This window comes from Crocodylus siamensis, chromosome 3, assembly GCF_052110815.1.
Source record: "Crocodylus siamensis isolate JL-2025a chromosome 3, ASM5211081v1, whole genome shotgun sequence".
NCBI lineage: Eukaryota > Metazoa > Chordata > Crocodylia > Crocodylidae > Crocodylus > Crocodylus siamensis.
This window is the reverse complement of record NC_143397.1, coordinates 131,117,562-131,189,650: the sequence shown is the minus strand read 5'-3', so window position 1 is coordinate 131,189,650 and position 72,089 is coordinate 131,117,562. Positions and strand designations below refer to the sequence as shown.

General features: G+C 43.8%; 1 protein-coding gene across 1 annotated transcript; it reads left to right on the top strand.

Annotated features, from left to right (window-relative positions):
- Positions 1 to 19,687: 19,687 nt before the first annotated feature.
- On the top strand, positions 19,688 to 67,309 carry ADTRP (androgen dependent TFPI regulating protein). The gene is made up of 6 exons (XM_090037277.1): positions 19,688 to 19,840; positions 27,356 to 27,490; positions 29,071 to 29,172; positions 52,035 to 52,150; positions 57,757 to 57,908; positions 66,369 to 67,309. Exons 1-6 carry the CDS (start codon positions 19,688 to 19,690, stop codon positions 66,410 to 66,412), a joined length of 702 nt encoding a protein of 233 aa, XP_089893403.1. The 3' UTR covers positions 66,413 to 67,309.
- The last annotated feature ends 4,780 nt before the right edge of the window (positions 67,310 to 72,089 follow it).

The window sequence follows — 72,089 nt, the reverse complement described above, 5'->3', positions numbered from 1 at the left end:
CCCTATTCTTGTGTCCCTGGTGCTAATCACCCATCATGGCCTCCAGCCTCCCCCAACCACATCCATACCTTGCAGATCTGCCTCAGACTTCTCTAGGGCTCCCAGCCCCATACAAGCATCAGCCTAGCAGATACCCCTTTGTGTGCCCGCCCTGGATTTAGGCCCATCTTCCCACTGGACCCCTGGTCCTGGCAGGTCTCTCCCTATTCACTGGGACCCTCACCCTGTCTCAGCCTCTACTCACACAGCCCACTGGGTCCCTAACACTTGCAGGACTCTACCTGGGCTTCAGCCTTTTTCTGCTCCTCCACTGGGCCCTTGGCCTCATCTTGGCTTCTGCCCACGCAGCCCCCCAGGTCCCAGACCCTTGCAATCTCTCTGTCTTGGCTTCAGCCCCTAAACCATTTAGCTTAAGCCCACCAAGGTAGAGTGTCTCCCAGACACCCTGCCTGTGACTTCCCAACAAGCCCAAACCTCCAGTTAGGCCACAAACAAATCAAATTCAAAAGGACTTATTTCTAGGAGGTAATAAGCAGCTCCTTTGTCTCTTCAAGTCAGGGCCAGCCTGAGTCTCTGGCCATGGGCTAGCCTTATATAGCCCATCTTCTTTCCCTTTCTAGTCACCTGAACTCCAGTATTCAAGGCCCAGCTCAGGGGTTTCCTTGGCTTTCCTAATTAGCAGGTTTATTGCTCTGGTCTACCTCTTCTACTTCACCTGCTGCCTGTCTCTCTCCTGGCAACAAATTTTCTGCTTTGCAGCTAGCCTCCCTGTAGCACTGCTCTCACTTATAGTAGCAGGGGTAGAGGTCCCTTGCTACACCATCCAAGCCAAGCATCTCTCTAACCTGCTCTTGAAAATTTCTAGTGATGGGAGATTCCACAACAGCTCTAGGTAGCCTGTTTCAATGCTCAATTACCCTCATAAGTCAGAAAGTTCTTCCTAATCTCCAAACTAAATTTCCTCTGCTGCAGTTTGAGACTATTACTCCTAGTTCTGTCCCCTATGGCCACAGAGAAAAGCCCATCCTCACCCCCTCTATATTTGCCTGTCAGTATTTGAAGACTGCTGTGAATACGTCCACCTCCTCCCTTCAATCTTCTCTTCCTCAGATAAATAACTCTAATTCTTTCAGCCTGCCCTCATAAGTCATACTTCCCAGGCTTCAAGTAATTTTTGTTGTTCTCTGGTGGAGTCTTTCTAATCTGTCCACATTTTTCTTGAAGTATGGAGCCCAAAACTGGATGCTACTCCAAGTGAAGCCTCACCAGTGCCAAATAAGTCCTACTTAACTTCTACATACAAACAGTACCATTGAAATGTTTCAAGCTGCCACTATTAAAAAAAGAAAAGATTTTCACAGAGAACTGTGAAGACTGGAGACTTTGTTCTTAATTAGAATCACAAGAAATAAAAATCCTGAAAACCTTCACAAGATGGAATTTCCCTCCTCTACGCAACTCTGAACAGCTCCCTGGGTACAGGCATAGTATTGCATAGGTTAAGGCACTCTTTTCGTTCTCTCTTTTTCCTGGCAGATGAAGCCATGAGGTTCCTTTAGGGCACTGAGCAGCTGGATAAAGAGAATGCAGACCACATGGCCAAGGACAGGGAAAATGTGGACATTTGCCAAGGCAACACTGGTGTCAAGCTCAGAGGACTGGGGTGGGGAGAATATGAAGCATCAAAGCTGAACCAAGGTGCTACAGAGAGAAGCATAAGGCAGCAGCTTGTGGGGGTCAGAGACCAGTGGTTTTTGCAAGAGAGAATTTCCCATATGCTCTCTGTTATCAGCCCCATAGAGGAGATGGGCGTTATGAACATTTTGTAAATAAATGCATGACATTAAGAAAAATGCCCTCCTCTACACTTACAAAGTGTGCTCCAAATAGGGGGAAAATGACCTGCAAGAGTCTAAAGTCTGCTATTGCTCAGGTGAGCAGTATTAGGTATACATGCGCACGCACACACAGATGCACACACAGTGGAGCTAAAGCATAGCTTCTATCACAAAGAAGTAAAGGCCATACTTGCAGCAAAATGAGGACAAGCCTAAATCAGTCCTGGTGCCAGTTGTACCCCCTTACATCATGTGTGAAGTTGGGGAAGGTACATAGTATTGAGAGAATTTCACAGCCCTGCATTACAAACAGGAATACTGAATGTGAACATAAGGTCCAGTGTTATTAGAAGAACACAGAAAGAAAAAGGAATGTCTTTTGCATATGTCGGCATCATCTTCACCGTGAGGCTTGCCAACAAACATCTCTGGATCATGATGCCACAGCGTGAGTCTAGGAGTATGTACTACAGGGACAACTGTAACAAATAGCACTGCTGACATGGTGTGAGCGTAAGTGAATACTGCAGGATGCCTGCAAACTTGTGGAATTCTTCAAATAAAAGCCTGCACTGTGTGGGGCTTGAATCATTTTCCATTCTGAGGCAACTCCATTGGCTTCACTAGATTTACCCCTTATTTATAGCAGCATAGGCAAGTGGCAGTCAGGTCTGTAATCTCTGGCAATATGTATCTTCTGAAACATTGCACTGAGTGCACTGAAACTGGCCTCTCAAATTTATGTAAACAGTGGGCTGTGGGCTTTTGCATAAATAGGAAGTTGTGGGGTAGTCATCTGTTGGTGCCAAAATCCTTTCGGGTTTTTTTTGCTACCAGGCAGAAGCTGCCTCAGCAAGGCCATCATTAAGAGAGAAGATTTCCTTCCATTTTCTCCTCTCAGGACACCTCTTGTCCAATTTGAGTAAAGCAAGACCTGTTTTAGAGCTGCACTCTCAGGAAAAGGAAGACGACTGGAACTGCATTTCCAAGTGCTTTGGGTTGGCTAATAACGCTGAAGCATAAAACACAATGGACTAAAAGTTGCTCTTTGTGATGCTAGGAGAAGCCTGGACCATCTCTGGTGGGTAAGTACTCCAGAGTAACTGAACTTTGGATTACTTACCTTAAGTCGCTTTTGGTCCAAGGGGCCACATATTGCTCTGACTGCATCAGACTCTCTCTCAAACTGTGCTGTCCTAAGCATTTACCCCATTTTAAAACAACTTTATAATTTTCCCTTGTGCTGCATGCCTCATCTATCACTCAACCACCCTATTCTCCCAAATAAAGGTTGGCACACAGTCTTCACAGAAAGTAACCTTGGGGTGAGCCAGCACCAGCAAGAACAATCCCAAGGCTCAAAGTTTCTCTCAGGCCCTCAGCGGGGGAGCAAAGCCTTGTGCACCAGGCACTGGCATGGTGCTCAGGGTCTATAGTTTGCTCTGCCATTGACTTGTGGGATGTGCTTGGCAATTCCCTGTCTTGTGCCTCTCTATTTAGATCAGCAACTGAGAGAAGGCAACCAGAGCACCCATCCCGGGTGCTGCCTTTGTGGTGGAGCAAAAAGACACTGCTGCAGCTGACAACTGGATGTGACACCACCACTGGCAGCACAACAGCTGGCACTGCCTCTAAGGTTGCTGCTGCCCTGGTAGGCCTCCAATTTAGATTGCAAGTGCTCTGCAACAGAGGCTTTCCAGCTAGATATCCGTGCACTGCCAAACACAACAGGGTCCTGAATGCAGGTGGAGCAATGCAGCATTGCTGGAAGGCCAAATAGTAAATAAATAAAGGCCATGAGTTTGTGACTGTGACATGCTTTCCCCACCTGGCTTTCTCTGCTATATTCTTGGGGCCACCAGGGTATTTGAATGGGAGAATCCCATTTCTGTATATATAACCAGACAACGCAGTTCTTGAACACTGTGATAGCTTGACTGGTTCACTATAAACAAAGCAGGCAGGCAGAGCCCAGGGACTGTGTCACATGGCCACACACACACCCACTCATCAAAACACAGCTGGTAGATTTATTTTTAGACTAGCTTTGACAGGGTCCCTTTAAATTTTACTGGCTTTTGTCAGTTTGTGTCACAGAGCTAACATTGTTTAAATAAAACATTATTTTTGGCTTGTGAATCATAGGGCTTATTCAGAATCCTTGTCATAAAACCCATTGAGAGGACTACAGCGTGTTTATTGCTTCTATTTTCATGGCGTGGGATTGTTGTTAAAGAACTAATCATCAGGTATGGGGATTTGCTTCATAGATTTGCAAATTAGGAGTAAGCTATCAAATAAGCTATCAAATAGCTTCCCGGGGTTTTAAAACCACACAAATCCACACAGACTTTAATGACAGCTTTTGCTGCTACATAGTATCTTTAAAACACACACACACACACACACACACACATGCACACACACACACACACACATCTAGATATGTGTGTACATATGTACACACACACACAGTGCCTTTCATCTGCAGGTTCACGTGGCATTTTACTGACTTCCACTGATAAGCAAGCTACATGGGTTGCTTTTAGTTCATCATGCTGTAATGCGGCACCACCCACTCTAAACTACATGCAAACAGCAAGCTCTCACTTGGGACCTGCTTTTAACAGGGGCAGCCCTTTGGGAGCCAATGCACTGGGAGCAGTAGCAATAATATTAGCACTTATTTTTGAAGGAGATGCTAGGGATAAGGGCCCTGGGAGTGTAATGACGGGGGGAGGGGAGGCAGGGCAGAAGGCACTTAATAAATACCAGTGGGAGAAGGGAACAAAAAACAGTATGGCACCCTTTAGGCAACTAATATCCTCTGACAGCATGTTAATACCCATATGTAAATATTGCCATCTCTGAGGTGGGATGGTAACAGCTGTGGGTGTTCTGCCACCTACAGTAACAGAAGAGAAGAATACCATACTCAGCAGAATTTGCTGTGGCTGTGCAGGATGCAATGGTCTAGCCTGAAGTCTAGGCAGAAGACAGAATTTCATACCCTTCACGCTACCAAGAAATATCAAGTACCACAAGTAGTCAGGATTTTGACTATGTGTCATCCATACTTTAGAAATGTTCTTTAGTTTTGCCTCCAAGTCCCCCCTTCTTCATTCATATCACAGTGGACAGATGTGCAACTTGATTTACAGCCATCCTACCAGACCCCTTGACCACTACAGGCACTATCTTCTTTAGATAAGTGAGGAAAGGGAAGAAAAAGAAAGCGACAACTGGGTAAAACTAAATTCTAAACTGTTAACAGCCCTGTTATCTCAGCTGTTGTTGGCTGGCTTTCTTCAAATTATGCACATTCAAGAATGTATCTTTTGGAACCACAGGGATATCTAAATAATGACATATGTGTTGAAATGCAAGGAATGCAAATGTGGTTATTTTTCATCTGGTCCAGGGATTCTCCACTCTAAATAAAAATGGTACATAGTTTGCATGTCCCATGGTGAAATAAAAGTAACACATTTGTTATTTTACACTGGGGAATGCTAAACTGGCTGTTCCTCAGTAAAGGGGACCAGTGTGTGATATTAGTGTGTTTTAGGGCCAACAGACCCTGAGCAAAGGACAGTGCACAACTGGGCAATCTCAGGAGCAGACCAGTTTGTGATGTTGCTTCCCATGCAAATCTATACAACACTTCAAAGAATGGGTAGAGTCAATAGTCCCCCATTCCTCTAGTTCAGGATTTTTTAACCAGGGTGGGCTACAAGGCTATTCCCATAAAATATATAAAGAAAAGGGGAAGAATGAAACAAAGGAAGAAAGGAAACAAGATAGGCAGAGACAAGAAGTTGCACAAAGAAAAATAAATAGCAATATTGAAGATAGCTTTTTGAATGGGAACGATAACTTCACATTTAAAAATATATTGAACAGAAGAATGATTTATACATTCCACTGCAGTATTTCATTGATTACATATTTTATGATGTTGTATAGTCGGAAAAGCTAATTGGTGCAGCTGTTACATTTGGAAAGCGATCTTTGCAACCAGAAGGGATAAAAACATATTTTTCTTTTTCTTAAGAAACATGTAAACTTAAATGATAAATATATCAGCTTGGACCAATTTTCTGTCACCAAGGGTTTTTATAAGCTATCCTGAGCCAAACATGATACAGTGCATTTAAACAATGAACAAAGTATGTATTGCAGCACTTTTTTTTTTGTTGTCGCTGAAGTGCCACAAAGGAGTCTTGGATTTGGAGGTTACAAGAAAAATGTTACTTTGTGATTTAAGAATGATAAAAATTGAATACCACTAAGGGAAGAAAAAATGACCATTAATGTGTGTGTGGAGGGGAGAAGGGGATGGGGAAGAGTTCTGGATTCAAGGCCAATCTTTCCACATACTTCTTATGGGACCTTTGGCAAGTTACTTAACATCAGTTATTCTCAGTTCCCTGCTGAAGAAATATGAACAATCTTTTCTTCTCCCTTACGGGGGTGTTCATAATACATACTTGGAAATGTTCAACTAGTTTAGTAACAGGAGGTATACCAATTTCAAGCTTTAGAGTTGCAGTCTCTCATTCTGAGAAGAAGTATCATTTCACTGTAACTTCTTTCCCCATGGAACTATATATCCAGGTGTACATGTGGGCCATTTGAGCCATTGCCAAACTGTTTACAAAAGGACATCAAAACACTCATTCAGGATATGTGGCAGATATATATTTAATGGGAGGTATGAAGTGATAGTACCTCTCTACTGAGCACTAGTTAGGCCACATCTAGAGTATTGTGTGTGTGCAGTTCTGGGCTCCACAGTTTAAAAAGGATGTAGAGAAATTAGAGAGGGTCTAAAGGTAAGTGACAAAGATGATAAAAGGCGTGGAAAGCAAGTCATATAAGAAGAGGCTGAAGGAGCTAGGCATGTACAGCTTGCGGAAAAGACGCTTACGAGAGGACATAATAGCAGCCTTCAAATACCTGAAGGGCTGCCATAAAGAAAAGGGAAAGCACCATTTGTCTCTTGCTGCAGAGATTAGGACATGGAACAACTACCTGAGTTTGCAGCAAAGTAGGTTTAGATTGGCTATCAGGCAAAACTTCTTCACTGTTAAAATAGCAAGGCAGTGAAATAGACTGCCTAGGGAAGTTGTGGACTCTCCATCACCGGGGGCATTGAAGAGGAGGCTGGACAACCAACGGTTGGGGGTTATATAGGTGTAGCTATGCCTATGTATTACTATGGGTATTTTCCATGCTTCTGAGCTTTGATGGTTGTCCCCCCGACCTTTCTACTACATGTGTCAGGGTGTTTTTTTAGCCTCCCTCAGAGGCACTGGGTGCTGGCTGAAGCCAAGCCTGGGGGTTTTGACTGTGGTGTACCAATGCTCATGCTGGGACCAAAGCTGGAGGTTTCTGACTAGACTGACTTGCCCCTCTGCTCAGGGTCAGACCAATCACCTTATTTGGGGTCAGGAGGGAAATTTACCCTATGGTCAGATTGGTAGGGACTGTGGAGGTTTTTGCCTTACTCCATAGCCAGGGTCATACCTGGGATCTCTCGAATATACATTAAGAACCTTTTACAGAAGCAAGAGGTTAGCTGCCATGGTTCCCCTGCTTAACCTCTGGCAGGTTAAGGTGTTATATGTGGTGTTACGCCAGGGTTGATGGTAGTCTTACAAAGACTTTAGATTATGGATTGTATAGGATGGTGTGGATCAGCGTTCCCTTGAAGCTGTGTGGTGTGCGCAGTCGCACAGGCGTGCTCATGGCGCAATGCCAGGCACGCCTGCGTGGCCGCACACCTTAGAAGGAACGGTGGTTTGGATAGGGATGTTTCTGCCTCAAGAAAGGAGTTGGATTACACGACCTTCCAATCCTTACTTCTCTATGACTCTAACATAAACTGTAGTACCCATTTTATTTAACATTAGTTTCTTTTAATATGAAAGATGTAAAAATGCTAAGCTGATGACCTTTTAATGATGTCTAAGGAAGGTCTACATCAAAATGGGGTGAAAAAAGGTACATTATGCTTGTTTTTCAGCAGAGAATGGGTAGTAATACTGCATTCCATGTACCACAAAAAATGAAACCTGATTTACTGGGAAGTGATTCATATTCAGACGGTCTGTAGCTCTGTTGGTAGGACTTAGGTTAAATAACTGAAAAACAACTAGGGGAGTAGAAGTCTTTGGGCTTATCTGCACATGGATACTGATCAGGATAGCTATTGGAGAATAAGTTATTTTGTGGCTGCTGTGCTAGAAGAGCTCCCCATGTGGTTACTCTTAAGCTAAATTTAAAAAAAAGAGCCGAAAAACTCCCTTGCACTCATTCCAAAATAAAAGTGTCCACATGAGGAGCTGCTGAGGAGGAGGTTGCTCCTCAACAGCTATTCCCGTCAATGAGCCCTCTTGTCCTCCCCTTTTATTAAAGTCTGAGAATGTGGAAGCCACATTTTTTGAGGCTTCCAACAAGCCTTCCAGCAAAAATGAGGGAAGAGCACACTTGACATTCTTGATTTCAAAAGACTAATCATGCGGGTGGGGGGGGACGAGAAGACCACCTGCCCTGCCCAAAATACCACCGGTGCTCTCCTCTCAGGCCTTTGTTATGTGTCATGAGGCAGCTATAAATGGCTGAGTCCATTTTTTCCCTATTTGAAGTTTCAACTGACCTAAAAATATAACTGCATCACACGTACTCTTTCCTCAAAGAACTCAAGGTCAGCTTCAGAAGCTGCTTCTTTTACTGGAGGGTGTGGGGGGTGGTGGAGGGAGGGGATGGGGAAAGGAAGGGAAGGGGAGATGAAAATATCACACACCATTCACCCCCTGGGGAGATGAAGTCTCCTTTTGTCTTCCACAAAATTTAAAAAAGACTGCATTTGAGACAGCAGGGTAATTTCAGGGGGGAGGGAGGGGCAACAGTCCTAGGCACCAACTTAGAAGGGGCACCACAATGGAGGACTCCCTGACGAGCCTGCACTCTGCAGCAGCAGCAGCCCCATGCTGCCATTGTTGCAGCCACAGCCAGGTGCAGGGACACTGCCGTGCTGCCATAGCAGCAACCACAGGTGGGCAGACCACAACATGCCAGCTAGTTCTGCCTAACCCTGCTAGTTGTGTCACTTGTCAGAAAGCACAACATCAGAAGTGCTATTACTGAGGGTGTGTAATGTAGATGGATCCCACAAGATCAGCCTGTTATCCTCACGTTGTTGGAGCACATCATTTGTGTAGGAATTAAAGAACTGCAAACAAAAATAAAAAGCAAAACTACAAAAGCAGCAGCTTAGGTCTGGAAAAAATGACAGTCAGCGCTCTGTTTATCAAGCACAGAGCTTAAGGAGAACAACACAATAATGGGATGCATGTTCGCTAAGCACATCTTTACACAAACTCTGGAATACAGAAGGGAGAAAATGTCCCTTTTTCACTTTGGAGGGAAAAAAGCAAGTGTTGTGATTTAGACTGAACTGTGGCTGTTCTGCAGCTGTCCTTTTGCCATCAGGTAGCTGCAGAGCCTGCTTAATCAACTGACTTTCCAGCTTATACATAGGGATGGACAAATCCAGGGGGAAGTTGGGGGGTGCACCCACAACCTCTTGGTCTGTGCAGTGCAAGTCAAGTGAGCCACTGAAGTCAGCAGCAGGGGAAAAAAGGCAAAGAGCAGTGGCACTGTTTCACCCCCCTGGGTTCTAGAGCTACACCAATGCAGGCTCTGGCAATAGCAGTGCTGGCAAGCCAGTAAAGCTCAGGTTGTTCACTGCACATATGCAGTCTAGCCAAAAGTGATGTGGGGAGAGGCACAACTGTACTTGGATATAAGGTTTGCTGAAAGGCCCCATGTCAGCCCCGCATTTTGAATCCCGCAGCAATGCCTTCAATCACAGTTCTTGGCAGAAGGATGTACTAATCTAGGTCTCTGAAGAATGTTTCTAAATGTCTGTATATTAGATCCTAGGGTTGTTCTAAGTTAAACCAGGATAAGAGCATAGAAATTTAGAAGCAAAACAGAAGCTTGGAACCACGTACAACCCCTGTCCCCCCTCCCAGTCTCTCTGGCTAGGGACAGAGGTTACACATAACTTGGTTTAAACCTGTAACAGAACAGAAGCTCAGTGCACATAAACCAGTTTCAGGACGACTGAAACTGGTTTAAGATAAGCCTGGTTGAATGTAGTATACCCTCCAGGCAAACCTCAGCTGGGGGCTGGGGCCAGAGGCCAGGAAAGACAATTAAATACTCCTTCCCCTGCTCAAACTTACTGCTGGCTGCAACTGTGGACTACAAATCCAGAGGCACCTGGAAGCAGGAAAAGGAAATGAAAAGCAACCCTGCAGAGTCCTGCTGCTGTAAATCTGGATCTCAAATCCCAGAGACCTTGAGGACAGCAGGAAGAGGAAGTGAACACACAGCCAGAGAGCCATGCTCTAGCACCCTCTGGCTTCTGCCCTGAGCCACTGCAGGCATGTGGCTACATTTCCTGAATCAAAGGATGTCTGTTCATTTCTGTTTCAATTTATTCTGTGCAGCTTAGACTAACCTGAAAAGACTGAATCAATTCAGCCTTGGGCTTTTTGACTGTCTGTACATAGCCCCTAAGCTGTACTACTCTGATTCAGAGCTAAAAATCATTGCCGAGAAAACTTCTAGCTATACTTAGTGTTGAGCTGTGGGTCTACTGGGGAATATAAAGAAACAAGGGAGCATGCTGTTAGCTGGTTCTCCCCAGTGGCAGCTATTAGAAGCGATTTTTATCAAGTTCAGCATATTCCACCTGAAAGCCTATATTTTAAAAGATAGTATTTATTTAATACTGTTCCTTGATGAGAAGAAATAAACAGCTGACTGCTTTGATTTTCGTCTGGTTCTATATGAATTGGGGGTGGGGGTGAGGAAAGAAATCAATCAGCAAGTTGAATAGACACTATTTCTGAACTATAAATTTTAATTTTATTTTTCTGGTTGATTACAATGAGTTGGTTCTTCTCAGAAGCATAGGGATTGGGGCATAGCTAATGGAGACTGCATGGCTTGTGAACAAAGCAGCTGATTATTATGTACATAAACAGCTAAACTTGCAGTGGTCTTAAAACATACTGCAGTAGACTAAGCAGTCTTCATACCCTACTTCATATACAGCTGTGGTCTCAGAGTAACCAGGCTATGAGCTAAACATGACCCACAAAAGTCCAAAACTTAGACCATGCAGAGGCATCACTTTAGGGAAACCCAGCCTGAAACTGCAAAGGTCAAAATGAAGTATCATATGTCAGGACTTCATGCAAGTGGGCACAAGCAACGCGTGTCTCCTGAGGGTGGGGGGGCACAGCAACTGCCCCCAGGCAGCGATGCAGGCAGTGGTGGTGAGGATGGGCTGAGAGGGGACCATCCGCAGGTGGCTGTAGCAGTGGGTTCCCCCACGGCCAGACGCAGAAGTGCCAGCAGCACTTCTCCAGGGTGGGGCACCAGCACTCCATCTGCCCCCCCACCCATTGCCTAAGCCAAGAGCGCTCGCTCTCGGGGGGGGGGAGCACCATCGCTCTCAGGGGATGCACATGCACCCCCACGTACCCTGTACACATCACCACTGCAAGTGGGTATATACATATATTTTCTCATATACAACACATACCTTATTTACAAAATCCAGGTGCTAGAATTTGGGCTATGCATTATAAGTGAGGAAATATAGTAATAGCAGTTTCTCTTTGTTCTGCCTTTCAAGAACAAGGCCTATATCTTATTCTGTGTGGGGGTAAGGGGGGCAGCTGTATTGTATGCAACAAAATGTGGTATATATATTTTTTGGATAGCAGTCTATGAAAAAATAAAGGTAAGAGGGCTCTGGAGTCCAGAACACAAAAACATTTCATTCTAAACCCAAACAATCCAGATCAAGTAGGGGGCATTATCAACTTACATACAGGCAGAAACTCAAGGCCACAATGCCTGCCAAAACCACAACATTATTTTTCTTTGTGTGGAGCTGTCAAGCCTAATGATTCTATTTACATGGGCTTCCTTATACATTTGTACAGCAAAACAATACAAATCCTTACAGTCTGTCTTCCTTGGGATTCTGCAAAATGACACCTGAACAAACTAGTAATGAGGTTGTGCATGTATGGGTGGGTCAGAAGCAAGAGGGGGAAGCCCTCAACACACTGAAAAAAAAATCAACGTGTTTAGAAGTCCCACAAAAACATAATTGCAGATTTGTCATAGACATTCCATAATTAATCATTTAGCGATTTCTAGTCAGTCACAATATTGCATCAGTCCATAAGGCTCAGGTAAGTCTATTATTTTATTTTTACATTTGTGGAGTAGTTTCAAGTTCTCCCTCGTTTGTTTAATTGTGTATCAAATAATGGAACATAGATAAGATGCGTCATTTTCTGTTTGTGGTATTTTTTTTTCAGAGCTGAGTCAATAATGACATTGACTGCACATCCTCAAAAGGTTAATTTGGAGGAAACCATTAGTGAATTTGGAACCAGCAGGGTAATCTTATAAAGAGATTTACTGTTCAAATGCCAAGGAGCCTAGGCCTTTGTTTACCAATTGCTTTACTGCAGAGAACCTTTTCTTTATTGAGTAAAACTGTTCTGTGGCCAGATCCTTAGCACGTGAAAATCAGTTCAGCTCTCTCTTTCATTAAAGCAGTTTTGTTCAGTACTATACCTCCTCCCCCCCACAAAAAATAATATAACATAACAATCAAGAAACCAGTTAGCTTTAGTACATTTCCAACTCACTGACACTGAGCAGCACCAATGAATCCCCACTGAGCATCTAGTCCTCAGACTGCAAACTTTTTGAGGCAGGGATCTTTATTTTTTATGTGACCTTTCAAATCAGTTGTGGGTTGCTCATAGAAATGATTCTCTCTTAATAAATTCAATTCTTCACCAAGGCAAGTCCAGCATTTCACTGGGTCTGAAAATATACTAACTCCAGCTATCTCTTCCTAGAGATTGGAAATAATTTAGTTTTGACCTCAAAATAAATTGCCCAGCCTAATTTTATTTGTTCCTTAAGAATCAGTCATTGATATCTTTAAAGTGATTCTTGGCACAAAGCAGTATGTCAAGAAATCTCTGCAGACTTGCTTCTGCACTTGAGTAATGAAAAAAAAACAGCTTTGCTTTAAAAGCACATGCTTAGATTGTATGTTGTCTTTTAAGAGGAACATGCATTTTTACATTAGAAAATAAATAGCCCCACTGATTGAAACCTAACAATATTCTGTTTGTAAGTAATATGAAGAAATTTATGAAGATCTGCTAGAACCCTGCATCATTCAGTATAGAGTGAAGTACTGTCATGGATGGGTATAATTTGTTTAGGAAGGATAGGCAGGGGGATATCATGGTGGGTGCCTGCTACAGGCCTCCAAACCTGTGGAGGTGGACAAGGCCTTCTTTAAACAACTGACACAATGTTCAAAGTCACATGTTACTGTTCTCATGGGAGACTTAAATTGTCAGGACATCTGCTGGGAGGGAAACACAGCATATACACACACTAGCTGAAGGACCCTTCTTTGCCTGGGCTGTTATTTTTGTAATTGCAGTGTTTGTTTATTTTTAAATAATGTAGTACAACATATTTAGCTCAAAATAGTGTTTATTTTTAAGGAACATAGTACAACATATTGAACATTTAATATTTAACGTGGAGCAAAAAAAAAGAAAAAGGCAAGCGTCAATTTGCTAATGACAATTGAGTTGGAAAAAAGGCAAGTGTCAATATAATAATGACAACTAAACTGAATTAACTGTATCCAAAATGGAGTGGTACCAGTTTGTTATCTGAGAAGCAAAGTAATCCCAATCAATGGAAGCCGCAAAAAGGGTCCAGTGAAAAATGACCCACCTATAATTTTCTTCAGGTGGTATTCAGTGATTTTGGAAGGTTTAGAGTAGATAGACCAGCCATTCTCAAGTTATAAGCAAACATACATACATACACTTCATCTTATATATATGTTTTCTCGATACAGGATATCTATCTATCTATCCAGAGAGATTATAGATATAGATATAGATATATAGCTCTCTATATATCTATATAAAACTTCTAAGCACTACAAAGGAAAGAAAGTTCTGGATGAAGACAAACAAGCAACAACATCACCAAATATTGTGGATAATTTCAAGTTTGCTACCAAGAAAAATAGTAGTTATCTATTAGGAATGTAAGCATTATACTAAATTTAACAATAAGCTTAAAATCAGGTCTTCCCTTCTCCTCCACCTCAATTAAAAAGCAAGAATATAAATGTGACTTCAAAACATTTGAAACAGAAGGCTCAGCAATGTATCAGTGGATTTGCTTTGTCCTTTTATGACTGATTCTTGAAATAAAAAACTATAAGAAATGCCATGTTTTTGGCGAGTATTTTCCTTGCTAACATGGTAAAGCACATAACTAAGAAAGTTCAGAATCCTCCAGTGCTATCCATGATTTATATTTGGTGCAACACAGTACATCTAGAGAAGAAAAAACAAGGACAAGGAACACAAGAAACCCAATTCCAGCATCAGATATCTCACAAATATGGCTGATTCTATGAGATGTTATAAAGCACCGTGTGGTTAAAGCCCAAAATGTTTTGGCTAGACACTGAAGCTAGATGTAAAGAAGCAGTCAGTTCCTCAGTGTGTTTTCTTTTTTTCTGTAAAGTAAAACTGACCAAATTAATTCTCACATGAATTGTTCCTCCCCCCACGCCCATGCTTTTCATTTTTTCCCCAATGCTTTTGACTTTTTTTTTGTAAATTAGGATGACTTTAATATTAAGGTACATGTCACTGCAAGAGAATAACTGAAGTTTAAAGTAAAGGGATAACTTTATCTGGAAGCTCAAAATAGTGAGTGAATTGTACCCATTCACTGGTAAAAACTTGTACTTGGAAAGAAGTAGGTAAAGTTGCATGAGCAGCTAACGACCTCCAGGTTGTGTTGATGATTAGATATTGGAAGAGGGGCGGACACACACACACAAAGTTGTTTTTATTTGAGTATGCACATCAGCTCTTGCTAAGGTGTTATCACTTCTTTGAAAGCTAAAAGGGATTTGGCATGTTCAACATTTGGAGGAGAGACAGTAAAGGAGTGCTTGAGGAAGTGGTAATGGTATATATAGGTCAATAGACAGGTCTCTTCCTGCTGAGTATGCATTGCACCAGTACTGCATATCAAAAGGAAGGATCAATGTAGAGATGTCAAAAATATGGCTTGTGGGCCACATTCGGCCAACAGTGCTGCCCATAGGTCTCAGACTTGACCCACACAACACATGCGGCACATAGTGCCTGCTCTGGTGATCCAGGATGTGCACTGCACATGGTACCCGCTCTGGCCAGTTCAAGTTACAGGCTAAATTCAGCTTATGGGGCCAGTTTGTGGATCTCATCCAGGCTGTGGGTCTGGCCCCACACCATTCATCTGGCTGATGGGGTCAGATCAGTCTGACATCCCATCAGTTAGGCTGCTACCTAGGCCTACTGGTGGTCATTGTTTAATTCCCTGTTCGGTATCAACTACTGATGTGACCTTGGGCAAGTCATTTAGGAACTGAGGTACAATGCAACTATCTGTAAAACTGAGATAACAGTGCTTCCTTAACTCACATGGATGTTGTGAAGATGACTACTTTAAGAAGTGTAGTGTTTAGCTACTACAGCAACGTGGGCCCTAAGTACCATAGACACAGAAAACATGTGATCCTGCCCTCACTCACTCCATTTGTACAATCCAATTGCATCAGTGGAGCCACTCTTGATCAATATCATTATAAACAAGAGCAGTATTGGACTACTGTCTGGGTGGAGATACAACTCCTTTCTCAATTGCCTTATATCCTTGAGTCATTATTTATATCCCCACAAAATAGGTGCAAAGAGCCACAAAATCTGAATCTACTGCTTGCTTGCGTTGGTAATAGTGTGTTAATATCCACTTTACAAGAGGCTTCATCTTCCTGCTGGCTACTAAAGAGCCACAGAAGCCCTCTTCTGAGCGGGAGAAGTGGTGTAACTCTTTTGGGAGAAAGGAGGGCTCTGCCATTGCAGAGGAGCTTTAAGTGGAAACATGCTCAAAGTTTCACTGGCAAAACTTGAGTTCTGTTAGCAGAGCACTGTAGCATAAATTAGGCCTTGACATACCTAGGAGGGTCAGTGGGCGGAGTCCAGCTATGAGAAGACCCATGGGTATCTTCTTGACCTGAGGACTAGAGCTTCCTTGGGACAGCTAGGAAAGTAGCAGCAACAGGTAGGAAAAAGGTGGGGGAGGGGAAGAGAGGAAAGGGAAAGACATGGCTCTGAGCATGAAGGGTAAAGAAGGGGAAATTTTAGGCTAATTTAGGGACTTAAAAAAAAAAAAAATCTCTGAAGGCTTCTGCAGCATCAGCATCAGTGCAGGAAGGAAGCTAGGAGCAGGGGCATGTAGATATCCCTGCAGTGTGGGGTAGTGGTCCTGCACCCACCTTTGGGAAATCCTGGATCCACCCCTGGTTACAGTTGCTGGTTGTGGAACCCCTAGCTAGTGACTCCAGCCTGGATCCCTGCCTCCTGGTCTCACTCCCCCTTAGCATCTGGTTCTATCCAGGATGACTGACTATGTCCTGGTCCCTTGCAGATTTCAGCATCCTGACCCCTCTGCTTCTGATTCCCACAGTTACATGGGCCCTTTGCTTTCCTTATCTTATCTGTTCCTGGTCCTCTGGGTTGTGACCCTTTAGGGTCAAGCCCTGACCGCCTATGGCCTGGTCACAGGCTTGACAACCATCAGTTCTTACAACTTCATAAGAAGTCCCAGGATACTTGGTGTTCCAGCTCCTGGAGACATGTGGTTATCAGCAATTTTCAGGTTTATTTAAATGTTAATTTACCAAATTAATAATTGAGTTAAGTTTCTAGCCCAAATTAGTAAAATTTCTAGACTAGTAGAAAACAGGACACCATAAGAAAAGATAAAACAAAAACAAAGCACTCACGGGTAAGTCTCACTGGCAATTTTGGGTTTTTTTGTTATGTTTAACTTCATGTGCAGACTCAATCTCCCTCATCTCTAAAAATGTTTATCCCAATTTCTATCACCCTGAAACTTGCATAGCCAATTGCACCAGAACAGAGCATGTATGAAACAACACCCTTCCTATTTGGGTATGTCTATGCTGCAAGTATACCATGCCAGGTTTGAGCTTCAGCACCCAACGGTAGTGGCAGAATACTCTACGAAAGACTTCTAGATTGGCTCATCTTTTTTCTTTGTTATTTGCCTTCATCTAAACTTCATCTTTTCACTAGAGAAAAAAATGTATATTTTGCTTTTTGCACATAGTAAAACAAACAGATGGTCTCAGTCTATGAGACAGGTGTCCACATCACAAAATTGTCATCATATTTGACACCGTTGTTGGAAGTCTTAGCCATACTAGCCAAGATCCTCTCACAGAGAAGAAAAAAAAAATACTGTTCAAATTTGCATGCATTGACATGTATTTGCATAAATTCAAGCAGCAGAAGTGTATGCCATTCCATTTTAAAGTTAGGTTATAACAAATTCCTATGTGGAAAAATACATTTTATGGCACATGGAGTCCTATATTCCAGCCATTCCATAAATAAATCAATAATAAATATCTTTCCATGCCATATTTTAATTCTTATTCTTGTTCTCTTTCACCATGACAAGCTTGAAAAAGATACAATAGAGGGAAGAGTTTCTAATAGTTTTGCCCTGAGAGCCAAAAAAAAGTCAGGCAAAGGGAAACACAGAAAAGCAGGCAAATAAAACATTATCAATTGGGCTTCTAAAAAGTACTGCAAGTAACAAAGAGCATCCAAAAACAAGAAGTTCTAGTCTTTTTTCCTGCAAAAGAGTCCTGTCTTCTGACATCAAGGCATCCTAAGAAAGCCGTTTAGAAAATTTTAGTAGAATGTAATGTGAAGCATGGCTTTTTCTGAGAGAGAGAAATAGCTGATCTGAATTGATTGCAAGAATGTCTGGGGACTCTGGATATGGATAGTCTAAATTAGGAAAGAAGTCAGGGCAACAGATGACTAGGAAGCATTTTGGTCCAGGCTATTTCTTAAAGAGACAAACTGCTCTCTGATTTCATATGAAGTCATGCTATGCTGAGCCTTCAGGCCCATATTAGAATAAATAGCAGATTGTAGAAGGATCCCTGGAGACTAAAAGACAAAGCCAAAAAGGAGTGTTCACTTAGTAGAGCCTGCTCAGTAGAGAATCTACCCTATTCCAAAGGGACTGCCTCTACAAATCAGAAGATACTCAGTCTCTATTGAGATTGCCAATGGTGGTGGTAGCTGGGATGCATGTTAGCAGAAGGTCACCACCCCAATGCCTTGCCTGTAGTACAAGCATTCAGATAGGGATTTACAGGTGACCAAGCCAAAGTAAGACAGTGACCAAACCATAGATTCATAGATCGTTAGGGGCTGGAAGGGACCTCGCATATCATCAGGTCCAGCCCCCCAGCTCTAGGCAGGAAGACAACTGGGGTCAAGTGACCCCAGCGAGATGACTGTTCAGTCTCCTCTTGAAAAAAAAAAAAGTATGTTAAAAAAAATATACAAGGAACTTGCTAAAGATCTAAACCTTTGCACTACAAAAGCTAAATTAGCAGACTGAGTATCTGTTGGGCAAGCAAATACTTGTAGGACAAGCAAGTGATTTTTAACTTACCTTTGTGCACATTCTCTCTCTCACACACACATACACACAATTTACTTGAATCCAAGATGAGGTCCTCCCCAGCCAAACATGGGCAGGGCAGGAGCCTTGACTTGAATTTAAGTACTGGTGTACACACACACAGATCCACTTAAAGGCTCTGTATGTTTTTTTGTAGTAGCAGTTACAGTTGCTCAGAAATAGCGGGAGGGTGAGAGCAAAGCAATTTTCATGAGAATTTTTTTCAAACACAAGTTTAATTGGATATTTCAACCCACTCCCCCATTTTCTGTGTCATCTTTTCCTTCCCTCCTCACCTCAGTGTTTCCCATGCTGTAATGTCAGACAACAAGAGTCATTATCTGAAGGTGAACGTGATTAAATAAAGCAGCATCGAACAAGAATCTCAGTTAAGATATTGCTCATGTTATGTTACCTACAGCCTTTGCCCCTTCCTATCACAAACATTTTAAATGGCTTGAACTTTGTCAGACTTGTTATGACCATTCTAGCTATCGTTTCAAGTAACGTGGACTGACTAAACTTACTTAAGGAACACTTTTTTCTACTGAACTGTCAGGGCCTAGGGTTCTTTGGTTTGAAAAAATACTGTAATATTCACATACCAGTTCATCATTTTTCATCCCACTTGTAGCATATTAACAAAGCTGTTTCTCTCCCCCTTAAAATCCATTATTATCCCATTATTCTTCTTTGTGCAAAGATCTCCAAAACAGGTTTATGGTCACGGCAAAAGCAATATGTAGGAAAAAGACAATCCTTTTTTTGTACTTTTAAAAATTGTCCAAACAAGGCACGACATTCATCTGTATAAAGTCTGTAACAGCTTCCTCGCTGTTTGCAAACCCACCAAAAATTTACATAACTGCAACTAATCTTCAATAATCTTGAGCAAGACAATTAAGAAAGGGAATAAGCCTATTTCCTGCTCTCCCCCAAGCTTATAAAGCGACAAAAAAAAAGAAGAAAAAGAAGCAAAGTCCACCCAGTGTTGCAATAGTCACTTAATGTGAATAAAGTGCACTAACTTTCCTCTAATTGCAACTCTACTTCATTCCTATGCATGGCTACTGAACAGCAAAAGAAAAACTGTTTTTAGGGTCTGAATCTCACTTGTTCTCAGCTGAACCATGAAAACATCTACTCTTGCTGTGTACCACTGCTTTGCTTTGCTTTGGTATATGTTTTTAAGCTACTCAATCTTGCTCATAAGAGCAGAAGACCGGCCATCTGAAGTGTTCCTTTATGGTGCGCAATGGAAATATTTGACAGTCCTCAATCTGGTAAGCACGTAGTGTACAGTGGTACCAATATGTCTATTTGTCTGTCTGCCATCTGTGCCTAAAGACATATACAGCTGGTGTATTTGCTGCTTTCTTTAATGGTTTATATCCCAAAGGAACCTAATAGGTATCCATGTTCATGCTATAAGATTATTTGCAAGCTTATGCATAAAGATTATGTGATAAATTGCAACATTTCTAAGCTTTATGTACTGTTGGAATTGCCTGATCATTGAGACAGAGAGAGAAGTTAGTTGTAAGAAAGATAAAACAGAATGTATATATTAAGGACGCAGAATTTTGGTGAATGTTATCCAGGGGGATGGGATGATTACCAATTAGGCCCAAGAAATCCCCAAATATGCCCAATTTCAGCAGCATACTAGCAGAGCTTCTTATAGTCTTTCACCATATGTGAACAGAATTATCAAAAAGGGGAGTGGTAGTAAAAGTCCACTTACTCTAGTCTTGAAGCTCATCAGACTACTGAGGTGACAGTCCTGTGTTTTCTCTAGCCAACGGCACATAGAAGAGCAATGTGTTTGGCATCATGTCTGGTTGCCTTTGACTCCCCGGCCCAACTGAGCAGGTACCTATTTACAACTAGGTTGGATTGTATCTACTACAAAATAAAGAAAGATTATGCAAAATCCAGTGAGAAAACTAGGTTTCAGAGCATGTACTTAATTAAAAAATAGTTTAGGAATTAAAAAAAAAATCTAGGGATAAGCGCCATGTCATTGCATGTTTTTTAAGTTCTACCAGTTGTTTTCTAGGTTTCCTAGAATTCCACTGTGAAATACTGACAATAATATACTTCAGTATCGCACAGTAATACTAACATTGCACACCTTACTACTCAAAATGAAACAGAAGACTTGCTGTTTAGAGAACAATGTTAGTTCTCAGTACGAGGAGTTAGGCTGTGAGAAGATAGTGGGTGTGGGAGGTCTCCAGGAGAAGATGAGGAGACTTATGAAGGGGATTCGAACAGAACTATTGGTTTGGTAGCACAGTCACTGCCAGCATGCTGGCTTGCTTTAAGGAAAGCAGGAAATGCATCCTCAGTCCTTTCATCTTGTCAGTGTTGCAGTAAATGGCATACAGAATTTGCATAGCAGTGGTCCTGGTCCTGCCTATGCTTTGCCTTTCTTTAAGCAGTTGGGCCACTGCATAATGGAGTTTTGTGGCATGCTGTGAAAACAGTCCTTAAACTGCAAGCCCTTCAGGGCAAGGATTGCCTCTTCTATGCCTGTACAACATTGAATTCAATGGGCCCTGGCCCTAACTGGAGTCTTTGGGGACTACCATAATAGAAATAAGTACTGCTACCAGTACCTTGAAGAAAATTAAAGTTGGACCCACCTCATCCTCTTGTAAAATTCCATCCAAGTTCGATCAGAGTCACACAGTCGTGTCATGGGATGACCCTCCCATACTTGCAAAACATGGGGCAGAATTTGGGAGGGCTCGGGGATATGCATTGCACACATTTGGCTCTTTTTATGTATTTTATTCAAAAATAGTTAATGAAAGCAAGCTCGACAGAGCTTGGACACAACTGACAACACATAATTGCCAAGGATCAAATTCTGTACCATTTTAAAACAAAAAAGGCTTAAGAGAGAGTGGGAATTATAGTCCCTGAAGGTCAAAAAATAAAGTTCAAAGATTGCCCAAGCTCAATCAAAGAATTTTTCATTGGAAAACACTATTTTAATGGAAACACATTGCAGGAGAACGTATGGATTCCTTTGGAATGTTCTGCAGAAATCAGGCTAATTATCTAGCCAGCTTGCCTACCTTGCTGTTTTCCAGCAGCTATCTGGCTCATTGACTGTTCAGCTGACTGGCCTAGAGTTATTTAAAATTCCCTTTTTGTGTTTCTCAAAGATATCAGTTTTTTGAAAATCCGGTCTATGGGAAATTTCATATTTTCAATATCCTTTGCCAATTCAGAATTAAGGATATTAAGATGTGAATTTTTCACATGACAGAAATTCCAGTTCACTTGCAGCTCTATCTTGAAGTATGCATTTGCTCTCCTTTTCGCAAGTACTCCACTTTTATTCTTCCTGTGTGATCTGCACAAGAAGGAATCTCCTGCTCTCATGTTAGTTCTCATCCATCTAGTTCCTGTTATTTGCAGCCAGAACCTCCCCAAGGAGGTAGAGTTGAATGGGAGAAAAAAGCCATAAGCATGCTTAGGATCACAGGTTTTCATTCATCAATTACTGAATGCATAGATCAAATAGATCAAGCATATTTTGTATACAAATCTGTAAATTCTGCTAAATACCTTGTCACAAGGACACAAAAAAGGAAGGAATGGATTTCTGTGCAGTACAAAAATATACAGAGGCCTGAATCAGTTAATAAAAAGTAGGGCTGAATGGACCTCCCCAGGTCATCTACTTCAACACGCTGCTCAAGGCAGGACCAGCCCTAAGTAAACCACCCCAGCCAAGGCTCCATCTAACCTGTTTTTGAAAGTTTCCAAGAAGAGAGATTCCATTTATTGCACATAATATTAGGTAAAAGTTGCTTTCCATATAAAGATAGGTTATTCCATTAAGAACATCACTAAACATCTGAAAATACATTTGTATCCCTCCCAGTTGTTTAGTACACTTTAATACTTCATTATTGAAATTACTTTGACCATCCTAAATATTCCAAATTCTATTTGTCTAAAATCAATCCAATACATATTGCACATTTTTCAAAATGTTGTGGTTTGAATATATACAAATGTACTAAAATTTTGATCATCCCACCTAACAGTCAGAGACATTCGATTTATACCACCTTAAAGAAAAAGCTGTCTTTTTTATGATTCTCAATCTGGGAAGTAAGTATATTCAGTTGGCCAAATGCTGCCTTTGAAAATGAACTATAGGCAGAAATAAATGGAAATACGTCCAGTCAAAAGATGCAAATTGTCTTTCCCACTGATGCTTTATTTTTCATCTGGTCTATCTGGCCAGACAAGTTAAAAAATACAAAACAGGTCTTCCCTGCTAGTTTATAAGAATTTCTAAAACACTTATTATAGCACTAAATATGGCTATAGAAAGCAGTAGGGTATGTTTAGAAGACCTAGTCAATGGTTCCTCCTTCTCTCAGGGCTAATCATTAGTTTTCAGAATATGTCCAGTCTTAATTCCATTCTTGGAAGAATACTTTGTGGGATCTTTTAGATCTACAATTACCGGGTGTGTTGACCAATTTATGAATGTCCCACAGTTTCTGAAGGCTCACATCTGGAATTGAAAGTCAAGGTACATGTGTGATTGCTTTAGAAACAGCAGGGAGGACTCAGTAATTAGCCTAGGTGCATTCCATTTTCCAGTTTAAAGTAGGTTTTACCCCATTTTACCGCCCTCCCCCCCGCAATTTGGGGAGATTGTACCCAATGGAAACTCCTTTTGCCAGGTGTTTGGATAGCCATGCCCCAGAGGTGCAGTCCCCAGGGTATCTGTGATAGCAGGATGCCACTCCTGTACTCTACCGAAGGGGTAAAATTCAACCCAGTAAACCAATAAAGTTCTGCTTAACCCTTCAAAATAAGGTTCAGCTGATTTAAGCAAGGGTGGACCTTGTGAGGGCCTTTAATGCACAGGCAAGAACCATCCAAGATGAGCAACACTACCAGAATTCTAAGTGTGGTAGCTGTTGGCTTTCTAAAACCTACAATGGCTCTCCCAACTTGTAAACAGATCATGCACATTTATTCCTAGCATAACTCTATCTCTCTTAAGCCACTTCCAATGATGTCATTAACGACCGTAACTGGTTATTTCCATTCCTAACTTAAAAGAAAAAGCTACAGCAGGCAGACCAAATTCAATTTTAAAGAACACGAATACAAAGACAATTAATTCAATAGAGGTACTTTGGCTTCACACCAAGTACTAAATTAAATATAAGGGTCAAGAGCCAAGGGCAAAGTTTTGTATGTCTCAAATATGGGATCCTTAGATGAAGTTCATGGAGGGGTGGGGGGGACAGGAGACGACTAGACAGACATATGGATATGCTTATGTACACACACACATACTCTTTCCATATGGAAGATATTATTGTTATCTCCTGTGAATGACAGGGAAAATTACTAGACTGAGAATTTGGATGTTTTGGGACCATCTGCTTCTTTTCCATCCAAATGTTTGTTTTAATTGATTTTGAAAAAGGTGGAGGGGGGCACACAAAGTATATCCCTGTCTCATGATTAATGCAGAGCTCATCATCGAAGAGATAATAATAGTCTCATCCTCTGGGAACCATGGCCCTCTCACATGGGGAATGCCTATAAGATGCTTTATAAGTGATTAGTCATCATGCATCACCAGTCTTTCACCAGCCTCATCCAACCACTTCACATTCTTTTTAAAGTAAAGAGAAAATACTTGATTGCTTGCTGTAGCTGACTGTGTAGACTGTAACTACCACAGGCTAAAAGGGCAAAAGCTCTTGTTCAAGGCTCTAAAAAAGGCTCACTCTTTTTTAGAGCCTTGACAAATGGCCCCAAACCAGCAAGCAAATGCTTAACTGAGCATGGAGAACAAGCAGGAGGAACAAGCAGGAGGAACTCACACTCCTGCTTGCAAACAAAGACTTCAACCTGGTTGGGTTAACAGAAGTCTGGTGGGACCCTACCCACAATTGGGCAGTAGGCATTGAGGGCTATAGGCTGTATAGATGAGATAGAGTAGGGAAAGGGTGTGTGTGTGGGGGGGTGGGCATTGCTCTCTATGCTAGGCAGAATACATATCTTCAATAGTTAAGATGGGATTGGAAGAGGGGCAAATTGAGGTACTGTGGGTCAGAAAACAAGGGGATCGGGGTGAAAGGGACTTGTAGTGGGGGTCTTTTACAGACTGCCACACCAGAAGAGATGAGCTAGACTTCGAATTCTCAAGGCAGCTCTCAGAGGCAGTACACTCAAGGGACATGGTTGTCATAGTGACCTAAACTACCCTGACATTTGCTCTGAGGAGCAATCAGCTAGATCTGCCCATTCATGTAGGTTCCTAACCAGCATACATGACTTTCATCTAACACAGGAGGTATATGGTCCCACTAGGGGAAATGCCTTACTGGACTTAGTGCATGCTACAGGGGATGATGACCTGGTGGGTGATCTGGAGATACAGGGTAACCTAGGGAAAAGCAACCACCAATTGTTAGAATTCACTGGCTGGCAAAAGGTGGGGAAAAGATAACTAGTAGGGCAGAAGTGCTAGACTTCAGAAAGGCTAACTTCAATGAGCTCGGGCTAAGATAAAAGGGCAACTACAAAAACAGATGTTTAAATGATTTTTCAGGGACATAAGCTCCCTAAAATAAGACTGCACTCAAGGGATGTCTACACTGGTGTGGTGCCACTGCCAAGAAAGCATCAAAAATAAGCCCCTGCCAACCTGCATCTGCTCCACATATTCCCAAGCTGAACCTGAGAGGGGGAGGGTGCTCCCAGCACTCTCTAGATCCTAACACACAAACACCCCCAAGAGCAACCTCTGGGGGCACTCCCAGAAGACACTTCTATTAGACACCTAACAGGTCTTTGGATTCTGTCTCAGTGGCCTAAAGCGGGGCTTGGGGAGACTTCACTCCTCCATACTCTTGCCTAGGCATATAGATTGAAGGTCTCAGTGTGAAAGTCACTGTACAAGTGGATTTATCAGGCACCTGACTAGACCTCTTATGCATAGACCATGATCCAGAGGATTGACAGTTTCTGATTAAGTGAAATAGCTTCTGGCTCTTATTTAAAGTGCTCAACTTCTATAAGATAGACCTTAAAACCTATGGGGAAAGACTTAACACATTGAAATAATTTTTTGAGCATCCTAAACTTGAAAACTACCTTCTGTGTAATGGTAGGGATGTTAATTTTTAATGAAAACGGTATTGATAACCCTCTTGCCCTCTTTGGGAATCAGGATAATTTGGTAACTGAGTGAACGTGCCAGGTGTCAGCTGGTTTGGGTTCCATTTCTATATCTGCCATGTACTTGGTGTGACCCTGAATAAAGCATTTTAAGGAAACTGAGTCACACATGAGCTATAAAATAAGAACAACAATTATTCCCTACCTCCTCGGAGCGTTGCAAGGGTGTATTCAATAACATCTAACATGTTTTCATGCCACGAAGTACAAAGGTATTGAGAGTCTAATATATCTATTCTTCATCTCTGATTTTCAGTCTCCAGAGTTTTCTCAAAAGCAAAAGTGGAAGTTGACTGAGCTGATGTCCTATCCTCCTTTCTTACTCAGTTTTTTTGATAATGTAGCGTTTTCTAACACTAAAGTACTATCCTAATTCTGTCCCCTCCCAAACACCAGCCCCAAGATTTCCTGTGAACAGTCTGAAGTAACTAGTCTAACCTTAGCCATCTCTCACACACAACTCTAAATAAATAGCTATTTCAGACAGATCATGGCAAAAGAAGTCATTCTGAAAGTTATACAATATCTTTCCATTTCAACTGTGCCAGCTGGTTCAGCATGTGCAAAACACTAAATTTCCCAGCATCACATGGGGACAAACTCGTCTTAAAACGGTACCCCCCCAATAGTACCTCCCCCCCCCGGTACCTTAAGAGAGTTGCATTCTGACTGAATAGTGAATACAAGCTAGCAGACAAAGGGCAGAAAGCTTCTGACAGGCTCAGTCTGTATTCTCTGGCATATCCGAATTAGTATGGTGCACCAGGGAACACTAGCAGAGGTGACTAAATGATGAGAAAAGTTATTTTAGAAATGCAATTATTTGATGACCTGTGTAAGAGTATTCACAAATGCTGTTGTTTTTAATCAACTATATGATTTGAGAACATTCTGCAAATAACTGATTAGATGAATTGCGTATTCCAAAAAGAAAAAAAATCATTAATTACATTATTTGCCACAAGCAATTCAGCCACTGAGTCCTCACACAAAAAAGGGTTGTACCAAGTTAGCGAACACTTGCTCCTTCATCCTCCTGAATTCCACAGAAACAGGTTCAAAGCAGAACAGCTCTTTTCATAGTGCCCTCGCTGCCTTAACAGCCTTTTTCTTCAGGGTGCTTTGAACTGGCTACAGCCCTGAGATGAATTCTAACAAGTGCCCTCACCCAAGATGTACCAGGTTGTCTCACCCCTGTGAGAAGCCTTGCAATGTGGCTATGCAGGAAACAAATCTGGCTATTTGCAGTGTCGCCTTCTTCCATCACTCCACTGTGATGTTGAGGTATCTTCCAATGTGTCCTTCTTCCACTCCCAGTCTGAATCCTATCACACTTTCCTCCACAGTCCATTAACTGAGACATTGTTAAAATTCTCCCCTGAACTACTTTATTTAATCAATTTCAGTTAGCAAGGAAGATTTAGCCAAAAGCTATTTCCCTCGTGCTGACTTGTAGTTCACCAACAAAACAGCTCCCTGAAGAGCAAGAATTGAGTTCACTGAAGAACATGCTAATTAAAACTGGATGAAGATTCCCTCATTAGCTGTAATTAATTTAGGTTTTTCAGGCTATTTTCTATGGGGTCTCCTTCCTGGCTGATGTGCTGAGGCTAATTAAGAAACTGCGAACTGTTAAGTACGTAATTTCCTGCAGAGACCTTCTCTTCAGTGTTGGGGCTTTCCCTGTGGCCACAGTAAGTAACTAATGTATATAATCATAATTGTGCATGCACACACTCACACATGCACACGAAACAGATAAATGAATCCGTATGAGCCACGCTGATGGTTGAATACCGACAATGTTCAGACATGCCAGTCCACAAGTCCCTTCCACAACCTGGACAATGTCAAAACAGATCCATCACATTCAGAGAGTCAGGCACAGGCATTGTATTACTCTTATTTCCTACAGAGCCGTTGACATTTTATACTGAAGCATTCTTTTCTAAAGGGCAGTGCAGGCCTTAAGAGCATGGGAAGGACCTTAAAAGACATCAAATCTTCACATTCCCTTCCCCATCTGGCAAATTAACCTAAAATGTAGAAGAGAATCAGCGTTAAATGACATTATTTTATAACAACTTACAGCAGATCCATTCTGGATTGTTTGCTCACATTCAGTCAGTTAGTCTACCAAAAGATTCTGCATATTATAGGCCAGATTGTAATCAATGACATGCTCACAAGAGTAAGTACTACATAGCTTGAGTGATGGGTGCAGAACCTGACCCTATCACAGCTGAGCTCAGAGACCACTCCTGTGACTGCGGCACTGGAACATTGCTGAGCTTCTCAGTTACTAGCCAGTCTCTTGAGTACTGGCACCTTACCACACTGCCATCACATCTTCCATACTTTCTGGGTTTATTGGCACAAAGGGGCTGCACACAAGTATACATGTAGGTTATAAATAAACACGTGCTCAGAATTGGCAACCACTTCCCCAACCTTTCGTGCCCATGGTTCCACAATATGGACAGCTTGTATTCAAACCTAAATGCAAACCAAGAAAGCACAAATGAGCTTTCAGGTATTGTTAGCTGATATTGCAGTTTGTGTCCCCAGTAAATCCTCCTATTGTAAATCCTACCATATTGATGGGATGCCCAAGATGCAGCTTCCTTGTGTAGCAGCAGCTTAGGAATGAATTTTTTGGACTTTAAAGACAGGGCAAGATTTAAATGATCCACCTGTCTTGCTCGTATCTCCTTTTAACTTGTATGGAGCAGAGTAAGTTGCTTAGCTTAATAGCCTAGAGATTTGAGATCAGACAAAACTCCACAGGCAAAATATTATAGTTATGTATTCCTGGGAAATTCCGGAGTTAGCAGGTTATACCTTAAAGGAAGGGTTTCTTATATAGATGCCAAAGCAGACTGTCTTGTGGCAAGTCCTCTTGCTTACAGTTTTGTAGCAGTTATGCCAGGGGTGGCCAGCCTAAAGCACGTGTGCCACAAATGGTATGGGCAGCCTCTGTGTGTGGCACATAGCTGACCACACAGGGGACAGGCAGCACCATGGCGGATAAGGCAGGGGGCAGAAAGAGCAGCAGCAGATCATGCAGGGAGCAGAAAACAAAACAGCAGATTAGACAGAGGAAGGGGATCGGAATGGCACTCATGGAGGGTACAGGGCTTAATTTGTGGCACACCTGCCAAAAAGGTTGGCCCCTGCTAATCTATTCTAACTGACAGTCTCACATTTTTCACATATGAGCTATTTTTCCATTTCTTCTGAAAAACAAGCAAAACCAAGTGTTCTTCTGTTCCAGTTTGTGTTTATATCCTTCTGGACGTTGTATACTTACAACAGAGAGCTGGTTTACCCCAAGAGCCTCGATGGGATCATACCAATGTGGTTAAATCATGCAGTGGTGAGTGCAAAACCTGACTATTGCATAAAACAGACAGACTTTGCAATGAATGTTCCACTGCTGCATTATTTGTCTTTCCAAAAGGGTTTCACACCTTTCTTCTTGTGTGCATGTGTGTTGCTATTTAAAGTCCATGTTGAATTATATGGATGCATTAGCTAAAATTGGCTAAAGATGCCTGTTAGCCTGGAGGGAATGTCAGTGAATCATTACTTGTCAAACCTCTTAAGTCAATGAAAAGGTGTAAGCATAAAAACAAAAAACAAAAACAAACACACACACACACACACTTTTCTCCATTACTGCAGTCAAGACAGAAATTGTTCTGTAAACAGAATGTTATGAAATACAAAATGGTGGAGAATACAGCTGGTGCCTGGTAATTTTTAAAAGAGGTGAAAAAACCAAAGAATATCTGACAGCTCAACAGCTAATAAGCTAATGTGTGCACGGCATTGAATAACTGAATTGAAATGACTGTTTACAGATTTCTATAAATATATTCCAGATTTCTCCTTCAATTGCCCTAGCTGTTTTCATGATGTGTTGAATAATCACATACTTCTCATCAGTCAAGTGTAAGGATGCTGACAGTAACATGGAAACCGTGGGTGGGTAGTAAGGTCATGGTAGCCTCCTGGGGCTGAGGAGGAAGGGGGAGGAAGGGGAGAGGTTCAATGCTAGATGGAAATCAGAGGAGCCAAAAAGTATGAAATAATCATACAGAAGTCTCAGCCTTGTTCTCTCAAGAATTCAGTTTCTTAACATTTTTCCAGCTCAATATTTTGTAACATACTGCAGTGCTTTTGAAGCAACAGGGGAAAAAAAAATCACAGAATTTCTGACTGAGAACACTTGTTACATTTTTTAAGCAGCTGCTTTATGCACATGTATCTTTACAGAAACACGTACATCTGCAGGACGCACATATAAACCACGTACGCACTAGTGATCTCCATGTCATAAACATGACAGATAACAGTCAGCGCGTACTTCTGACCGTATCACCTGCTCTCCGACCACTAATCCATCCCACCGGGGCTGCTTCTAACATTCCAAACCTCTGAGCAGATGCAAACAATCATCATTAAAAACAAGTTAACCTCATCTACAGGGAAAAAAAGGATTCCTTTTCTCCACAACATTGCATTGGTCTCAATTTCAAGATTCTGGATCAGCAACAGGTCTAGTTTAATATTTACATCAGTGCTACAGTCTTTTTGGGGGGGGGAGGGGAATCCCAGTGCACTGCTGAAAATCTGCCAGTGGAACTCCCTTGTTTATGGCCTTGACAGAATGAGACACCAGTACAAGAAATGGGAAAAAAAACTTCTGCAGAAATGTCTAAGATTTACTCATTAACATTTCTTCTGTCTTCTTGCCATAAACTAACTTTAATTTAAAAAAATAAAAAAGGAACTCTCTCCACTCCCACCCTCATAAACATTGCTGACTACTTTCAAAGTGGAAAATACGATGGTTCCAAAATTTCCTAACCTTTTTCCTGGTGAAGAATGCTATGCATATGAAAGCTTGTCTGACTTTATCCCAACTATCCAGTTGGTCCAATAAAAGATAATCACCTGCAGAATTCATTGCTGCTCGCAAAACTTTTTTTCAGAATTATTTTGAAATGAGACACATGTTTCAACTGGCCCTTTCCTGCAAACAGTTGCTGGGTTTGCTGAATCAGCATTTCGCAAGGAATGCTTACTGTCAAACAACAACATTATGAACAGCCACTTTAGAAGATGCTCATATTTCAGGAAGCATATTCCACTTACATCACTGTGACTGACCAACTTCTCAGCAACAGACTATAACAGTAGTCTGTATATATCAGACACATTTAGTTTTATAGTGTCCTGGGACATTTGTAAGACAAAGGTCATACCTTCAGCCTACTGTGAATGGCCATGCTCAGCTTTTAGCATTGCATAAATGATTAATACTGCTATTACATCCTTCAGTGTGTGGGGTGAGTGGGTGGGGGAAGGTTTCCTTCCAGTAAATGTAGGATGTAAAATGTCTGCTACTGGTGAAATAAGAGCCAAAAGCAAAACAAAGCAGTGTCACTGAAGGAAAATATTTAATCATTCTATGTCCTGTCAGCATGTATATAACGTTTTTAGGCTTTAAATACTGACCAAAACATTTCTTTCTTCTGATCTGAGATATCCACTGTCATTGCTAGGGGAGTCAGGTGACAGCACTTTAAAGCCACATGCAGACATTCCTGGGACCCGATCAACAATCACACACTTGTTTTAAGTAGCTTTATTGTAGACCAGGTCCCACTTCTGCACATGTTGACCAGTGCCAGGAGCCGTTCTAGGAACACAATCCCAGCAAGTCAGGATGGGGGGAGAGGTGGGTGGGACTAGCAGGTGGGGCTAGTGGGTTGGGGTGCTTTGTCCTGGGGTGGAGGGAGGAATCAGAGGACTAAACGTGAGGGTACGGTGGGAATAAGAAAACTGCAGTCCGGTGCTGGTCTCCAAAACGGTGCACACATGTTTGGTGGGCCACATGCAGATATTCCCAGCACCTGATTTACAATCATGCATCTTACCATAAGCCACTTAGCTACAGAGTGCACGTTTGTTGGTACTGGGAGCTGCCCTGGGATTTCAGTGCAACTCAGTTATGATGGGGTGGTGTGGGGTGGGAGAGGCTAAGTCTGCAGGGAGGGGTATCTGTTCAGGAGTGGCAGGCCAGGGACTTAAAAATAGCCTGGTCAGGGTGAGGGCAGGGGATAGGAAAAGTAGAGGCCCGGGGCTGGGGTGAGCAGATGGGATTTCCCAGTCCCAGGGCTGCGCTCAGAATCTGTACAAATGTTCGGTAGGCTTGGCTAACCTGTGCCCGATCTAACTTACTGCACCTCTCAGCTAATTAAGGCTGACCATTCCCCACCCCCAACCTCCCAATCTAACCTCCCCAAATGCACCTCCCACATTGGCACTTAGATCAACCTAAGTATAAGGTCTGCACATGGCTGAACCTTATGGTCATGGCAGTGTAACATCTGCACCTACCCTAAAAGTCAATTGCCAGGAAAAAGACTGCAGATTTCCTCCCCATTTGAATAACATTCTTCTTCACAGTTCTCAGGTTAGAGAAGTTTCATACCAACTGTAATGTGATAATATCTGGCTGGCCATGGCAAAAAGCTGTTGGTTTTGTGTGCTGGTGGGGGTTGTGGGCTTGTTGGTGACATTTACAGTGTGAATAGTCTTAATTATATAAATTAGGGACTGTCTGGGTCTAACTGTACACAGGGAAGTCAAACTGTTAGCTAACTAAACAGTTTGTCTGGAAGAAACACATACAAGATGCCTTGGGAATATGAAGCTTCCTGAGTTGGCAACTTAGCTTTAAATCTTCACTGTGCCAATCAAGGTGCCCCCTCCCATTGCTTCTGGTTCCTCGGGGTGTTGTCATTTTGTGTAATCAGCAACAGAATGTCTGACTGAAGCCTTCAGCTGTTTTTCCTGTGAACTTAGTCTCTGAGTGGGACAATTACCAAAGAAGAGGGGACAGTTATGATTTTCTTTTTTTCTTTTTTTAGTAATTAGAACATGCAGACACCAAGATACTGTTTTGATACTCAAACAGCTCCTTTCAGCTAGGCAGGCCCTACAGGAATTACGCTTTTGCCAGGGTTTTCAAAGCCTCACAAAGGAAATTTTAGTTGTAAAAATAAAGATTTGGATTTAGGATCCCCAATTAGCATTTAGAGGTAGATAGTCTCAGACACCAGGATGCTTTCTACTCTTGGCTCTCCAGAGTTTTGTGGAAGTCATTTTGTGCCTCAACTTCCCCATCTGCCTACCTCTACAACAAGCTTACACATCTATGGAGGTAGACTACTGCCTAAGTCATAATCCTAGTCAAAACTGCTTTAATGTTACTAAACCAGAGTTTTTGGGTGGAAGAATAAATGTCATTTTGGCTAAATCTTTAACCTGAAATTGTTTATTTCTTCCTTGGTCATCTACTTTCAAAGTATATCTTGACACTTTCCAAAAAGCCATTATCAGCTGCATAGAGTTTAGACTGGACCATAGGCATGCATTATTTATTTAACTGGCAATTGAGAAGAACATTAGATTTCTAAGGGGCTGACAGCACCGACTATTACATAAAACAAACAAGATAATGGGGGGTCATAAGTAGTGTGACCATATGCCCCAGTTTGGCAGGGACAGTCCTAGATTTTGTAAGATGGTCCCGGGCAGTTGGTGAAAACTGAAACAAAAGTCCTGGAATTGCAGGGGTGCTGGGCACAATCTGGTGGAGAGGCGGAGTGGCATGGTGCACCAGGCAGGCTCCACCGCCCCACTGAACTGTGCCTTGTGCCCCTGCCCACCTGCCTGGGACTTTGGGGATGGGGGTTGAGCAGGGTCCTGGATTTCTGTAAAATTATATGGTCACCCTAGTCATAAGAGATCACCAAAACAAATTAATGTGTAAGAGAATAAATTAAATATGTAGCTGTGCATTGAGCTGCATTCATGACAACTCCTTGGGAAAACAGTTTTTCTCCTCCTTCTAGGTTGCAAAAGTATGGTCTTTTCCAAGTTTACTAGGTGCATTTTACTTCTGTAAATGACAGGTAGTTTTCAGTTTAATCATCTCCTCTCCTAGCTTTAGGATATATAGATGGTAGTACCGATAAGCTTTTACAACTAGCCAAACTACATTATGCCTGGCACTTTAGGAATCCATAGTAAGAGATAGTTTGTATTGAAGGATTCACAAACTAAACCTTTAGGCTAAGTACAGACATTCAAAAAGCCCAAGCCTGAATTGATTCAATCTTTGCAGGTTAATCTAACCTGCATAGATTGAACCGATTTGCAAGCAAATAGACATTCACTTTTGATTCCAGAAATGCAGGCACATGCCTGCAGTGGCCCAGGCTAGAAGCCAGGGGGTGCTAGAGTGAGCCCTACCTTCCCCTCTGCAATGGCGGAGGGAAGCTGAGCTGGGGAGGTGGGGGCATGGCCAGGCCCCGGCAGGAGACCTAACTGGGGAGAAGTTTAAACCCCCATGCTGGCCTTCAGGGACGCCAGCCCTGCTGTGCCTGGAGTGGGAGAGGAGAAGCAGCCCTTGCTAGGCTTTTGGACAGGGGGCAAGGAGCATAGCCAGACCCCAGCCAACAGCTGGCACTGAACAGTAAGAGTAGAGGCAGGCCAGCCCTGCCCCCACCAGCCCATGGTGGGGGAGGAAATGGGGGGAGAAGGATAGCCTGGTGCAGCAGTTCCCTGATTGGCCAGCCCAGCCTGGGCATGGGGAGCCAGAAACACAGTTTTTTCCCCACAGTGGGGCCCAGTGCCTTGACCCTCCAGCCCTGAGCTCAAGGCAGCGCTGCACAGGGCATCCCTCCCCATCCCTATGGTGGGGGAAGAGGGGGTGAGCCCTCCATGACAGCCTGGCCCAGCCTCTGAGGCAGCACCACACAAGCACCATGCAGGCACAGCCTGGGTGTGGGGAGCTGGGAGCAAACCAGGCCAGGCTGGGCTGTTGGGGCAGGGCGTTTCCCAGCCGGCTGCAAGTCCATGGCAGCCTGGCCCAGCGCACCTGGTCAGTGGCTGACTGGGCAGCAGTACAGAGCCAATATCACTGCAGCTGCAGGTGGGTACTTTAGCAGCTGGACTGGCCACACGGGATGTACCTACAGCTGCCCGGGCTGGCTTGGAGGCATCAGTGGGCCCGGAGCCTGGCAGCCGCCCACCATGGGGGCTCGTGTGCCCACAGCCACCACTGATGCACCCCGTACATGGTGCTTGTGAAGAGCAAGCACCCTGCAGAGGGCACAGCAGAGGCAGCTGCAGGAACACAAGCCACCACAGGGGGTGGCTGCCAGGCTCTGGGTCCACTGGCGCCTCTGAACCAGCCCAGGCAGCCACGGGCATGCTCCATGTTGCCAGTATGGCTGCCAAGGCACCCACCTGCAGCTGCAGCAGCATTACCTCCACCTGCGTGTGCTGTGCTGTGCTGTGCTGGGCTGTCACAGAGCCACAGCTGGCTGGGAAGGGCTTCACTCCTATGGGCCAGCCCAGCCTAGTTTGCTCCCAGCTCCCTGCACCCAGGCTGGACCAGGCTAGGCTGTCAGAGAGCCACAGAATCAGCATCACACAGAGTCTGGCCTGGCCTGGGTGCAGAGAGCCAGGAGCAAACTGGGATGGCTGGGCCATGGGGGCAGAGCCCTTCCCAGCCAGCTGCAGCTCCACGATAGCCTGGCCCAGCCTGGGCATGGGGAGCAATCCAGCTCCCACAGCCCCAGCTGGCTGGGAAGGGCCCTGGCTCCCACAGCCCAGCCCCTGCTGGCCCCTCCACACCAACCCTCAGTAGTGCCTATGGGCCGACCCAACTCAGCTCCTCTGCCCCAGCCCCAGCCCCAGCCCCAGGTGAGGCAGGTGGATGGCAAGACCGTGCCAGTTGACACCTGGCCATGCACCTACCCCTGCTGCTGTAGTGGTGCAAAAGGGGAGGGGATGACCTGGGGCTCAGGCCAGGCAGTCCCCCAGTAGGCGAGGGGAGGGAGTGAGAAATAAACCCCCTGCCTGCCCGCTTTGTGTTAGGGGGCCGTGCCAACTGGTGTCTGGCCATGCCCCCACCCTGGCTAGAGAGCAGAGGGGCAAGGCCACCCCTGCTGTCTCAAGCAGAGAGCCCAGCCCAGCCCTGCCCAGAGCTGAAAAGCATGCTGGGATGCTGGGGGACTCCGGTTTAACATAAACCAGAAAGAGGTCTCGGACAGAAATTCCATAAACCGGTTTGACGCAAATCAGTTAAGTCTGATACTACATTCAGTCAGATTTATCTCAAACCAGTTTTAGCCATTTGGAAACTAGTTTATGTGCACTGAACTACTGTTCTGTTACAGGTTTAAACCAATTTATAATCACTTAAACCAGCATGCTTTTCATCTCTGGGCTGGGCTGGGCTGGGCTGGGCTGCCTGTTTCAGACAGCACAGCTGGCCTCGCCCCTCTGCTCGCTAGCCAAAGGAAGAGCAGGACGTGGCCAGACATCGGCAGGCATGGCTCCCTAACACAAAGGGAGCAGGAAGCGAGCTTATTCCCCCTTCCCTTCCTCCCCTCTCCCACCAGGGGACCATAGTTGGGGTCTGCCTGGCCAGGGTGTAGTAGCCCCTGTCAGGGCCCCCCCATGCAAGCTGAAGCAAATAGGGAGAGGAAGGGGGATTCAATCTCCCCCTCCATCCCCTGTCCCACTGGCAGCACAGGTCCATGACCAGGGCGGAGCAGCCTGCCATCCATTCTTCCCACCCTGCCTCCCCACTCCCGTGACAGGGGAGGGAGTGTGACTAGAGCTGGCCAGCATGGCCCCATCATCTGCCTGCCTCGCCAGAGCTGGGGCTGAGCCGGGTGACACTGCTGAGTGAAGGTGGAGGGGTCAGCTGGGGCTGTACTGCAGGGGCCAGGCCCTTCCCAGCGGGCTGCAGCTTGGGCAGGGGCTGCTCCCAACTCCCCATTCCCAGGGCAGGTGGGGCTGCCATGAGGCCGCAGGCAGCTGTACAGGGCCCTACCCAGTGGCTGCAGCTCTGTAACAGCCTGGCCTAGCAGCATGGGCACAGGCTGGCCAGGTAGTGGGCTGCCCAGGTGACTCAGAGGCACTGATGGGTCCCAAGCTTGGCAGCCACCTGCAGCCCCTGCCACCACACCTCCTGCCCTGTGCAGCATCCAGCAGCTTCAGCCACATCAAAGGCTGCTGGCTGACCTGGGACAGGCAGGCTGTTCTGCTCCCCTCACCTGCAGCTGCCACAGCTACGCCATACCACTCCGGGTGGGCAAGAGGACCTTCAGTCCAGTGGCTTCTGCTCAGTGCACAGAGTGCTATGAGTGGATAGCAGGGCCATGCCAGTCAGCTCTGGCCAGGTCCCCCACTGCCGGAACAGGAGGCAAAGCTGGGCAGACCCGAGCTGATGTCCTATTCCCACCTAGAGATGGGGGAGTTTAATTCCCCCTGTGCCACCCTTTGCTTGAGGCACCGCCCTACCTGGTGTTTGGCCTCAGGGACAAGCCTAGTAAGGGCTGCTTCCCTCTCCTCCTCCAGGCACACCCTGGCTGGGGTCCCCAAAGGCCAGGGTGGGGGTTTAAACCCCTCTGCAATCATACTTAATCCCTGCCAGGGGCCTGGCCATGCCCTGGTCAGCTTCCCTGCAGCCTTGCTAGTACTGCCAAAGACAAGGGAGGGCTGTTCTAGCGCACCTCATCTTCTAGCCTGAGCCACTTCAAGCATGTGATTGCATCTCCTAAATGTCTATTCACTTACAAATTGGTTCAATCTTTGCAGGTTAGATGAACCTGTAAAGATTGAATCAATTCAGGCTCCGGCTTTTTCAAAGTCTATCCCTAGCTCTAGGACAGTGTTTCTCAACTGGTGTGCCATCAGGCAAGTCCAGGTGTGCCGTGACATTTTGGGCTGGAGCCACACCCCCTGCCTGGCTAGAGCCCCACCTCCCACCTGCTGCTGCCGGGAAGCCCCTCCCATCGGCTTCTGGCTGGCCGCACCCCCCACCCCTGGTCGGTGTCCAGCTGGCTGTGCACCACCACCCACTTCCCTCCCGCCCCACGTCCAGTGTGCTGCAGTTCTTTTTTATTTAGGTAAGTGTACAATGGGGGAAAAAAGGTTGGGATTGCTGCTCCAGGGTATACACAGAGGCATTTTCAACTACACCTCAAATCATCTCAAAACATTTTCCCTGTGCTTGTATCAACTACTTAATAGCTCTTTAAACCTGCAAAAAGAAAAGCAGTTCCATTTGATCCCATTTCACACAGCCTTGGTTCTAAACCTTCTGGCAGCTATAGATACTTATAGGCTTTCCCTTATATTCATTTTTTGGAAAAAAAGAAAAACCAGTGTAAGGTTTATGATGCATTAAACTAAGCACCATGCACATTTAGTGCTACAATGCTTTGTTTTTTCCCCCCAGTACTGTATATGTTTTTCTGGCATTTCCATTTCTGCTGGCAGAGCCTCATTTCCTCAAAGAGAATACATGCATTTCATTAAAGATTGGTCAGGCATTGAATCCTCCCTGACTTCTGTTATTCCAGAATACACAGGTGCAACCTCCCTAACCCACCCCTTGAAAAGAAATTCCATGTTGTAAGTCTGCCTCATTTCAGCCTCATGTCGGCTTTCACCTGCAATACAAGCTTCAATCCTCTTATCTAAGTTCAGAGCAAAACAAAAAGCAAAAATCCCTACTACTATTTTGGCTCCAGTCACCATGCAAAAAATCTTTTCACAATAAGCAGTAAGTTGTTCAATAAAGTACTGGTTATGAGAAATGCACAAAGCCAAAAAAAGCATGTGCCACCTTAGAGCAACTCATCTTAGACACCAGCATGCATTTGCTCACACAGTTTCTGTGATGATACATTGTATTCATGGTAATCATGCTCAAAAATTATATGTGCATTTTAGGAAATATGGGACCACTTGGCTTCTCTTTCAAGTTGAACATCCCAGGACCTGAAAAACAAAGTTACTTTTGTGACATGGCAGTCATGGAATTGTAGAAAAATAAGGCTAGAAGGGACCTAAGGAGGTCATCCAGCCCCACCCATCCTCAAGGCAGCATCAGCCTTGTCTAGCGATCTCGTCTAAATGAAAAGGCTAAGCCTTTTTTCGTTTTACACACACACACAAGTTTAAACTAAATGGTAATTCTTCAATCTTATTCACACCTGCTTAATTAAGAGAACCCACTGCATCACTAGCTCTAAAAATAAGACTGTTTTTAAACGCAGTTTTGTTTTTCTGGAAATGCACTGCTACTCCAGAATGTTAAGAAAAGGAATAAATAACGTTGAGAACTGAACTGTTTATAAAACAAAGTATTTTAACTAATGCGCTTTGATATTTAAAAATAAATTTAAAACTATAAAAAGAAAATGAACTATGAAGTTTAATACCAAAATCAGCAAAGAAGGGAAAGCAGAAGAAGTAGTAGTATAGATTATAGAGTAAAACTGCAAAGGAGAAAATTGAGGGAAGACAACAACATAGCAGAATAAATCAAATGAGGTAACTTGTTCCTACAAGAAGCCAAGAATAGAGAGAACACAAGGATGGAGGAAAAAGTGGGAGGGATAGTAAAACTATGCAACAGTGATGATGCTTGGAAACTATGTAGTATCCTTATGCCAGGCTATCCAGAGGTGCAATTTTTTTTAATTAAAGCCACATGCACATATACACAAAGTCCAGCATTTGGTTGCAGTAACTAGAGACAGCCACCCTATTATTTACGCAACTTGGGGTCCTGATCAAGTAGGGTACAGAAACAGATGCTTAATCTGCAGCATAGGTCTACTCCCAGTGACATCAGTAGGGCTATTCAAGCACACACTTAACTTCAAAAACCGAACACTTTGCTGGAGAGTTGTCTGAATCCTCACCTACCATCATTCATCACCATAGGCAAATTTTACTTCTGCTTAGGGACCATTTTCAAAGACAGAACTAACATAATAAAATATTAGATAAAATAGACAACCTATTTGAAAACACATATATATTTACCAAGTACTGCACATTCTTAGTATGTAAAAAGATGTACAGAAAGGATATTTTAGTCTTGTTTAGCTTGTGCTCACTAAATGCATCCCCAATAATGATAGAAGCCATGGGGAAAGAGACAAACCCTTGATTTAAGAATACTAAGAACATGTCACAGCTTAACTATTTTGAGCTGGAGATGAATTGGCACACCAGTATTTCAGATTTCATACTCTGAAAACTGGTTCATTTCAGGATAAGCAGATTTGCTTTGACTATTATTTATGTTTGATTCCATTATTTTTATTGCAGTTTAAGGCTCACTTCAGTTTGTCATGGGTGAACATAAAAGGCAAACCCATGCTGGTTTGAGCAGTTGAGTCACAGTACAAGAGAAAAAGAGGTAAACTTTATCAACATTATGCCCTTATCTGTGTTTCCAAAAACTTTTTTCCTCTGACAAAACATCTTAGCCAACTTGATGAAGCACAGCATTTAGTTTTTGACACTTTTAGTTTCAAGATACTGTACAAATACAGAAGTTTCCCTTCTCTCAAAAATGTTTCTGCCTTAACAAAATTGGTAAGCTCAGCAAGCAAAGTTATTTAAATATATGGATAAATAAAGTAAAATACAATACAATACAATACAATACAATAAAAAGCAAAAAAGGAAAACAATTTCTTAGCGAGGGATGAATGAATGGAGCTTATTCAACTCATTAAGATATATTACTATATACTGCTACTGTTTTAGCCCAATGATTTTTTTTAAACCTTGGAATGAAGTAATTTTCCTCCTTCTGTGATAATTATTTTTTGTGGGTTTCACTGTTTACAAGTGAAACTGAGAAACTGTTAATTGAAATAAAGAATGAGTCATTGTTTCCCCCAGTTTTTGCCAACATTCTGATTTGTGTCAATCCAGACTTAATTATTAGAGTTTCTTTTATTCCAGAAGCATAACAGGTTATATAAACTTTGGCCCCAGACAAAGATTACATGGATTTAAAGAAATTAAACAATTAAGTGATTAAAAATACACAATTAAAATTGGGCTTGACTGTCTTTAATGAATCATAGAGTTTGGGGACTCGGCTATTAGAAATAGCTAGAATGAGAAAAGACTTTTATCCTCCCCCACCCCCCCCACCAACAAAAATGTGAAAAGTCTTTAAAGGCATTTCAAGTAGTCTTATCAACCATGGTATATGGTCCATCACTAAAGTCAGGTTTCTATCTGGCATCCTAGTTAATTCATTTGGAAAGCTAATTGAGTGCCATTGACAAAGGGCACAGTTTTCAATAGGTGGCCAACCATGCATTCCACTGATATTTGCTGTACAAATACAGAGCATGGAAAACTTATTTACTCTTGTAAACATATTCCATAGGACTGCCATTGTAAATAGCTGCCATTGGAGGAAACAAACTGCATGTAGTGCTGATAAATAAACATATGCAATTACTTGCAAACTTTAGGATAACAAAATCGTGATGAAGACTCCCTCTTTTTGACTCGATTGGTTTTTGAGTTGTAAGTGGATCAGCGATGCATATGCTCACTGTGGAAAGGATGTGTACAGTGACCACTCTGGATCAGGAGGAAAAGATCAGGTCCACTAAATCACACACCTACACACGGAGTCAAAATGTAAACCTGGGAGAGGAACACTTACCTGTTCTATTGGTCCTGTATAGAAATGTTCCACTAATATATGAGGCGTTACCTACAGTTACAACAATTATATTTCTAAGATAAAAAAGGGGGTAACTTGTGTAGTAATGTGTTTTTAGAATCATGAATTATTCTGAAAACAGAGCGCACTTTTATTAATACGTGTGCTAATGTCACCTAGGGCTCTTGTACCTGTATTTGGCATTTAGTTGCTAAAAATATTCCTGGTTTAATTTTTCTTTCTTAATTTAAGACGGCTAAATAAGTAACGTGGACACGATTTACCACGTAAGGGCTTATTACACTATGACTAGTAAAAAGCGCTAGAGGGCATGTCAGAACAATTTTACCCTCACGCCCTTTCAGTCATACCTTACTGCCAGGTGGTGCTCTAAGACAAGAAACACCCAGCTGCAGCACTTCTGCCACTCTCTTTTCCTGGGTGCAAGTTGCATAGGGCGCTCAAAGAGCTGAGGTGCAAAATCTTTCAATGCAAAGCTAATCTCCAAGCATGGAGCACTTGGGCACTTTTTTTGGCGCCAAAACTTTCTGTGCAAAGCCCCACAGGGCTTCTCAAGTGTACACATCTCCCAAGGCTGGGTGAAGGAGGGGAGGCACCCTTCAGGCAGCGTGCTTTTTCCACAGGAAGCTGGGTACACTTCGGGCTACCCCCAAGTGTGCTCAGAACATTGCCTCTGCCCTGGCTCTGGGGTCCCAAAGGGCATCATTCCTTGCCCTAACCCAGTACCCCTCACTTTTCCTTGATGCAAGTTGCATGGGGCACTTGGGAGCTTTTTCCTGGCCTCAAACCTTCCCATGCAAAGCTCTGCATGTTTTGGGGCAAAATTTTCATGTGCTTACCAGGCAAGCGCGAGACTGGTTTTTTGGGTTTTTTTACACCAGAATGAGGTGGCGGGGGGGGGCGGGTCTGGCCCCTTGAGTGCCTATAAATTCATGGAGCAGTAACTAACTCGGGTGCGTATGCTGTAGACTTTTGAGGTGAATGAGAGATGGCTACACACCAGAGAGACAAGGATGCAGCCCTGCGGGACACTTGCTCCTGGGTGGCACAGCACCTTTTTCATAAGAGTGCAGCCTGCTGCTCATGTCAGGTGCAGTATTGCCTTTCAGTGCAGGATGAGGCAGCTTTTTGTGACACTGAAGAGGACACCCTGACCTCTTTCACAGCCAAACGGGACATTTACATACATAGGTAAGTGAGAACAAACACTTGGCTGTGCTAGGAGGGAGGGTGGCTTGCATTGTTTACTTGATCTTTCACATAAATGGGGTTTAATTGCCATGAATGATGTTGCTAGGTATCCAACAGCATCCTGTAGTAGCAGGGAAATTTTCGAGGGGTGTGTGGGGGAAACCTCCTCACTACCCTTCCTTGCCCTCAATTGCCTTTCTCCACCTTCCCCTGACCCCCGACTCACATACAGGAGGGCTACCCCCATTTCAGGGCTGGAATGACTGCATGGTGGTTTTACAATACAAATTCTTCTGCTCTTAACTTTCCCCTACCACCTATTCCTAGTTCCCAAATGCTATGCTTTATATTATGCTACTACCATCACGCAAAGCAGACAAAAGAGAAGAAGATAAGCCTGGGAAAGTCGCCTGATGCCACTTCTGTCTCCAGAAAAAAGGATGGCAATGTCACTGCCAGGTGCCTATTCAATACTCTTAATATCCTTTTAGACTCAAAACAAGCAAAAAAGCCTATGGGAATTCACCATTAGCCTCTCTCTGCCTTGCTGTAGACAAGTCCTCGTATTGTGTGAATACATGAGCAACTAAGCTTGCATTTTAAAAAATCCCTTCGTAATTTAAAAATTAATATTTCTGTTTCATGTATGACTATTCCAATATTTACCAATGAATACCTTTTTTGTCCATTTTCTGCCCTGCTTCCAGCCTTGCCTTCTTCTTCCTGCTGATGCTACATGCCCCGGTTTGCAGTGCAGTGTGCAAGATTTAAAAATGCAAAAAACTTACAAATGGTCATGCTATTCCAGGCAGCTACCTACTGAAATATGCTTCATTAACTCATTTCAAGGGTCATGTATGTAAAGTTCCTATTTCTTTGTCTTTTCATGTAGCCCAGGTAATTATCCCAAGTAATTATGCTTTCCCTGTGGCTAGGGGCTCCCTTTTACCACTCCTGGTTGGTACTAGCCGATGTGCCCTCTCCTCTCCCTACTGCTACAGTGCAGTTTTTCCAACAACTTGGAACACAACTTGCACAGCCCCTCCAAGCCTCCTAACCACTTGTCTACCAGGTACAGTAAACTCATTGGTAACTGGCACCTTACATGCTGGCATGCTCTGTTAACCAGCATGCCGGCTTGTGAGGAAAAGTGAAGCTGGAAGTGCCTGCTGTGGCACTTCCGGTTTCTCCAAGCCAAAGGGCCAACGTGGTTCCCATTTTCAAAAAAGGAAGGAAGGAGGCCCCAGGAAACTATAGGCCAGTTAGTCTTACCTCGATCCTGGGTAAGCTTTTTGAGACAATTATCCTGGCACATGTCAACGAGGGGCCAGTGGGGGAGGTTATGCTTAGGGGCAACCAACACGGGTTCATTAGAGGCAGATCCTGTCAGACCAACCTGGTGGCCTTCTATGACCAGGTCACCAAATCCTTAGATGCAGGTGTTGCGGTGGACGTAGTCTTTCTGGACTTTAGGAAGGCCTTCGACACTGTCTCTCACCCCATTCTCATTCAAAAACTAGGGGACTGTGGTGTCAACACCTACACTGTCAAGTGGGTCACCAACTGGCTGGAGGGCCGCACCCAGAGTGGTTGTGGGCAGGTCTTTTTCAACCTGGAGGGATGTGGGCAGTGGTGTTCCCCAGGGCTCAGTCCTCGGGCCCGCACTGTTCAACATCTTCATCAGTGACTTGGATGAGGGGGTAAAAAGCACCCTGTTCAAATTCACAGACAACACTAAGATGTGGGGGGATGTGGGTATGCTAGATGGGAGGAATAGGCTGCAATTGGACCTAGACAGGTTACAGGGGTGGGCAGATGAGAACAGGATGGGTTTCAACACTGACAAATGCAAGGTGATGCACCTGGGGAGGAAGAACCAGCACCATACCTACAGGCTGGGGAACTCCCTTCTCACCAGTGCAGAGGCAGAAAAGGATCTTGGAGTCATTACTGATGCCAAGATGAACATGGGCCAGCAGTGTGGGGACGCAGTCAGGAAGGCCAACCGTACCTTGTCATGCATCCACAGATGTATCACGAGCAGGTCCAAGGAGGTGATCCTCCCCCTCTATGCGGCACTGGTCAGGCCGCAGTTGGAGTACTGTGTCCAGTTCTGGGCGCCGCACTTCAAGAGGGATGTGGACAACATGGAGAGGGTCCAGAGGAGGGCCACTCGCATGATCGGGGGCAGCAGGGCAGGCCCTATGAGGAGAGGCTATGGGACCTGAACCTGTTCAGCCTCCACAAGAGAAGGCTGAGGGGGGATCTAGTGGACATTTACAAACTAGTCAGAGGGGACCAGCAGGCATTGGGGGAGTCCCTGTTCCCCCGAGCACTACCAGGAGTGACTAGAAATAACGGTCACAAGCTGGCAGAGGGTAGATTCAGGCTAGATATCAAGAGGAGCTACTTCACGGTCAGGGCGGCTAGGATCTGGAACCAGCTTCCAAGAGAAGTGGTGCTGGCTCCTAACCTGGGGGTCTTTAAGAGGAGGCTGGATGAACACCTTGCTGGGGTTGTTTGACCCCATTACTCTTTCCTGCCATGGCAGGGGGTCGGACTTGATGATCGGCTCAGGTCTTTTCTGACCCTACCGACTATGAAACTATGAGCCCCCAAAGCCCGGGGCAAAGCAGCCTGTGCTGCAGAGCCCCCACAGCCCAGGGGCATACCAGTCTGCGCGAGGCTGTGCAGGTCCCACATCCCTGTCCTGTGGGACCCACAGGGCCCGTGGGAGGGGCGGCGATGTGGTGGTAGGGACAGAGATGCCGCAGGAGGGGCGGGAGGGGCAGTGGGAGAAGCGGCACACAGGGCCACTCAATTAACTGGCATATTTTGTTACCCGGCATCCCCCATTCCCAGATAACAGAACTTTTACTGTATTTATTTATTCTAACACTTACACACCCACATGCAAACATACATGCTATTATCATTGTTTTAAAAAACGTCCCCTGCCCAGATCGTCACTCTAGGCCCCTGCCTGACTTGGCTTTGTTCTACCAGGAAGGTCCACTTGTGGGCTACATGTGCTACCTCCCTCCTTCCCTCTTGCCTATGCTTCACCACTTGTAGACCCATGGCATCCCAACTTGTGCACACACACTCTCTCTCTCTCTCTCTTTATTTACAACAGCAACAGTACTGAACTGAAATATCGAGCTTTCTCCCCCAGGTGCTTTCTAGGACTGTGTGAAATTTCACCCTGTGTTTCATTTCGAAGCTGTTTTGATGTTTTTAAAGCTTGAAACAGTGATACAGAAATGAAACAAAAGCCTTCGAAACAGCTTCAAAATGAAACAAGGGCACTTGAAATGTTTTGAAAGTTTCAAAACATGCTGAGTTTCGAAACCACGTTTACTTGGCTTCAGTGCCAGTCCCAGCCAGCAGCAGCAGTCTCCTGTCATATGGCAGGCAGATCGGGGCCTGCCCACACTCCAGGGAGGGATGTGGGGCTGTGCTGGACTCCTCCTGGGGGTGCAGGCCCACAGTCTATCTGCTGGATGACAAGAGACTGCTGCCGCCGGCTGGGACTGGCTCTGGGTGCATCCTGCACCCAGGGCAGGTCCCCACACAAGCTGATTTGCCCTGGGCCCGCCTATTGCTGGTCCCAGGTGGCAGCACCAGCCTTGCGTGATCTGGGAGGTAGATCCAGGAGCAGTCTGGCACAGCCCCTGCAGCCCTCCCGGGGGTACAAGTAGGCCTCATCTGCTGGCTGGATAACAGGAGGCTGATGCTGTCGGCTGAGGCCAGTGGCAGCACCGATCTTGCCGGTGCTGGGTTCAGGCTGCACCCAGTGCTGTCCCAGGCAGCGGCAGCAGCCTCCTGTCATCTGGCAGGCAGATCAGGGGCTTGCCTGCACCCCTGGGAGAGCTGCAGGGGCTGTGCTGGACTCCTCTTGGGGGTGCGGGCCCCTGATCTGCTTGCTAGATGACAGGAGGCTGCTGCTACTAGCTGGGGCCAGTGGCAACACTGATCTTCCCAGCACCGGGTGGGCGAAATGTCAAAACAGCATTGAAACAGACAAACAGTTTTGATGAAACACAATGGAATGGTGCTTTTGAAACAAACTCAAATCAAAACACTGTTTCGTTGAAACATCAAAACAGACAACGAAGTGGAACGATGCTGTTTCGCACTGCCCTAGTGCTTTCCCCATGGCAGGGGGCTCCCTCTCAGCACTCCTGGTTGGTGTTGGCTCATGTGCCCTCTCCTCTCACTACTGCTATAGTACAGTTTTTCCAACGACTCCCTCCCCCTTGCCTATGCTTCACCACTTAGACCAATGGTGTCCCAGCTTGCACACGTGCGCGCACACACACACACATGCTTTCATGCACTGCATAAACACTTTCCTCAGGTCTGAAACCTGGTAAATCTCTGCCAGGAAAGGGCCTCACTCCTCACTCCCTCTTCCTTCAGCCGCAGGCAGACACACACACACACACATACACAGAGCACCCTGCTTTGTGCTGGCGAAAAATGTTTATTTAAAATGCTCAGCTCTTTCACTGCAAACAGCAGCTTTCTTTTTGGGTTTTTTAAGTCAAATCTAAAAAAAAAGGGGTTTCCCTAAAAATCAAGACCGAGATTACATGCAGGTTTGAACAGTGTTGGTTGAAAGTAAACTTCGTGATATAATGTTATTCTTTTTCAACGCGCACTCTGGGAAGCGGGGTGCATGCTGTGGTGCTGAGACAAATATATTTGGGGTACAGACTTAAGAAGATGTTTGGGTGAGAGATAGTAGGCTGTCAGTGGTAATTCTTGTAGTGGCAGTCCTGTTAAAATAATTTAAGAATGACTCGCTGTTTTTTTACAAATGTTTAAGAACTGATGAGAGCTTGCTTTTTGTTTGTGGACACATGCTCCTTCATCTTCATCTTCAAGAGCAGCTGCTAACGCTCAACATCAATGTAATTATCAAAAAAAAAATCAACGAGAAGCTAAGGAAAGTATTCTTCATCTACTGATACTCCTCTGAAAGCACGGCTATGTCCAGTGCAGAAATAACATCAAAATTAAAAGATACGTGTGATGTGTTAAAGCATAGTAAGCAAGCCAATTTGGAAGTTATAAAATGCACTAGTAATGACATGGTACAGTGTTTTAAGAAATTAAATCAGAAGGTCAATCTCATTTTGAAGGGAGATCAAAGGTTCAGACAGGAGTTTGTAACAGAGTTTCATGAATGACAATGTACTGGGAGCAGCATTGAGAGTAGCCCACCCAAAAAAACCTCTCCAAACTCTTGTAAAGGAGAGCTGTTTCTCATGTAGCTGCAAGAGGAGAGCGCCAAGGCGCTTCAGGGCTGACGATGCTGATGAGGAGGAGGAGGAGGAGGAGGAGGAGTGGGATGCTGATGTGACCCAGGGAGGGTGCGGGAGAGGGGCATCTCATGGGGGAGCAGGTTCTCATGACTAGAGTTTTCTATGACCCCCCACAGAATTGGTGCACTTCTCCCTCCCTCATGTACTGCCAACCTGGTATTTGCAAAGCAGATTGCACTTCAATGTACCAGGGGCTGCATGGGGTCTGTGAGACCCAGGTTAGGTTCTTAATCTAGAAATCTCTGATAGAAATAAAGTATCTCAAAAGGACTTAAAAATACAGGACGCTCTTCAATTTTCTGTACAAAAGGCTGAGTGAAAATCTTTTGTGGCGTTGGGTAGGGTGATACAGGGAGGCACCCAATAATATGAATCCCAAAGCTGGTGACAGCCAACTTGGGGCCAGCATGACCAAGGCTCGTGCTTTGTGGCTGAGGGCACTTATCAAGTAGATCACGAGCCATTAGGCCTTTACAAAGGCATTAGGGGAAACACGCTACATAATGTAGCATAAATTAGGTATGGAGCACAGCAGGAAGACAGACAGTTGCAAGATGCCTTTGCACTGCCCAACGTGCCAACCTTCTCATGAGGCAGAGGCAGCCACTTGGGGTACTTCCCTACACACTCCATGGGTAATATGGATAATCCCCCCCTTACCCCACCCCCAAATTGTAGTGCACACTACTGTATACATGCTGCAGTACAACCACCTTCCCAGCATGAAACCAGTAGGAATGCCAGTGGGAGTGCTGCAGACATCTGTGCTTTGGGGGACAAAGAAGAGTCCAGGACTATGGTAAGTTGGCAGATGGTGGGGTAGCTTGCAAAAGGACAGTGATTTGGAGTTTAATTTTTGGAACAGGGTAAATGCTCAATGTCATATCCCCTGACAGCTCTTCGAAGGCCTGACAACAGAGATACAGCAACACAGAGAGAGGAGGACTAGTATCAACGAGGATACAGATTCATTATTTAGGTATGTATGTAATGGAAAGAACTGTTAAATACAGTTCTGTCCTTTGATAAGAAAGTCCAAGTACTTGGATTCTCATATTTAGCAACATGTCATACAATACAAATTTCAAATTTTTTTGGCAGGAGTGAAATTTGGCAGAGGAGCATGATGACGGAGGAAGAAGAAAATTAATCTTTCTTTCTAAAAGTGAAATTATATGATTAAATTAAAGTACCTGTTTGTTAATATTTTAGTTAACTTAGGTTATTAAAAGTTTTTTTAATACAATCTTGCCTTCTGTGTGCTTGCTGGAATTGAAGACAACACAAAGAAGGGTGAGGAGCAGAAAAATAGGGGAACGCAGGGGTTGAGGTGCCCCAAACTCTGGGCAGGAGCAAGCAGGGAGAAAAAAGTATGGGGTTCAGGTGGAAAGAGGCTGAGGCTGTCTTGGCCAGCCAGCTCGCTATGGTAAGCAGCAGGCAGCACAACGGCGGGGGGTGCCCCCCCAACTCCTGGCAGGAGCAAGCAGGGGAAAAAAAAGTTTGGGGTCTGGGTGAAAAGAGGCTGAGGCTGATAAGGACAGCCAGAAGCAAAGTGCGTTGAAAAAGGCAGAACGTGTTTTCTTGGAAATCTCATTTTTCATCAATTTAATATAACCAGTAAAATAAGCAGTAAAAATTTGCAAGATTAGCACCTGGTGTCCAGAAAAAAAAATCAGTGCAGGAGAACTTCCATGGATTTCCATGGATTTACAAGTGAACCCAAGCGGCAGCTGGTGGTGCAATAGTTGCAAAGCCAGGAAAAAATCACGTTTTTGGGCTTAAGTAGGATCCACGTTATAAATTTAAAACAATAAAAATAATTCTCATGGAAGATATTTAGGAGCTAAAAATAAAGCAGGTGTTTTAAATTACCACAAAGAAAAAACCTAAAGGATAAAATCAGCTGATAACGTGGATACACAGACACGATTTAGCTAGCTTAATGGCGATTTTTGTAACGTGGTAACAGGAAGTGTAACGTGGTAACAGGAGAGGTGTAACGTGGACAAGCATCCTTAGAGCAGGGCAGCAACCTGTTTTTCCCCCACCATGAAAACTTGCAAGTTTTCAAATTTTCTCTCAGAACTGGAAAAAGTTCCAAGTTAGTCAAGTCAGCATTTTCTCATTTAAAAAAAACCCACTACATCCAAAAATTTCCAACCATTTCTAGTCTCTACTGCCAGCTTCTAACTCATCAATAAAATGGATTCATACATCAGAGTGGAGATTTTTTCCCTTGGAAACTTGGCCTTCTGAATGAATATATTATAAAACATTGAATCACTGCATTTGTCAGGTTAATCACAGCAACAACATACATCTGGTAGGGCTCCTGACAGATTATCATCCAATTTCTACAGCTTGAGGCAGCATAATACATACCTAGACCATCCCTGATCAGTGTTTGGAAGCTCTTAAGAAAAGGTTAGACAGGAACAGGAAGGTTTTGGACTTTCCAAGTAGTATGTTCCAGTAAGTGACCTCAGCTAACCATAACTAGAGAGCTTTTCCTATCTAACCTAAATTTCACTTGCAGCAAGCAAGCCAATTACTTTTGCTCTTCATGCCCACCATGAGTAAAACAAGTTAGTTATCTCTGTCTCCTTCACAAGACAGTCTTCTAATGTGTGAAAAAGTGTTGTGTCCCTCCAGTCATCTCTTTCCAGACTAAACAAACTCGATTCTTTTAAGTTCGCCTTGTATCGTCTAAACTTCTCTTATAATTATTTCCTTGCTTATGTTTTCTCTTGACTTGTTCTCCTCCCAACTTCCTGCCTTTTGTCTATATCTACCTTAATATGCAATGTACAATGATGGACCCCACCTCACCTAAATGGCCCACTGGGGTAGCATGGTTGAAGGCACATCAGTTTCTATAAGGTAGCCAATGGCACATTAAGGAGAAAAGTGTCCAGTTGCCTTTGGACAACTGGACACAAGTGCCCACTTATATCTGAATTGACTGAAGGCCTTTGTTAGGAGTCTGGGATGAGGCTGAAAACTCATCCTTCAGATAGTGACCTTAGCCACTCCACCACCTTCCACAACCATCTTAGAAAGTACCTATCCACTTAGCATCTAATTAAGTCAACTGTGAATGAGGAAAGTATATGCATCTTTAATTCAGTTAGTCTATAAGGTGCACCTTGCCTTTCACCTAACTTCAGACTAACATGGCTAATAATCTCAATTATTTTTAAACAAATTTTTGTGTCGTCTGGCCATTAAATAACACCCACAATAGGAAAGCAAAAACTTGAAATAAATGCAACTAATTCAGCAGCACAAATAATAGATCCTTAAAGTTTGCTGTTTTACAGATGAAGCAGAAGTAGAATCAAAATATAAGAATTCTTTTCTAAAATGCACATTTTTGTGTCCAGTGAATAAGTTAATGTGTACTTAGTGCAGCCAAGAGGGGGTGGTATATGCAGCCAGGAAAGAAAGGACAGATTTGAAGGTATGTGCTTCAGTGAGATGGATGCTCCCCTAGAAGCTAGCAGGCCTGGAGCTCTCTTCCCAGTGGGGTAGAAACTTCTCTGCTGTTCTCCATCCAATGAATATTAAAATGGAAGGTGCAGTAGCTCAGCTTTAAGTTGGGGGCGACTGGATAACGTTTATCCTGATGCCTGGTAGTTACAGCATTGTCCTGGGAAGTCAAAGAGAGATAGATTCAACACCCCCCAGGATGAGCGGGGTATAGCACTGTTAGCCGTGCTGATTGAGAGAAGACTTCCCTTATATTCCTAAGGAATTCAGTCATAAATTTCACAGTGGTTGGAGCTAACATTTCTCTATTATATCCTATAATGAAGCAAAAGACTGTCCTAATCCTTACACATTACATTGCATCATATACAGCTCTATTGTAACACCTTCCTCAAGCACTGTTTACCACATATTAGTAAGAACATTACAATGATTTTTGCTGTATGGCTATTTCCACACTGCATTATGTGACATGTACTCTTTTAAATTATATAATGTTAAAAAACAAGTTTGTTTGCTTGCATATTCTCATTTCCATGTTGTGTGTAGTACTACACACACACACGCACACACACATACTGCACTGTTGCCACTGGGTGATTTATTTCCTTTTCTTCTCAGCACACTGCTATTGTTGTGTTAGCTCTGCTGGAGATGATTGTTACACCTCACTATTACCCTCCAAAGAAGAAAGGACTGACTTTATTAGGATTTGTCTCCATCGCCTACATCAGTTGGTAAGAATCATATAGTATAAACCTGGAGATTTTCTTTAAGTGCCCTGTTCTGATAAAAAGACATACAAAAAACTAGAACAGGCAGACAAGGTTCTTTGGATGAATCTGATATCTTTTGTTAGACCACCTTAAATAGTTGGAAAACAGTTTTAAGCAAGCTTTCAGGTTCAAAAACCCTTTGTCAGGCTGAGGAAGTTTCAGCAGTTGGTGTGTGCTCTTCCTGGATGGAATGAAAAGTAAAGAAGCCAGAGGCTGGGCTGGTATGCATACAAGACAGGTAGTCAGTGAAAATGTAGATCAGGGGCTGGCAACCCTTGGCATGCATGCCCAGCATGGCACACAAGGCCATTTTGCTTGGCACGCCACAGCACAGCTGTTTGGAGCCTCCCGGCTGCAGCCAGCCCCGGCTCCGTGTAGCTGCGGTGGGCGACAGAGCCCGGGCTGCTTCCAGTAGGGCTTGCAGCGTTCCAGCTGTCTGGTGGGAGCAGCCCGAGATCCTGGGGAGTCAGGCAGGTTATAATGTGTCATAAATTCAATGTCTATAGTTAGCCCATGATTTTTAGTATCCAGGAGGTTGATGAAGTGCAGTTCATAGGCTTGTCTCTGGGAGGTGTTTTGTAAGTTTCCTTTGAGGATCAGGACTGAGAGATTGGAGAGAGAGAGGGGTTTTCTTGTGAGAAATGTGCCCCCATTTTTTTATTGGGTTTCTGATAAACAAAGTTATATGTTTATGTGATATCTATTTATATGGTATAATAAAAACACAGTGTGAGGGAGAAGCGAGAGAAGTTATACTTGGAATAGTCAGATGACAGTCAAAAAAAGGGATCATGAGAGTAGGCTCTACCCAGGTACAGAGAAGACAAATATGGCTCCTGAAATCACGCACAATATCTTCTGCTAATCCAGGATCTCGCTTAAAAGGCCAATTGTACTGAATTACCACAAGCCATGGTTTGCAATGCCTTTACATGGATGGCATTCTCAGCTTGCTTCCAACAGTCAGAAAGAAATTTATTAACCCAGTACAATTCTTTTAACCCAGTCTTCTGCCAACTTTTTGGTGAAGATATGCCTCATTCATACAAACAGCAGCTTTCCTAGAACTAGGGCAAGCATCATGATAATGTGAGAATACTGACTAAGCTCATTTAAGATACCATTAATTAAAGGTCATAGTGTCATCTGCTGTTTACCTTCCAGTGTGCAATATCACCCACTACAAATACTCAAAGAAACAGCAGGCTATGCTGCTGGCAAAGTGCACAGTACTCATAGCTGAAGGCATTTCCAGCCTGAGTCTCTCTCACAGCTTGGGAGACACCTGGTACTCCTGATAATAAGCCAATCAGGCCAACCAAGGTCAAACCTGGTAACATCTTGCACTGGCAGTTGCTCCCAAAGCCTCCTTTGAGTTGCTATTTTCTTCATGGAATACATAACTCATTGTAGCCCTTGGTATCCTCACTATTGGGCTCCCAAACAGAAGAGCATCTGCTGATGGTCTTTGACATAACCTTGACGTGTCCTTTGTGTCACAGCTCCTTGCTACTGAGGCCAAGTCTTTAAAATAATAAAAAAATACTATTTATGTTAAAAATCTGCATCCAATCCATATATGTGTCCATTCTTTACTAGAGCTGCCTCCACCAGTGGCACAGAAGTCCTGTCTTACTGCCTTGTGCTCCTGAAGTGACTTTGATGGTTCCTCTTTCCTCGATATCTACAAGTTCAGTTGATCCATTTGCAATCTGGGCCAGTGAATTGGGCAGAAACCACTAAAGACTGTTTCAGAACAGCTTTAGGACCTTTCCACGCCATATACTTTTTTCTTAAGGACCTGCTATTGACTTCATAACAGAAATCAGATTTCTGCTATATTCACAGTGGAAGATTGTTTCCAAACATGGGAGACCACCACTTGCAGTAAAGAACTTGAATGCTTGAAGGGACAGATTTTGCTACTCTAAGTGATACTTAATAGTAATTTATTATACAAGTAGTCCTGTGGAAATCAAAATCAAAGGTGTAAAGACTCTGGCCAATCTTCCTTTTCTCCGGGTTCTCAGAACTCATGTTATCACATTCTAAACTTCAAGAAAAGAAAACAAAAATTGTCCTTTTTTCTTTCACAAGTAAAAGTCAAATCTAACAAAAACCATGGCAACAGATGCCCCAGTCAGAAAGGTACATGTGCCTTTGGACAATGGAGCCACAAAGGAGTGGAAATCCTACCACCTCTCTCAGCCCCATGAATATGAACTAAGTACTGCATCTTGAGACAAAATAAAACCCAAACTAAATTCTGGACCTCTAAACCACTACTCCATCACTTTCCAGTAACGCTTCCACACTCCAACTCTCTCACAATCTAAAACATTTGAGTTTTATCAGGCAATAGATTCTTGGGCTCCATTTCAGCATACAACTTTCTGTTGTGAATTAACCAGAATCTCAAGTAGGGAATTTGCATCAAGATGTTTTTTTCCCCCTTTTTGGATCTTGCATATCTCTTTGAATACCTCCTCTGGGACTACTTTTCTTCCTTCAATGACTGTATAGCTTCCATTAACATTAATGAAAATGACACACACATAATGAGAGGACTGCATAAACCCTGAGCAGTTTTCCTCCTTAGATATTGTTGGGCTTCTGATGTGAACAATTCTGCTTCTGAATCCTATACTGATTTGATTAACCTTGCTATACCTGCAACATCATGCAATACTTCCTATACTTGCCCCGAAGCATCCAGAGGACTTCAAACTTATCCTGAATATTAAATTTTTACTTTAGTCTAGTTACTGTATTTATTATCACAAAACTATTTAAGGTTTGGGGTTTTTTTCACCTAATTTGAGTCATATTTTCAAAATAATGAGATAATGATTATTATACATGAGTTAAACAGATAATCACACATGCCCAAGAGGCGAGTTGCAAATGGAAACTTGTAGGATGGGTTTAAATATTGATAGTGATGTTGATTTAAGAGGTCCTGTTGATATTTGGTCCTCTCTAGCCATAGTCCAAATCTTCACTGGAACCAAAATTTTCAAACTTGGGTGCCTATTGACAGGTATATGAACAAGCATTTAGATGCCTAAGCAAGAAGCCTGACTAGACTAACCAGAGGATCTATCAAGCTAAAAGACAACCAAAAGGCATAGTGCCTCTAAAAAAGCTCTTGTTGGAGTGCATAAACATGAACTCAAGTACGTGACTGAAGGGCCCAACTTTAAAAAATCTGATTCATACAATTTGGTTCCTCATTACAGACAACAAAGACTAGAATCACTCTCTGTTTTATTGCATTCAACTTGCACAGGTTATTAAAACATAGGTATAGGCTACACATAATTAAAAAATAAAACCACATCATCAATTTCCTCAACTCAAATTCCAGTTGCTCTCTAGGGCTAGGGACAGACATTACACATAAACTGATTTAAGCCATCAGAAACTGGGTTAAACCTGTAACAGAACAGATGTTCAGTGCACATAAACCAGTTTGAAAATGGCTGAAACTGGTTTGAGATAAACCTGGTTGAATGTAGTATCAGACTTCACTGATTTGGGTCAAACCAGTTTATGCAATGTGTCTGTCCCAGACTCCTTGCTGGCTTAAGTTAAATCAGAATCCCCCAGCATCCCGGCATGCTCTCTGGGCTGGGCGGGACTCTCTGCTCCAGAATGCTCTGGCAGAGACTTGCAGGCAGAGCAGGGTCTGCTGGCTTCCTCTTCCTGCCCCCTCACCACTCGCTGCTTAAGCAGGAATCCCTTCCTCCTCTCTGCCATAGAAAAGCCCATAGCCAGCATGTGGCATGCTAGCTAATGCTGTGTAAAGCTCCAGCAGACACAGCAGGGTCTGCCTAGCTTCCCCCTGCCCTCTCCCCCTGCTGCTCAAGCAGAATCCCGCCCCTCCCCCATCTCCACAACATGGACCCCAGCCCCACAAACCCTGGGCACGTGTCATACTAGCTAATGCCGAGAGGAGTCTGTGTGTGAGTCTCTCCAATTTCACTGGGGCAGGCAGACAGAACAGTGACCATTTAGGGCTGTTTGGAGCTAATCAACAGGTCAGCCGGTGAGCTGTTTAAGAACTTTGAAGTAATGAAGAGAGGTTATTGTTTTGCTAATTGGGTGACAAAGACTCTTATCACTATCAGCCCCCAGCTGGCTTGCTTGCCTACCAGTTTGCTACAGACAGTATGACAAAGCAGGGAGGGAGACTGAAAAGCTCAGTATTATCAACAGATGTATGCACTGCAACCCCCCCTTGCCTTAGAGTGCTAGCCTGGGGCTGGGGGCTGGTAACACTCCTGCCCCTTGAGCAGCCAGTGGGGAGAAGCCTGGGACCCTGCAGGCAGACCTCCCTAATGAGAGAGTCCTGCCAGGGCCTGGCCACACACCCTCAGCTCAGCTCCCTGCAGAAGGGAAGGGAGGGCTGCCCTAGCACCCCCTGGCTTCTAGCTTAAGCCACTGCAGGCAGGTGCCTGAATTTCCTCGTCCAGAGAGAATGTCTGCCGGTTTCAAACCAGTTCAGCCCAGTCAGGTTGGACTAACCTGCAAAGATTGAATCAATTCAGGGTCAGACTTTTTGCTACTACTACTAGCCTAGTAGTTAATATTTCCTGTTAGCATTACTGGGGCCTTTTTATATGGTGTTTGTTTTTTTTAACCTTGCTTAGTCATTTCACACACTGGCTGTGTTTTCTGATCAAGGGATCTATAATGTTGAGAATAGAATCTAATTTTACAGATACATTTCCACACTCCGTCCAGTAAAAACTATTAATATCCATTTCTCTCAGTAATGTTTGTCAGAGGGCTAAAAGATCTTTCTTCATGTATACAACTACAAGTCTCTTTTTTATGCCCTATCTATTCCTTCTCTTGCTACCATTAATCAGTTACCTTTCAAAGTCAGAAGGCACCTTGCCGCTTTTTTCTGTAGTCTGTGGGGAGAAGAGTTGCCTGTTTGGGAGTCAGGGGAGCGAGAAAGGGGAAGAGGATTGGGGAGCTAAAAAAATAGCCTAATCTTGGTTGAGGTGTAGAAAGATTGCAGCCGTGGGGCTAAAGGGAGCAGCTGGGGTTCCCCAGGCCTGGAGCTGCACTCCAAATGTGTGCAGATGTTTAATAGATCAGGTTAACCTGTTTCCAGTCTAAATTCACTTGCTCAGGTGAACTAATTTACATCAGGCCAGCCATTTTTTGCCTGACTTAACCTCCCCAAATGTCTGCATAGATGGGCACTTAGGTAGACCTAGTGCTAGTTAGGTCAATGCAAAATGTAATGTCTGCACATTCCTTCAAGCTACTTCAGTGTAATTATCTTTGCTGTGGCCAGTTCATGATAGACATTGCATGTACTCCACCACATGTAGAAGAAAGTAATTCAAAAGCAGTCAGAGTGTACTTCCTAGAACAAGAGTCCAACTTTCCAAATGCCTTCTGGAAATACTACATTAACAGTTGAATGTTAGCCGATTGTTTTTTCTTTAGAACATGGTAGCTTTGATGACATAGTCCTTCCTGCGTAGGAAATGTTTAAAAACTCTTCTTCTAACTGAATGATCCTAACCCAAAATTATCTCTCCATCTAGGGTCCTGTGGATTTACTGGGCAACTAAACAGTGGGTATATCCTCTCTTCGGTTTGTTCAGCCCAGTGTTCCTAGCAGCCTTTTTCACTGGTAGCATCGTCTTCATACTATGTATCTACACCTTTGGAGAGTTCCTTAACCATGTGATTTGGGGTCAGTTCACTTTTTTCTTTCTACTTGTAATCAAAGGGGGAAAAAAACACTTTAGAGAGTGAACACTGATTAAATAACAGAATAGTTATTCGTGCACCTGCCTACAGAAAAGACCATCCACCAAATGGGTATTTCAATTTCCCAGGACCTACATAAATCACACACAGAAAGGATACGGCAGTTTTCCAAAATACAGCTGGGATCCAATAAGATAAAAACAATGCCATGCAAAACCAGAGTATCCCTGACTTAAATCTTTTATACTTACATGCAGAGTTAATTAAGATATGAAATATCACTGTATACCAAGGGCTTAGAGAGGAGAGAAGGCAGGCATTAATGTAACTGAATGCAAGCAGCAGTTTCTGTCATGTGAGTACAATAAATAGCCCATATGGGGGTTCTACCCAACCATTCACATACCCTCCTTCTGTAGCCACAGGCTAGCGACAAAGGAAATAACTTAAATCTCCACACTCCCCACCCCACATCCCTATGTACACATGCTTGGAAAACTGTCCAACAGAAAAAATATTTGGGGCGGCTATGCTGAACAGTGAAACAAATAGTAGGGATCACTTATTTCTTTGGTTTCACATCTCTCTCTCCTTCCAATATATACTTGAGAGCAACTATGTTCCTGTCTGGAGAAAATGTACTCATTTCACCCAAGACAAAAGTTTCTGATATAGTCCAGGTTGAACTTTGTCAGTTTTTATGCATAAAACTGCATTCTCTGAGAGAATTGTAGCCTAACCCTAGAACAAATTTCAGGAGATTGCAGACCAGATCTTTTAAGCTGGTGGGCCTACAGTTGGGCTCTCAATAAGCACACAAGTTACTTAAGAAACAGACTCAGTTTCACAGTTGCTAACTATATTCCACTGAAGAGGTCCAGGTGCTCTATCACTCTGAAAACTGCTTTTAATACCCAGATTAGAACATTTTGTCCATTGGATTTTCTTGCATGAATCCATCAGTAGATGACTGGCTCTGGTAGCATAACAGTAATTTAAACACAGAAAATATTAAGGGTCAGGCTGTTTAGTCATTCATATCTGCTTCTTCACACTGCTTTATTACAAATTGTGCCATTGAAACTGAACAAAGACTGTGTCCCCATAAATGTGATTAACAGTCACACTATCTCCACTGCAAGGACATAAATGGACCTGCACTGCACAGGAAACTGCAAAGCAGAGTAGATGTTAAATGTGTGCAATGTATGTATAAAGAATCGCACTTCCAATCCACAGTCAGTCACGTTAACAGTGAACTGTGCCACCATTTATCTTCCCAGGGATCTCTTCCCTTGTAAGATGTAGAAGAGTTCTTCTGTCTTACTCAAAGTCAGCCCTTTGCTTCCCCTATTTAGTGCAATCATTTGCTGGCCAGAAAAAACAAGCCCAAAGACAGGCTTATTAATAGGATATGAAAAAATAAGCCTCAGTTCTTAAATAGACATTTCTCCACAATTTCATGATGGAAGTAGTCAGAAGGAACTAGAGATGATCAAAATAAGCAGCATCAGTTGAATAAACATCATTTGATTTCCAAGGTGTTCACTGACAGAAGCAAAAATGCCAACTGGTGATCAAATTTGTGCAAAGCTCTGCATTTTGCAGCACTGACTAAATATGTTCAGCTAAAAGGAGAAATCAGTCACATGAGAATGTGTTGCTTAAAGTTAAGCCCAAATCAGGCCACTAATGCCCTATGGCATTGGCAAATTCGTTTTCCAATCTAATTCCAATCTATTCCTACTTTGATCTTTAAGATGCTCAGCAGCACATTCACATATTGAGGTGTACCTACTCCAGATGCACATGACCAGATCCTCAGCCAGTATAAATTAAAGTAATGCTCCAGATGTCACTGGAGCTCCATAGATTTATGCCAGTTTAGGATCTAGCCCACATTATGCAGTTTTTATTTTTCAAAGAACCTTTAAAACCACTGTCCTGCTCCTGTTGATAACTAAAGATCCTATTTTGTCACAAGGGTTTTAGTCTTGGTTTAAAATCTCCACTGTTTGAGTCATTTAATTCTTCCCATCTCTTGTGATTTCAAATGTACATGGAAGTTTATGCCTTCCAAAGTCTACAATATTATCTAGCTTTGATGTGCTCCATTAAATGGAGGCTGGTTGCTCCTCCAGAGTGAGCCTTGCTACAGTACAGGGGTAGGCAACCCTGGCACAGATGCCAGAGCATGGCATGAGAAGGCATTTTGCTTGGTACGTGCCATTTTGCTTGTGTTGCCATAACAAGGATTGGGCTCCTCACGGCTCCCCCACTGTCCACCTCTGGCATACCAACATCTTACAAGTCAAGCTTGCAAGTGTTTTTGGCACTCCGCCCCAAACTATTGCCAAAATGCCAACCCCTGTTATAGTGACTGAGGGAAGCCACTTCTACTGTGCAATATAGTTTGCAAGAATCAACTCCTCCTCAGTTATTGCTTAATTCACACTGGGACAAAACTCCCATTAAACTCTGGCCCTAAATCAGTTTGCTGAGCTTTAAAGGTGTTTTAGGACCATTCTGCAAAGATAGGTGCTATATGAAGTCTGCTGTCCCTGGCTCCCACCTCTAACATACATATCCAATTTTGGGCTCAATAGCAATTGACCCCCCCAATCCTAAATACTTATCCCCTCCCCCATCTTGGGTTACACTTTCTTTACCATCTCTCCTCTCCCTCCCCTCCCCTCCTCAGACCATTAAATTTCATGCCTTTGCTTCATCTCTCTCATTTAAAAGCTAAACTCCTTACCCATTATCTTAATTGGTTATACTGACCTAATCTCTTGTGAAAACCAGTAACTCAGTATGTATCAGTAATGACTCTCACCTGTACAGAGATTGAGTTAAGCGGTTTGACTAGGCAGCACAAACAAAAAAAGGAAATTATCACATTAGCCCAAGTTGCTTATTGTTCCTCTATCAAATATGGTTTATTAAATTTATTACATTTATAAGCAGCAATACCCAATGTAGCCATGATTGGAGCTTAGTAGAAAGTGGAATTTTTTCCTTTATGGAAAGTTTTAACATTTTGTTTATAAACTAGAGCATTTTTATTTTCTGAGTTAAAAAAAAAAGTTTTTGAGGAAACCCAAAACTAAAGTGCACAAGCCCCCCATTATTTATGAGAATGTTCATGCTGTTAAAAACCTGATTTCTGGCTAAAAACGTTTCAGTGGAAAATGTTGGCAGTTTTCAAAATGTTAACTATCTGTTGTTAACATACCCATATCACAGAAGCACCTATTGCACATCCATAACAAATTTGCCTCGACTGTACCTATATATACATCTCCACAACTGCAAACAAGCCAAACCACCTGCAACTTTCAAATCACCACCACTCTTAAAATAAAAAGCTCCTGCCACACAACCCCCCGAAACACCACACACAACAAGAAATATTTCTCTCTTTTCATAAAGATACAATTTTCTTAAAATGATCCCAAAGTTCAAGACTGATGATGTTCTGTCCTGAACAAGTAGTAAGTAAGGTTAGAGATCTTGTACCAACTCCATTGAAAACAGGATGCAGAATCATTTTGGGGAGTTAGGAATCCAGGCTGTCTAATAATATATAACATGTTTTGCATTGTTTTTTACCTCAGGACAGTCAAGAGACCTCAGACCTTAAAATATACTTTATTATTTATAGATAAACTGTGTTATATAGTGTTTGAGGTTTTAAAACTGCATCATTTTTCTACCTTCCACTCACACAACTGGACTCACGGTAACTAAGGCAACCCAGATTTTACAAGCCAAGAGACAGAAAATAATTGAAATAATGTGTACAGAAATATGTGTAGAATAATGTTTTTAAGAAAACCCCAAAATGTTTTGAAAATACTTGCTGTTGTTAGGTAACATGAACACCCCAAAGTGAGTAATTAAAAGCAAGGGATCAAACCCTCCACTGGCATCAATTTACAGCAGCAGAACATCTGTGCCACATGTTTGTGCGCCAGAGTGAAACGTGCAACTGGTTCTTTAGTATCTGGTCATTGAAAATCTCACACAAGGACTACAGCTCTGGAAATACATATCCACAAGTCAGCCTGGAAGAGGAACAGGACATGATAGGTATCTTCAGGGATTTGCTGTAGGTGACATGTACAAGGTTAAAAGGAATCATTTGGATTAGAGTGCTTGAGTCTAAACCTTCCCATGATATAGAAGCAAGAGTACCAAGACAATCCTCTCTCTCACTGGACAACTGGAGATGCAGGCAAATTATTCCCCACCCCCCAGTAAACCTGCAAACCTCTTTCTAGTTTCTTTGCTTTCTTACTTGGTACTGAACATGAGCAGGAACTAAGTGGGATGCCCATTGCTTTACTTACTAGCTATCATGATGAGATAGCTACTTTGCAAGTGAAGAAGGGCTGCTAACAGAGAAACCAAGCCAAACATTTCAGACCCTTACACCCACATTTACAGAAAAGAAAGGTCAAGCGGCTTAGCTCTGCCCTGAAACAAATGGGCAACAAGGAATCTAGAAAACAAATACAGGTGCGAAGAACCAAGCACTTACTTGTGGCAAGAGAAAAGACAGCCAGCCAGTCAGCAGCTGCTGCTTGTAGAAATGGCTTCTGAAGAACTGCAGCTAGTACCTGCTTTTGCAGAATTTAAAGGCACAGCAATGAGCTAGAGAACTTGCTGGGAAAGGGGACATAGAGCCAGAAGAGTAAACCTAGATATGTTTTCTCAGAGGTGCACTCTGTGCCATACAAGGCCCTCTTAGAGTCCTCATGTTGCACAAAAGCAGTTCGTTTCTCTGGAGGCCCGCAAAGATCACAAACACACAAACATCAGCCGGCACAAAAGGATGTATTTGTTTGCAAACAAGGTCAGAGTGGGGCATTGATGCCCAAATCAGCTTCTGACCAACTAATTGTGTTTGCAAGCGGAATTTATCTTCTCTGTCCTGAGCACGTGTGCAGAAACAGGAACTCTTACAGCTACTTCCGTTTCATACAAGCATACATGTAGTTACATCATTACATACATTGCATGTATAGTATAATTAGCTACTTAAGTATGCGGGGCGGAGAGATGAATATGCAACAGTTCATTAAGCATGCCCAGAAACTACAACAGTTCGCCAAAAGTTCATACCCCAAGGCCACAGTCAATTGAATTCCAGCTTCTGCAATCAGCATGAGAAAGGCTAAGGCATAAGAAAGACTAAGGCGGGTGAGGGGGAGAAAGGAGCCTTGGGCAGTATTTCTTTCTTATCAGGTTCAAGATGCAAGCTGCGCATTTCTAACAATATTCCATTTCTAACACTCATGTGGTGGGTCTCAAGCTGTCCTTTTAGCCTGTTGTATCCATTTGATTCTCAGCTTACAGTACTCAATGAGGCAAGTTGCATGGCTAGCTGACAACCCTGTTAGCATTTATGGACTGCTCTAGGCTCCAGAGACCTTCCTCCAGAGTACCACTGCATCTCCTGTATCAGCATCCCCATGCTTAAAAGTGGCATCAGGGACTCCTGAACTAAAGCTTGTTTGATGAGGTTTAGGTCAAATACCCCCACGGCCATTTTTAACTGCAGGGACGCTGATACACCAGATGCAGGAGGCTGCTGGAGCACGGCAATAGCTACGCTCCAGCAGACCTGATTGAATCTGCTCCGACATGCTGGAATTCCAGCGCATGGGAGCAGCCTCCACACTCATGCATAGGTGCCCTTAATGTGCTTCTGATGTGCTGGGTTTTTTAATGTGTACTATAGTTTACATAGATTTATAAAATATTTAAGTCACTAACATTTGCATGGGTGCTGTTTCTGTATCTTTCTGTTTGTAAAGGAATACATACCCATGATTCTATGCCTTTAGGAAACCCAACTTCAGTGGCAAGGCATAATTGAGTGAAGTTAAAAGTTGTATTATAATCTAAGGCTGAAACCATGATGTTTGTGCTGCATTCTCCTGAACTGCTACTGAATTGAGAATAGAGTATCTACAATGACTGGCTGTAATGCTGCAAACCTTCCCATAGATGGGCAGGTTAAAAACTCTGCCTTTATACTAGAATTGAAGTCAGCACAAAAGTCAACGTTCACATGAATTACAAAATACCTGTGCTTTTTGAGGCTCTCTGAATAACTAACACAATGAAGTTGATTTCTATGCTTCTTTACAATTGTCGAGATTGCTCTTCATCAGTCCCTACTTTTATGGTGCCAAACTGTTTTTTAAAAGAAGGACCAATTCTTCTTTTTAGAAGTTACCCTCACTTGTATTACCATAAATTTAAACTTGAACTGTAAGGGTATCTTTACACAGGCTCCAGGGTGGGGGAGGCGCTTTAATTAGAGCAGCTCCGAAAGCCACTCTAATTAAAACACCCACACCATCACATGTATTCAGCATCCCATGCTTCAAAATAGTGGTGGGGGCACTTGAACTAAGATTCGTTTGATGAACTTTAGTTCAAGCAACTCCATTGCCATTTTGAAGCACAAGGATGCTGAACAGACACGACACAGAGGCTTTTAGGTGAGCTAATTAACGTGCACTAATTAGCACGCATCAGAACAGACATCCAGCACGTGTTTAGGTCCCCTAAATAACCAAAGTTGCCACATTTCCTTTAATAATTTTGTAACCTCCACAAATTCCCAGAATTTGCAGTGTTTGTATTTCTTATGTCAAACATAATTACATAATAATCACTGACCTTATACCTATACACTTCAGATGTGTCCATCGAAGCACAGGTAACCATGGGGTAGATGTGTCTGGACCTTCTAATCTCAAAAGATGGAGATGACTCTACAGCTAAAGAGAATTTTCCTTATGTGTCAGTAATGAAAGGGCATACCTGTTTATCTGTTGTCCACTATGGAACGATATTATCATAAACACTTGGAGCAGTATGTCTGTCAGTGGAGACCAAAGACACACCAGCCACTATGTTGTCACTGGCATTAAAATTCCTCCTGTCTTTCCTGTGCTTGCGATACTTGTTTACACTGACTGATAAAACATGATTCTTCCTCTACGAAATCTAATTACTGAGAAAGCAGCTTATTGTACATCAGGTTCGTTCTTGCGTTCTGTATAGTCTGGATAAACTCTACCAAAGGAATTTCCAAACAAAGCAGTAAAACCCAGTTTATTGCTAAAATGAGGAGCTTCGAGCCGAGGCGTATCTGAGTGGCTCTGCACCCAGGGAAGCTATGCAATGCCTGAGGTAGTGCTGTTTATCATGGTACCAATCACAGTTAGCTGCTGCTATGCTCACAGCTATTTTTTCAGACCCCCCCCCAATAAAGGTGGCCCTGAGGTTACTGCCCTGAGTCACTGCCCTCAGTTACACTACATTGAAGGATGCTCTTGGGAGAGAGAGGGGAGGTTAATGCAGTGGACCACTGGAATCACTCAATTAGTAGGGAAAGATTATCAACAGCAAAGTATGGGCAGGGAAAGTAGATCACAGAGAGGGTGAAGAAGGGTGCTTCAAAAGGTTTGGTCAATCCGTACAATCATTTTAAAAGTTAAATGCTTACTTGAGGCTTTCATGGTTAGCACAGTTACTACATATCTGACCACAGCTAAGGGGAAAAAATGTCGACACCCACTACCTTTGCTTCTTTAAGATGTTATTGTATTTTTTTTTTGTTGGTTTCTCTCCATTTTGCAAGACACTTCTTGTGGAATAGGACTGATTGTCCCAGGGATGAAATAAGTCTATGTCATTAATCTTTCACATGGATGTAGAGAGTTTGATTTAATGACATGCCAGGTGACACAGCCTTAATGAGGCATAGAGATTTTCCTCCTTTTCCCTCACTATAACATGATATCTTTGCTGCTTCCTCATCTGCAAAGCTTCATAGACTTTTGTCATAGCTAAGGGGAAGGCTTTTAGTAGGCTGCCAAAACTTGCCAAGATCAACAGTAAGCATGTGTGGGTAGACATACAGATATACACCTAGAAGGCAAACAGAGTGGATTGGTAACTGGTTAATGGCAATTGTCAGGCTGGGATATAAAGAATGGAGAGGCCAGGGGATGCCCGATGGCCTTGCAGGTGAAGTTTATTTTTAAACAATCCAGAACGCTTTATTATCAAATCCAGCTCATTAAGGGTCACCTCCTTTTCCCATTAATAAAATACCGCCCATTGGTAAAACACTTCAAGATCTGGTCCCCGGTGCTTTTCAAACTCTCTTCAATAGCTAATCACCCAACACTTGCTGAACATACCTCACACAAGGTCCAAGCTATGCAACTGGCTCACTCCTGGTTCCAGGCATATTCAACCTCAGCTCTGCTTGGCTCCTGAAGTGTTGTTTCAGTTCTATCTCTACACCAATATGCTTTACACACTAGAGGGGCCTTGTACACATTACAAGTCCCTAAAGAGGACTACCCTTTTTTTGCCTTTGCTTAGCAATTTCTTCTGCTCTGCCTCTGAACAGGAGATTCAGCAGTAATACTGGAATACAAGAGGAAGGGCAAATGAATCTTCCTTTGCCAAGCAAGTGGTCTCTCCCTGAATTCTGAAGTCATGAAGAAAAGGAAAAGAAGCAACACTATGATAAACCCCTTCTCCAATGTATTGTGTCTTCTGGTGAACCCAGATGATCATCACATCCATGGGAACTGATGGGAAATATGGAACGTCACCATTTTACATTACAGTCAGGAAAAAAGCAACGGCCATGAAGTAGGAAATGCATGCATGTGTTCACAGCTTTCTCATCTCTTATACAGTATATATGAGGATGTTTCTGTGCTTGTCTGAGCTTGTAACTGGACAATAAATTACGCTATGAACTTACAGTGGTATTACAAACCAATCTTTTAATGCCCTGTGAAAGTGGGCACTATTTAGCCAGTACTTGTTTGGCTTGCCCAAAGTTTTTCGTAAAGCCCAAATGAAAAAATAAAAGAGTGGAATAAATTTAACACTGCCATGACTTCTAAACTAGAATGATAACAAACCTCACTAATGAGGCTAGCAGTTAAGAATGCCTGCTCAGAAAGTTCGATATGAAGCTAACATCTTTCTAGCCAGAACCATTCTGTAATATAAACGTGCATAAAATTTCTCCTCCATTTTAAGAAGAATTCTGAACTCATTTTCTTTCTTTCTTTCTCTTTTCTTTGGTTTCAAGGTAATCTTGAAGCAAAAGTAACCTAATTATACCAACGGCAAGATTGCTTGGAGAGAAAGTTTATGGTAATTTAAAACACTGTTTAAGATAAAGCTGCTTGCCACATAATTCTATTACATTCACATATTTACTAATCTTGCTTTATACATTTGATTTCTGTTATATAGTTGCAAAATCTTATTAACATCTAGAGCACCAGAGATGTGCTTTGTAAATCCAAATAAAGAAACAAACCTGAAGTGAAACTGTAATTTAACTGCCAGTATGTCTTTGCATTGTTAGCGATGCATTTAAATGACAATGTTAAATCAGTTGCCAGTACCTTAGTGTGTGACTCTTACTTCATTGCCAAACCAATATCTCAGCACTATTGTACATTCATTCCACTAGGGTGCTGTTTTCATCTTTTTAGTGCTGCTGTAGTTTAGTAAAACATAAAAAGGAAACACACATGGATTGCTAGCTGTCTGTGAGTAATAAAAAATAATTTGTATCCACAAGTTTTATTTTTTTCACATGTTAAACACCTGCTAAAATTTTAGCTCAGGCCATTACCTTGCTCGTACTAGACTGCAAACCACAATAGCTCACTTCAAAGTCTTGCAAGGGGTGCATGTAAGAGGGCATCTCCTCCTCTGTTGAAATTAGGAGAGAATGGTAGGGCGATTTAGGTGGACAAAGTTGATCAGCTGAACAAATGAAGGGAGAGGCAGGAAGAAAGGGATGTGGACCAAATTAAGAAAAGGAAGAGGAGAAACTGCCAGAGTCTATACTGTAAATCTATGCTTATATTTTTAATGGCCAGCCCCTCAAACTCACCCTGGGCTCTAACAGCCTAGCCTTGTTCTTTGTCTCATGCATCATTCTTCATGGCAGATCAAAACCTCACCTGTAGTTGTAAACCAGATTGTCTTCAGATTGTTGCATTAGTGGCTGCTCTGCAAAGCTACAAAAGGTTGATGACAATTCTATGAACTCTAAACCATGCACTGAGACTTAGAAGGAAAGTAGAGCATTTTCTATTATAGTTTACATGGCTTTGAGAATAGGAGGGGATTAAATGTGAGCAGGGAGGTCTGCATTTGCAAAGTTCAAGATGACAGCTGAAAAATCTGTCCCCAGCATTCAGAATAGTTAGATCCTGGGTTTTGATTCAGGTCTTTCTACGTTATGCAATCATAGCTATATAAGAAAAAAAAGCTAAATCAGATTCAGCTGTGGTAAACTGACATTGATTTCTATTCCTTTGATTTTAATAGAGTGATGCTGACTTAACCCAAAGAAGCATCTAGCCATGTATGTATTTTTTCACAAAACTTTTAAAGCAGTACAGCCAAGATTAGGTTTCTCTTCTAGTCTCTCTCTCCCTTTCTTTTTTTATTTTGAGTAGGCATGCAAAGCTAGTCTGAACTGTTTATTTATAGCTGTAGATTTTCATGGCTGTATAAATTAGAAGTTATTACTGAATGAGACGCCCGCCCACTCACACAGCACAGCTGTACATGAATCCTTTCACACTGTTTGACTGTATACAGTATAGTATGGGGAGAAAATGACATGCTCCCAGTCAAATAATGGGACTGCTGCTTAACCTACAGGCAAAAAACCAGCAATTAATTTTTTCCTCAGCACAATGTGCAGTGTACGACAGGTACAATTATCTAATATTATTTAGCCTTGCTAGTCTGTGTGGTACAGAGAGAAAATAGAGGTTTAAATGCACTACTGGAGAAAAAAAATAACTATCCTTGGAATTCTTATTGTAAAGACTAAACCATGTTTTGTAATGTCAAACTGGTCATTTTTTCAAGCAGGAAGGAAAGCAGGAAAGACGCACTCCATAGCCCCACCCCAAAATTGACTGTGCTAGAATAAAGGGCTAAAACCAAATGTTAGGAATGAGTTTCCTGAAAATGGTTCATCTTATCACACAGATCTATAACAGTATAGCTCTAAGAAGGACTCATGAACAAGTGCACTTTCAACCCAAGTTTTTCCCAAGGAATCTCTTGATTTAGCAGCAATGCCTATGTTTGCCCCCCTATGGAGTTACAGAACCAGGTTCTGAACCTGAGCTACATCTGCATAGGCCCAGTTAACAGTTTTCCATTCCACTGCTTGAACTTACTCATGATTTACGTTGGTGTATATGAGAAAAGGATCTGGCCCTCAGGCTCAGTATATAAGTATTCTGTTGAAGTGTCTGCCAAAATAGTCCCTCAAGGCTGAAGGAATTTGAGACCATAAATTTACTTGGAAGATTTACCCCTTTGGGTTTGATTATCATCAGGGACCCAGGTTTTCCTTTTCCATCAGAAAATGGAAAAACATGAAAATTTTCCCTTTTAACTGAGAAAAACATGAATTTTTAATCTTAACGGAGAAACACACAGATTTTCCACTTCTGCAAAGAGCACTCTGCAGGCTGGCATAGTTCCAGCCTACAAGGGGCTGTTGGGGAGGGGGAGAAGGGCAGTCAGGCAGGGGGGTGCCAAGTGCATGTGCATGCTCACACATACACGTGGCCACCAGGTAGTCTGGTGAGCAGCTTGCACAGGTAATTCTAGCAGTGGAGGAGAGGGGAATTGAGGCCCCCCCCATAGGAAAGGAGAGAAGAAGGGATGGAGGGAGGGAGTTGGGCAGGGCTGGGGCTGCTGCCCAGCTGGGCCAACATGTGGGGCTTGGGGCCTGGGGCCAGAATGTGCGGCTGCAGGACCATGGTAGGGAGTGGGATGGAGCTGCGGGCAGCTCATCTGAGGGGTGAAGGGGTAGGGCTGATTCCCTGCTGTTGCATGCACTCCTGGGGAAGGGAAGGAGGGGCATGTACCCCCCAGATTTGTGCGCAGTTGGGGTGGGGGGTAGGCTGCCTGCTGTGGGCTCAGGCTCCCTGCTGTGCTGCCTTCCACCCAGGGCATAGTAGGGAAGAGTAGGGCTGGGTGAGGAAACTCCTTGCCACTGGAAGTCCTGTGCCATCGTGGCAAAGTGCCCCCTGTCTGCCCAGCAGCAGCAGGGGCAGTGGCATGGAGTTATGCCCCTTGTTGCTGCCGGGTAGGCAGGGGGTGCCTCACCATGGTGGTGAGGTGCTCCCAGCAGTGGCCTCAAGCTTCCCCACCCAGCCCCAGTGCCTTGCTGTGCTGGGTCCTGCCTGCTGGGCCCCGCAGGCCCTAAGGGTGGAGGGAGGGCAGCAGAGCGGAGAGCTCAAACCCACTGGAGGCAGCCCAAACCCTCCTCTTGACGGACTCCATACTGGCCGTGCCACCCATGGGGGAGCGGGAGCCAGGCTTCATGCTCCACTCCACCACAGCAGCCCCTGTCTCCTATGGCTGGGGGGCCATGGTGCCGCAGACCTGGGTCCCTGGCCCTGTAGCCCTGGCAGTTGATGGCCCCCTTTGGCAGGGCAGGAGGAGTTGGGGGGCTGTGGGTGGGGAGGGAGGGGCACCAGCAGGGTTGTAGGACTGAGGGTGGCAAATGAAGGGTCTGAACCTGTGTCCTGCCAAGTGAAGGGGGCAGGGGGAGCTCAGATTTTTTGTGATAAAAAACTCAAAATCAAATAGCAAAATTTATAGGTACTGAGAATTTATTTTTTTATAGTGATTGATGCACTGGTAGGCTTCCAAATAGCTTTAAAAGGAGTACAGGAGTGCCTGGGGCACCAGGAGGATCAGCAGCAGGGAACAGGGGCGTGGGCACCCCTCAGCCTGCACAAACAGTTCATCACATACTGCCTGAAGCACATATAGCAGCGGCATGCTCGGGGCACAGGGGCAGCACAGCCGGGGCTGACCCAGGGTTCCTCCCCGAAGAGTCCCCCAGTGGGGAAGGCAGGGGTGCAGCCAGATCATTGCTCCCATCCTTGCCTGGAAGCCCCACATGCCCTGAGCCTGGGCACCATGGTCTAGCCACCAGCACAGCAAAGTGGTTGGCCTGCACAGGGAGAGAGGGTGGGGGGGAACAGGATCTGGAGCTGAAGCAGCAGGTGCTGCCAGAAGCCTGGCCTGTTCTGCCCTGGAAATGGGGTAAGGAAGACAGGCTGCCTGTGGCCAGCACCCATGGCCCACCAGCCCCAGGGGAGTGATTGGGAGGGCTTGGCCAGTGGCTGCCTGGGCTTGCCCAGCCTGACTTACAATGGTCCCTGAGTATGCAAGCATGGCCAGCCCCCACCCCAGGTCTGCCACCACCTGCCTGGGCCCAGCCCCACTGCCATCCCCGGCTGCATGTGGGTGTAGAGCTGGATGTGTCTGGAGTAGCACCAGAACTGGACTCTGGCAGCCAGTGAGGGAGCTGGCTGCCCTAGAGGAGCACCAGCCACCATCACTCTTGGGTGAACCCCCTCCCCCCACCTGCTGTGGTCTCTGTGGCCCCTGAACCTGTAGGGGAATGGCAAGGGGCTGGGATGCTGGCCACCTATCCCCAAGCTCTGCCTCCTAGGTGTCCGTCCCACAGCACCCCATTCCAGGACACAAAAACACAGCCACTTCTAAAGTTTTGAAACTGGGAAGAATGTTTTTTATTGTTGGTGGATGAGGAGGATGGTAGAGGGCTCTGGTTGTTGGGGAGGGAGTGGGGAGGGGGCTGTGATAGGGGGTGTGAATTGCGAGGAGGCAGCAATGGGGGGGCATGAACTGTGAGGGGAATAAAGATTTTTTGTTCAGACATGTGCCTGGGGGTCGGGAGTGGGTAGGGGGGTCTATGGGTAGGGGGTCTATGAGAATCTCCCACACCTGGTGTACACCTCACTCACCCCTTGCTGGGGTTGGGGGGGCCACCGCTGCCACCACAGCTTATGTGCCCACTGCCAGGCTGCCTCCGCTTGCTGAACAAGTGCTTCACATACCACAGGCTGGTGGGTGTGGCCATCTTGAGCAGCGCCAGGGCCAGGAAGGTGTCAGTGGGGTGGGCCAGGCACTTGAAAGTGTCCTGGTGCTCCCGGCGGGGCCGGAGCTGGTGGAGCAGGTCCATGAAGGTGGCCCAGATCATCCTAAAGGCATCTACCCATTGCTTATCATCCCAAGTGCGCTGCAC

Excerpts from the sequence above, each read along its gene's own strand:
- ADTRP (XM_090037277.1), top strand. The coding sequence starts at position 19,688 with ATGAAAACATCTACTCTTGCTGTGTACCACTGCTTTGCTTTGCTTTGG. Across the intron at positions 27,491-29,070 it reads GGGCTTTCCCTGTGGCCACA|TTTGTGTTTATATCCTTCTG; the intron begins GTAAGTAACTAA and ends CTTCTGTTCCAG. Across the intron at positions 52,151-57,756 it reads TCCATCGCCTACATCAGTTG|GGTCCTGTGGATTTACTGGG; the intron begins GTAAGAATCATA and ends CTCTCCATCTAG.